General features: G+C 41.0%; 2 protein-coding genes and 1 long non-coding RNA gene across 4 annotated transcripts in view; 2 read left to right on the forward strand and 1 right to left on the reverse strand.

Moving 5' to 3' along the window:
- The window catches only part of pde11a (phosphodiesterase 11a), a 100,065-nt gene extending 93,484 nt beyond the window's left edge, over positions 1–6,581 (forward strand). For both annotated transcript variants that reach the window (XM_082176089.1, XM_082176088.1), the window contains exon 20: positions 2,523–6,581. In XM_082176089.1, the coding sequence (XP_082032215.1) occupies positions 2,523–2,717 (195 nt within the window). In that variant the 3' untranslated portion in view covers positions 2,718–6,581. The remainder of the gene's footprint in view (positions 1–2,522) is intronic.
- A 16,365-nt stretch (positions 6,582–22,946) lies between these two features.
- On the reverse strand, positions 22,947–54,324 carry LOC309502552 (uncharacterized protein). Its single transcript, XM_082174956.1, has 13 exons — positions 53,675–54,324; positions 53,341–53,436; positions 53,020–53,253; positions 47,196–47,355; positions 46,998–47,045; positions 46,162–46,758; positions 32,755–32,995; positions 28,380–28,665; positions 28,033–28,128; positions 27,712–27,945; positions 24,156–24,315; positions 23,966–24,013; positions 22,947–23,726 (listed from the first exon to the last, which is right to left on the reverse strand). Exons 1-13 carry the CDS (start codon positions 54,245–54,247, stop codon positions 23,176–23,178), a joined length of 3,324 nt encoding a protein of 1,107 aa, XP_082031082.1. The 5' UTR covers positions 54,248–54,324; the 3' UTR covers positions 22,947–23,175.
- On the forward strand, positions 29,902–31,857 carry LOC309503558. Its single transcript, XR_014207727.1, has 3 exons — positions 29,902–30,103; positions 30,807–30,841; positions 31,143–31,857. It is a non-coding gene; the product is annotated as an uncharacterized lncRNA (long non-coding RNA).
- Positions 54,325–72,089: the final 17,765 nt, after the last annotated feature.

Consider the following 72,089-nt stretch of genomic DNA (forward strand, 5'->3'; position numbering starts at 1 on the left):
CGTAAAAGTAACGAGTAACGTAAAAAGTTACTTTCCAAACGGGGTAACTAAGTAAAGTAACGGATTACTTTTTTAAAAAGTAACGAGTAACGAGCAAACACTACTTTTTAAAAGTAACTTCCCCAACACTGCTTGTGACTCTCCTCTCAAAGTTTGATGTCAGCAAAGAACAGTAGGCTAAAGTTAAGTTGATGTGAGTTGATTTATTATGTTTAATAAACGACAAAGGAAAACGGTGTTTGTTTATAAACTGTAGCTCGGAAAAGATAACCGCGTCGCGCGTTAACATGCGATCATATCATATGAACGTGCATGAAATGAAACGCGCACTTTCCAGCAGAAACATCTGTTGTGAGTCAGGACCAGTACAATACGGGCGTGATGGCACTCCTCATTATAGTTTTAAAACAAGACGATGATTATCTAGTCGCTCAGTCAAGGTTTAGTTACAACTCTGCCCAAATGCAATATGGAAAGCAATGTATTGACATTGACTATTGATAGGCTCCATTGAATTTAAAATGTTGATTGGCTGGAGATTCTGGTCAATATGGATGCACATCCCTCAGTAAATAATAACCATCAAGAATCAAGAGTATCAAGAATTACTTTTATCATTTAAAACACAGTGACATGCTATGGCGCCATTTTAGCTTTTATTCATTCACAGGATAATTATGCATTTTTGATATCAATAATTCAATTTGTACTATTTAAAATGTGAATTCTTGATATTAAGAATGAACTTTTTACTAGTAACAATGTCTTCTGATATCAGGAATTACATTTTCGCTACAACTAGTTAAAGGAGGGATTGTAGTGGGAACACTGGGGTGTCAGGTGTGACTGTGTGGCAATGGCAAATGGTTCATGGCTCACGGGTCAGGTATAAGGGCCCCTAAACAGAATTTTGCTTAGGGCCCCAGGGAGGTCAGGATCGGCTCTGGAACTATCAGTCAGAGACAGAAGGACTGGAGGAGATTTAGTGTCGATCATTTAGACGCCTTAGAAATTGATACAAATATAATAGAGAAGGCTTTATATTGTTATATCAGCTTGATAACGAAGTGAAGTACAACATCAAAACTAATTTCTATTGAGAATTAGCCTGTGAATAAACTCTCTTCCACGATGCCATGGTGTTGCTAAATGTGGTTGTTAAGGTGTTCTCATATGCAGTTGCTAGGGTTTTCCGGCTGGTTGCTATGGCATTACTTTGCTAAGTGGTTGCTAGGGTGTTTTAGAGGGCTACTTACTTGCTCAAGTCAAAAGAGTCCAGACCAATGTCTCTGATATTCTGGTCTACAGATGTGAATCTAAAAGGGTGTGTATTTGGATCGAATCACTATAACACTACAAACCGATCTTGCCACTAATTAAATCTCTGAATTGAATCTCCTGCCTTTTTCAACCTTTAAGCCTGGCCAATAATTCCACATGTATAAATGATATTAACCAACCAGTCAAACTATTACAAATCAACTTATATGAATTATAAAGATGCATTAAATGAGAAGCTGGGCAGATTTCTAAATTGTGTGTGTGTGTGTGTGTGTGTGTGTGTGTGTGTGTGTGTGTGTGTGTGTGTGTGTGTGTGTGTGTGTGTGTGTGTGTGTGTGTGTGTGTGTGTGTGTGTGTGTGTGTGTGTGTAAAGAATACTGTCAGCCACACACTCTGCGGGAGAGCAGGAAATGTGTGGGAGTATTTTTGCCTTGACCCTCCATACTATCTCACTCCTGTTCCTCTCGTTTTACACTGATCCTTTACTATTCCTCACTGTTATAAGAGAGGGGGCGCTATTACACATCTTCTGACAGAGTACAGAATCTCGGGATCAAAATACAGGTGAAGAAGCAGAAACAATACAAAAATAAAGGGTTAGTTCACCCAAAATCTTTAATTCTGTCATCCTTTACTCACCTTCATGTCGTTCCAAACCCGTAAGACTTTCATTCATCTTCAGAACATATTTAATGAAATCTGAGAGAGTTCTGTCCCTCCATTTACAGCTACACAACTACCAATTTGACGCTTCAAGACGTTCATAAAGAGATCTTAAAAACTATTCCATGTGAATTGAGCGGTTTAGTCCAAATTTTCTAAAGAGACATGATCGCTTTATATGATGAACAGATTGAAATTAAAGCTTTTATTCACATATAAACATTCATCAACTCACACATCAGAAACAGAAGCTCAAGCATGTTCTGTTCATCATATAAAGCAATCGAATCTCTTCAGAAAATGTGGACTAAACCGCTTTATTCAAATGAATTTGTTGTAGCGTCAAAGTGTCACTTGCAGATCTGTCAATGGAGGGACAGAAATCTCTCAGATTTCATAAAAAATATCTTCAGTCTTGTTCTGAAGAAAGTCTCTGACATGAGGGTGAGTAAATGATGACAGAATTTTCACTTTTGGAAGTAACCGTTTAACTTCACTTGTGAAAGTAGGAGAGTAACACCTACTATTTTCAATTCTAAACACTAACTAATCAACTCTTTCTCTCTCTCTTTCTCCAGACTTTTGCCAAACTAAACCCCAAACTACAGCCGATGGTTGATTTGATCAAGGCCAATCGTGCCAAATGGGAAGAGCTCCACCACAGACACCAGCGCAGCCAGGAAACCCCCCGCCCTGGAAGCCCACGTAACGCTGAGGTCCCAGCAAACAGCTGCAGCTGCGTGGACACTAGCGACGGCGGCCCCGTGAGCTAACCTGGGGAAACTCCACACGCTTCTCTCTGACCCGCAGCAATGCAGACGGAGGGAGTTTTGACCTCTGCTGCACGCTTCAAACCAGCAGCCATTACCTCACTAGCGCCCGCCATCGGGCATTTGCTCTGTCTGTGAGCACTTCAGGCAACTGCGACTGAGTTTGCGTTTGCATTCGTCTCCATAGTGCAAAGACTGCACATTTAGCTAGCAATGACTCGTTAATGTGGAGAATCTTACGGATGTGTTTACGCCCTGGAAGCTACTTTAGGGCTAGCATGCTAACTTAGAGACTCTATCGTGTGTGTAAGTTACTTTCAGCAGGGACTGTTTGAGGAGGATTGCCACCGTTTAAAAGGTATAATAGTGTATTTTTCCCTTTGTAGCTTTGATGATGTTGAATGAGCACATATACTGAGCACTGGAGCTTGGTTCTGTACTGCACATGTCATGTGAAGGAATGACTAATGCAGGATTTGACTGTATTTTTTGCCTTTCTTGTTATAGCTGATGTATTTATTCCAGGATCAGGGGTTTGTGCTCTTGGCGATGCTTGCGATGCAAATCCGCTCCAGCGCTGTACTCTGTGCCTTGGTAAAACCCCCATGATAATGCATGCATCGCATACATCACAGTTCTCTCTAGGTCATACTTTATCATCATGTTTTTTTCCTCAAGTCTTGGGCCTGTTTCACTTCACGCAGCAAATCAACGGCAGCCGCCATGAAAAGTGAAAGTTCTGTCATTTACTCACACTTGTGTTGTTCCAAGTATGACTTTCTTTCTTCTGTGGAACACAAAATATATTTTGAAGAATTGATCGCTCTTGTCCATGGCGTCAGAAGAACACAAAAGCACGCTTAAGGCCCATTCACTCCAAGAACGATAACTATAATGATAGCTATATTAGCGTCCACACCAGCCGACAGTAATGTTCTGTTCATTATAAGCACGTGCTGCAGTTTTGTCGTCTGCCGCTGTAAATGCTCATGCTCTTTAAAGCAGGATGGATTCTGATTGTCAATGTTTTTATTGTTCATCAGCTGAAAAAATATATATAATTCTGAAAGTGATTCAAACAATCTCGTTCCTCTGTGCTTTTATCGTTTTAAGTTTTGGTGTGGACTTTTTTTTTTTTGCACAAAAATTGTTGTGGACAATTTTTACAACTATATCTTTATCGTTATAGTTATCCTCATTGGAATAAACAGGCCTTAAAAGTCATTTATATAACTTGTGTGCTACATTCCTGAAGCCATACGACAGCTTTGTTTGACTGAATGACCATATACAACTGATTTAAGCCGTTTATTGCAATAGTTTAACTTTAGCTCATGGGAACTTTAGCTTCCTTTAGCTAATTTAGAATTGGCTACATGCTTGACAGTGCAAGTTGCCTCGGGTTTCCATGAAGTTTTAATTACTTTTTACTTATTAATTACTTTTTGGATGTAAATGTGATGCCTCTCCTCATGTAAATTATATTTCATGACGATAAAGTTTGTAATAATTCTGACTGCCTGCCGATAACCATTTCATAAATGATGGCAGTTATTAAAGGAAACACTTAACATAGTAACCCTGAAACTCAGAGCCACAGTTCTGTGACGTAGACGAACGCTGTTGGACTAATGCTGGAGTGAAACAGGCCTTCAATTCCCTGGTTGTTTAAACCTCATGAAGCAGTTCAGACTAGGGCTGCATCTGAAATCACACACTTCCCAACTATTGTGCGAAAAACAGTATGTGACAAGAGTAGTATGTCCAAATTCATAATATTCGAAAAACAGCAAGCGAGAAGTCCCCGGATGAGCTTCTACTTCCAGTGAGATTCTTAAAGGTGCAGTGTGTATATTTTAGCGCCATCTAGTGGTTTGGTTGCGAATTGCAACTAACGGCTCAGTCCACCGCTCAGCCCTCCCTTTCGAAGAAGATACGGTGGCCAAAACAGGACAAACATGTCGTCTGAGACAGCAGACAGTAGCCAGTCAAGCAACGAGGTTTCTTCACAAATATAGAATAAGAAATTATAATTAATTATTCAGTAAAACGATGTTATTGCGAATATTATTACTTGTTCATCATTGTGTCAGTGTTTTATACGCTGACTTTAGCTAGTTTTTTTGCATACAACAGTTTTCACTTAACGTTACATTGCTAAAGTTGGACTAAAAATTGTCCAGCAGAAAACAGGCAACTTAACCATCCTTTTTAAAAAAAATTTCCTGCATCAGCATCTTCCATCTGGAAAAAGCCACACCGATGTTAATCCGGAATTTCTGGCATCGTCTGTCACGACTTTGTTTGGCTGCATCATGTTTTCTTTTCTTCGCCGACGAAGATTGACGCTCTGCCGGCTCTTGTGCAAAATAATACGTGTGGTCATCCATTTGTTCAAATTTCACTACTAACGTTACTACTTCTACTTCTAGTTGCATATTCAACATAGTGACGGTGCAAGTTGCCTCTAAAAACACCAACGAAGAAGAAGAAAAGCAACAGAGTGACGAAACGCGCTCTGTAGAGAAGTTTGTCCGTTTAGGGCCACTGTAGAAACATGGCGGCGCAAAATGGCGACTTAACGTGTAAGGGGACGCGCGGTGTGTGTAGAAATGGCTCATTCTCATTCAAGGTAATAAAAACATAACGGTTCATTAAGTAAGGTCTTTATACACCACTCAAAACATAGTTATGTATATTATAATGCATTTTAGACAATAGATCCTCATAAATTATACACACTGCACCTTTAAGTGTGCATTCAGTGGACACTTTACTATCCCATGAGGCCACGGGAGAGGAGTTATGAATGGCAGGGAAGCGTTGGTCACGTGACAGTGACAACATGGTGGACAAAGTCTGTCTGGATTTTATACTACACACATTCATACCATATTTAACCTATTTTTTAACGGTCACAAGGTAATTACTTGTTCAAAAGAAGTACCTACTCAGAGAGTGTGTGATTTCAGACGCAGCCGATGCCTCGTGTTTCGTTCTTCATCTTCATCCTCTCATCTCTGTGTACTGGATTACCTCAAACCCAACTGTACTCATCACAGGCCCACACACAACCTGCAGATTCACACAGGACTCCTACACATCTTCCACCCCCTTGCATGTTTTCTTATTAAATATTTTGTCAAATTTTCAGCTACTATAGAAGTGCATTACTCTCTTCCACAGAATTCCACTGCTTTTCCCATAAAATGTGTGGGAAATGTCTGCAGATCTGGACCTACTACTAACTTCAGACTGCTTTTGTCAGTCACCTTTTTTCATTAGTGATCTTGTGAAATTGTCAGTCTAATCTGAGACATGTATGTGCCTTTACTAAGTGAGAAAATCTTCTTCGATACACACACGCATTCACTTCATCCTGTTCTCATCCTCTCTTCCAGCTGGATGAGTCGAGAACATCTCCAGTCATATATTTCACCCCAAAAGGGAAGAAATAAGAAAGCCTAGATTTGCATAAAGGACAGAAAGATGTTTTGCATTACATTTTCCCGACAAGCAGTGTGTCCAGATGTTGTACGTTTGCTTTTGTTTGTAATTCTCATTATTTTTGATGATTCTATTTAGATTCTCATTATAATACATTTATAAGAATCATCCTGTCTGGTCACAATTATTATTAGTATTTATATTTTTAATCTGAATGCTTAATAATAACACACAATAGAAATAATATAGTAATTACAGTAAAAAAAAATTCATTTTATTTCATCATAAAAGTGATTGATTCACTTTTTCATTTCTTTGTGAGATTCATCAACATACAAAAGCACAGTACCATGGAAATTTACCAGCATTACATCCAACTGGCTCCCATCCAGCTGGTTTATGGATATTTCATATTCAATACCACTGTACAACTGTTAAATTCATGTTCAGAATGCTTTTTCCTTAAGGGTTTCACTGGTCATCACAACTCGGGATGTCTAACACCACATTTGAGGTTTATGTATTACATACTAAAGTTCACAGTTGGAGAAAAACGTCCAAATATCTTTAAATCTAAATGCAGATTCTCTACACAACTGGACGCTTATTATCCAATCTTTTTATTTTCTGTTTTCCCGAGTGAAGGGACGAATTCTATAACTATACCGTAGTATTTTGGGAAACCCCAAATACTTATTATTTTGAAACCCTTATTTGGGTTGTCATGGATGGACCGGCTGTAGGGAGAAACTTGAGAGACGGCTTTCTAAGCTAAATTTATATACTGTAAGACGTAATTATACAAGTTTTTAAGTTGCTGTTCATTCATTTACTGTGATCAAACATGTACTAAGATAAATCTGCACTTCCAACACTCTTAGAAGAAAAGGTTCTAAATGGAATCTTTAGGGTTCCGTCAGGCACTTCATATAGAACCTTTTAGGAGAATTATTTTATGGATTTACTTTTGATTCATTCATTTGGTTTTAACTGATCTTTTTTTATTATTTTTTTTTTTATTAAAGGGGTCATGAAACGGATTTTTATTTTATTTTATATTCCTTTATAATTTTCATTCTTTATAATAGGTTAATTTATAAAGTTAATAAAGTTTTTTTGCACAAACAAAATGCAGAAAAACTATTATTTTCAACCCTCATTCTGCCCCTCTGTCTGAAATGATCAGTTTTAAAGCGCGGCTCCTTTAAGACTTGTCAGTAAACGGCCACTGTTATGATTGGCTAACGTCATTGCATTGGGAACGGTATCAACGGCGCCTTGCTATTGCGCGCGAGTAAGTGTTTTGAAAACATTATCCATTTAAAGCCGTCATTTACAGACAAAACATTATGAAATCCTTTAACTACAGTTTGTGATGCAGCTGCTGTCAGATCCAGTACAGTTGCTGCTTCATCTGTCAATCAAAGTTTCTTTGAACTATTCATTTCTCTGCCTCGTTCACAAAACAAAACGCTTCGAACAAACATATAATCCTATAAATAACATTAAAAAAACAGAGACGGAAACGAGATGTTTAAACTGGACGAAAGCAAAAGTTCCTTCACTCTTCCGTTTATCCTGTTGTCTGCAGACTCAAGCACGTATACGTCAGAAACTGAACACACATCTCTATACTGTCTCAGTGTAGACAGCGTCAGTGATTATAATGGCTTCTGTTTGCTTTTGACGTGACACTCACATCCACTGTAGGCAAACGCCAGCCGTTAAGTGGGCGGAGCCTATGATGCGATGATATAAAACTATTCGTCGATGTCTTGCTCAGAAGGCGGGCATATGCAAATGTTTTTGCTCATTGCTCATCACAGCTTGATTAAATAAATGCTTTGATTATAATGAGGCGGATGTTTTAAGCTATGAAACTTGCAGGATGTTTTAATGACACAGTGTCAAAATGTCAAGGCAAATTTGATTTCTCATGTCATGACCCCTTTAAATTGAACGGATTAAACAGCTTGCAGACATACTTTATACACTAGAAAAAATTGCAATAACCTGTTAAACGAAAGTATTATGCAATCATTTAAGACATTTCCTCTAATATAGAACCTTTCTGGCATAAAATTGAGTCAGGAACCCTAGAGTTCTGAACAGAACCTCTTTTCCTAAGAGTGAAGTCTCCCTCCACCACAGAAGGGCAGCTATAGTCCACATATAACCACACATATTTACCTGGATCAGAATCTTGTTTTCTTCCATGTCTCATGCTCCTTCATGTCCTGATTTGTGTCATATGTGACTGCACTTTGATAATGTGTTGTGGTTTTGAAAGCCTTCTTGTGCTGCTAAAAGTCCACATGCTCTCGGGAAACTGAAGATAAAATGCCAATTGATGGAGACAGTTGCATGAAGAAGTGTCTGAACAGTCAAGCTGTAATAAGATCCACCCGTACTTCATTATTCAGTACTTGATTTACTGTACCTGCATGAAAGCAGCTGTTGCATCAGTGGGGAGGAATACTTTCATATTGTGTAACTGCATTATTCCGAATGTTTTACATTATTCCGAATGATTTCTTGGAGAATTGGCTATTGCTGTTACCACTGTTGGACTCTTCTCTGAGGCGTTATGTAAGTGATGAGGCTGTCTTGAATTGTCTTGTTCTCTTGGTCCAACTCTCCTTTTTCTGGAGAATCCTGAAGCATGATTTCTGGAAGTGTAAACTGTCCGATTCAAATAAACGTGCTGCTAGAAATAATGAGTTGGAGATTTCTGCGAGTAGTCTGGAAAATTCAGATGTAAACTCCACGCAGTTGGTCTGACACTTGTAAAATCACATTTACTTTGCCATATGTAGCTCCGCCCCTTTTCAGCGCTTCCGGTTTGTGTTTCCACAGCATGAAGGTAAGATCTTACAGATTTATGAATGAACCGCTCGTTTTAAAATCTTCCTGGTTTACTGACATTTGTTATGACATCCGCTTCAAACATTACAATGATCATGATAACTTTCATTAACTCTACAGTAAGTAAATCCAATTCACCAGCTAATTACTCTTCAACAGCGATGCCATAGAAATATACAGAGCTACCGCAAAAATGGAAAATTGTAAAGATCCATTCTAAAGAACTTTTTCCAAAGATTCTGTGTGCTTGTTTCTCTGGCATATAAGGTCTATAAAGATTTCTAATTTTTAAAGTCCCCCTGTGGTGAAAATCAAGCTTGTGGTGTTTTTAATATGCTTTAAGACAAACCATGTGTAAATTCATAAGTCGACACCATTGCTGAGTATTTTCTCCTTAAAACTGCAGTGAACCAAAGACAGTCTCAAAAACACGCTTTGAAATCGCTGGTGTTTCTGACGTCACAAACTACCTTGTAACCAATCAGATCAACGTGTGATCGTCAACCAGTGGATCTCTGAGCTGAGTGAGTGGAGGCGGGGCTCATTTGCATATTTATAGAAGCGCGTATACTAAATGAGGCAAGTCTCGAGTTACATTCAAGATATTTTAAGCCATGAAGAAATTCATGAAAAAAGAAAAAAAGGGGGGAAAAAATGCTTAAATATGTAATTTTGGTGATCAAATATGTGTCTTAAGGGATAAAATTATTGACTACAGGGGGACTTTAACACTCTGGGGTCTGAGGTGTTTTCGGGCCCTGGAGGTGGTCTGACATGCTCTGACATTTGTGCTTATTTCTGTTACTTGTGACATTTTCATGGCTAAAGTCTGATTACACTGTATTCAGCACAAACTCTGCTACAATAATATGTCAGCAGCATGTACAGTATGTAAACGTTTGTAGTTTTGAGATAATGATGTTTATGCGTGGTTTGTGAAAAAAACTAAACAAAAAATTGTCACTGAAATAAGGCCATGAAACTAGGGGTTTCATCAACTAGTCGACTAGCCGACTAGTCGACTGTCACAACCACTAGTCGGCGCTGTCGGCCCTAATCGACTAGTCGGAAAACAAAATGCCGTCAGGCGCTGAGGTACCTATGCGTCCAAAACGGTCAAGGTCATGGAGTGCAGTGTCGCATTTGGTGCAATATAGATGGATTGGACACGCAAAACGGGACACATTCAGAATTAATAAACATTTAGTAAACTACAGAACAGCGCGAGTGGGAAATGGCGCACCTCACACAGGCAGGGCTACGAGAACGGACACTGCACTGGTGATATAAAACACACACAGGTCTGTTAACTTAAGCGATACTTTTAAGGTTGTCTAATATTTTTCTGACTAACAAATTACTGACACAGTAGGCTAAAGGGTAGATTTAAAAAAAGAAAAACGAAATTTAAATAAAGAAAAAACTAAATTTAAATAAAGAAAAAACTAAATTTAGGCTAAATAAAACAAATGAAATTTAAATTAAGAAAAAACGAAATTTAAATAAAGAAAAAACGAAATTTAAAAAAGAAAAACGAAATTTAAATAAAGAAAAAACGAAATTTAAATAAAGAAAAAACGAAATTTAAATAAAGAAAAACGAAATTAAGTTAAATTAAAAACGAGATTAATTTAAATTAAAAACGAGATTAATTTAGATTGATAATAACGGGTAAAAAGACTAATACATTTTGTTTCTATTATTCTATTTTCCACAATGTCAAAGCAACGCAGCTTAACCGAAAACACAAGCTCAGGCACTTCTGTCCACACAAACTCCGCTGTTCTGCACTCTAGCGGTTCGAGCCGTGCCTGAATCGCGTGTCTCACGCAGGCAGTGTGCAAACTCCAACCTGTTAAACTGAGACGCTCACGCCACGCAGCCAGTGTGTCGCAGGTGATACAAAAATATAGTGGTTCAGTATAACCTACATCAAACTTGTCTCGGCCTATATGCTTAAATGATATTTGCTTAAAGATGCAATGAAAAATGCACAGTTAAAACTATATGCAAAAAATATGTTGTGATGTTGACAATGTTATTGTCTGAGGCTATAGCCATGTGGCAATGTTTATCTGCAACGTTCGCTGATGCGCGTGGTGTGGCAGTTCATAACAAGAATGTTTTAATTACAAGAATGTTTTAAATGAATGCTGCTGTTTTTGTATTAACACAAGAATAACTGATGAATTTATTTATTATGTTATTTCTGAATTTCAAACATACATTTCCAATAATTCACCAGAACTCCTTCCTCTGTCTTCCTTAACAATGCTCAATGCGTTAATGCGTCAATTTAATGAATAAATAATTTAACGACTAGTCGACTAGTCGTCGACTGTTATGCAAAACTAGTCGACTAGCAAAAATCAGTAGTTGTGAAACCCCTACATGAAACCCATACTGACTATTTCTTCACAAGACTTTTGAAAATTGTATCACATAGCCTAGAATATTTGCTCCAAAACTATGTGAAAATCATCCTGACAACTCATTCAGATAAAACAATATATCACTCGTGTAAGACGTGTTTTGTGTAAGAAAGCTTTATGCGAGGAGGCGTGAACACATAATGAATATTAATTCTTTCACACCTGAGAAAGACAAAGACCCTCCCCTAATGTCCCTATCAGGTGCTATCAGGCCCTATCGTTCTGAGCAACCTTGCACAAAGAATGAGGAGATTTAAAAAAGATTGATTGATTGTTTGGATTTATTTACAACACAACATAATCCAAAGATACGCAACAAAGGACAAAAAAGCACATAATTTAACACACTGATCTAAAGACAGAGACTTGAACAGTCACACACCTTTGTGCCATTCCTGAAACATAGTACATACCTGTAATTTCCAAGGTGTTTGATTTTTCATTTACCATGTTCTTGTACTCATGTGAATGTTGAAGTCAGCAGGACTCCTCAGTGGGGCATCTGGTCCCTGTATAAAAAATAAAAATAAACACCTGTGAACATGCTGATATCAAGAAAAACGCCTCAGTTACGACTGTAACCTCGGTTCCCTGAAGAGGGAACGAGCGTTGCGTCGAAATGACGCTATGGGGAACGCTTTGCGTGATGACGTCTTGAAGCACATGTCAAATCAGTCCAATGGTGTGGCGGAACGTCAGAGGCGGGTGACGTCACGTACCAGGAAGCTATAAAAGCCGGCCCGAAACAGAAAACGAAAGCTTCGTAAAGTCTGAAGTCGCGCTGACAGGCATGAAGGAGATATGGCAAGGCGACGCAACGCTCGTTCCCTCTTCAGGGAACCGAGGTTACAGTCGTAACCGAGGCGTTCCCTTTCAAGGGAACTCGCGTTGCGTCGAAATGACGCTATGGGGAACGTCTATACCAACGCCTCCATAGCTACAAATGTCTGTCCTGTGTGTATCAAGTGAGCAGCACTAAGAAGACAAAACATGAGACCCTGGAGCAGAGTCTAAATCCAGAGAGTAGAACCTGACGAAGGTGTGCGGTGAGGACCAGCCTGCCGCATCACAGACGTCCTGTAACGAAACTCCTGATATAAGGGCCTTAGAGGCCGCCATACTCCTAGTAGAGTGCGACCGGACAGCCAAAGGAGAAGGCTGTCCAGCCGCCTCATAAGCAAGTGAGATAGCCTCAACCACCCACTTGCTCATCCTTTGCTTAGACACCGGACCTCCCTTGTTAGGAGACCCAAAGCACACAAATAATTGATCACTTTTACGCCACAGGGCAGCTCTGTGGACATAAGCGTCTAACGCCCGAACTGGGCAAAGCAAATTATTAGCCTCCTGGTCCGCATTCTGAAAGGGAGGAGGACAGAAGGCCTGCAGAACAATAGGTCTAGCCACATTAGTGGGGACCTTGGGGATATAGCCCGGTCTAGGGTGAAGAAAAGCTTTGACCATGCCCGGAGCAAACTCCAAGCATGACGGAGCAACCGACAATGCCTGGAGATCCCCTATTCTTTTAAGAGAAGAGATGGCGAGAAGAAACAGAGCTTTCAGAGTTAGAAACTTCTCAGGAACCTCCTCAATGGGCTCAAAGGGGGCCAGGGAAAGGCCTTGCAGCGCAACGGACAAATCCCAAGGTGGCACCCTAGAGCGAACTGCAGGCCTCAGCCTCCAAGTGCCACGAAGGAAACGAGATACCAGAGGGTCTTTCCCCACAGACATTCCACCCAAAGGAATGTGGTAAGCACCTATGGCCGCCACATAAACCTTTAAAGTGGACGGGGTCAGACCTGCAGTGAACCGGTCCTGCAGGAACTCCAGAACTGTACCAATTGGGCAGTTGACTGGATCCAACCGACGGTCACTACACCACGAAGTGAATACTCTCCACTTCAGGGCATAAAGTTTCCTCGTGGAGGGAGCTCTGGATTGTAGAATGGTCTCAACAACCTCAGTTGAGAGACCTGACTCTATGAGCTGGGCCCCCTCAGAGGCCAAGCCCACAGGTTCCACAGTTCTGGGCGGGGGTGAAATATTGAGCCCCCTGCCTGGGACAAAAGGTCCCTCCTGACGGGAAGCTCCAGAGGATGCCCGTCGAGGAGGGACACAAGATCGGGAAACCATACTCTGCCCGGCCAGCGCGGGGCTATAAGAAGTAGATGGACCCGGTCCCTGCGAACTCTTTCCAGAACTCCTGGGAGCAGAGCCACTGGGGGAAAGGCGTACAGACGTAGCCTCGGCCACGTCTGTACCATAGCATCCAGTCCCAGAGGAGCTGGATGCGTGAGGGAGAACCAAAGTGGACAGTGAGACGTCTCTCGAGACGCAAACAGATCCACTTGTGCTTGGCCAAACTCCCTCCATATCAGCTCCACCACCTCGGGGTGGAGCCTCCATTCCCCGGGCCTCGGCCCCTGTCTCGACAGAGTGTCTGCTCCTATATTCTGTACCCCGGGGATGTAGGCTGCCCTGAGAGACAGCAACTTCCCCTGGGACCACAAGAGGATATGGCGTGCCAAATTGGACAATGGGCGCGAGCGCAAACCCCCTTGGTGGTTGATATAGGCGACTACCGACGTGTTGTCCGTATGTACTAACACATGGTGTCCCCTGAGATCTGTGATAAAGCTCCTCAGAGCCCGGAAGACAGCTAACATCTCTAGGCGATTGATATGCCAGGAACGATGATGGTCTTCCCACAGACCTTGAGATGAGCGACCCTCTAGGATCGCTCCCCAGCCCGTGAGGGAAACATCCGTCGTTAGCAGTTTGCGACGACAAGGAGCTCCCAGCACTGGGCCCTGGGACAGGAACCAGGGTTTCTTCCACATAACCAAGGCACGTAGGCATCGCCGCGTGACCTTGATTGTGCGAAATGGGTTGCCCCTCGGGGAAAACCCTCTGGTCCTGAGCCACCACTGCAGGGGCCTCATGTGCAGCAGTCCAAAAGGTATCACGTTGGAAGCTGCTGCCATGAGACCCAACAGTCTCTGGAACTGTTTGACAGTGAGTAGCTGGCCTAGCTTTACACTTTTCACAGCTGCAAGGATGGAATCTATCCGTGGCGGTGACAGGCGCGCCTGCATCGACACAGAATCCCAAACCACGCCTAAAAAAGTGGTCCTCTGAAGTGGAGAAAGCACACTCTTCTTGGTGTTCAGCCGTAACCCCAGCTCTTTCATGTGGGCGAGAACAACATCTCGATGTTGAACCGCCAACTGATGCGACTGAGCTAAAATCAACCAATCGTCGATGTAGTTCATGATGCGAATACCCTGGAGGCGCAGAGGCACCAGAGCTGCATCCACGCATTTGGTGAAAGTGCGGGGTGATAAAGCCAGGCCGAATGGAAGAACTCGATATTGGTATGCTTTGCCCCCGAAAGCAAACCTCAGGAACTTCCAATGACACGGACGGATGGAAATATGGAAATATGCGTCCTTGAGATCTATCGTGACAAACCAGTCCTCGGACCTGATCTGTGGCACGATTTGTCTCAAAGTTAACATTTTGAACTTGAGTTGCATGACTGACTCGTTCAGAACTCGAAGATCTAAAATGGGACGCAATCCCCCGTCCTTTTTTGGAACTATGAAGTACCGGCTGTAAAACCCGGTTTCCCTGTTGGAGGGAGGTACATATTCTATGGCCCCTTTCTCTAAACAGAGTGTTTACTTCCTGTTCCATGACCAGAACCTGCTCGGGGCCCACCACTGTGGGCAGGACCCCCATAAACCGAGGTGGGCGTTTCTTGAATTGTATCTGATACCCTTTTCCACGGTCTGCAGGACCCAACGAGAAACATTTGACAGTAGCTTCCACGCTGTCAAAGATTCTACTAGAGGTACCAGCCTCTCGAGACTGGTTTCTGGATTTTGTTGCTGTTGAGTAGTCGGTTCGACGCCCTGTAACGGCGCACCGGCAGGGAACGACCGAACAGACTGCTCTAGCACCCTCCTCGGAGGGGGCGGGCATCCCGAGGCCACTACGTTTCCGGGTGGACCTTGAGATATGTGCTCGCCAGAGACCGCTGCGCCCTGTAACACCAGAGGTGGCAGGGTTGGCAGAACGGTATCCTGAGGGCACCGAAGAGAGACGGGCACCGTAAAAAGAGGTGTTAACCGCTCTGCTTCGGGGGGAACTACCCTCATTTGTCCTGAGCCCTCGGACGTCAGGACCTTTTCCCAGCAGCCTTCTTGGCGGTAATAACGGTCCGCAGATCCGTTTTACCCCTCGAGGACTGCTGGGTTTGAGAGCGCCCTCCGTGTCCCCGAGATTTTTGTGGGGGAGCACAAGAGGACACACTCTGTTTTTGAGTGGCACGATGTTCAGCGCTCTTTTTAGAGGAGTGAGGCTGCTCCCGCTCAGCAGCCTCAATGAAAGAACGGCGGGGGAGAAGTTTTTGCAATGCAGCTGCCTGTTTAGCAGTTTCCTGAGATTTAGCTACCGCACTGTTTACTGCATCACCAAATAAACCAACAGTGGAAACCGGAGCATCTAAGAGAACGTGCTTTTCTTTCTCTTTTATATCGCTCAAATTGAGCCACAGATGCCTCTCAGTGGCCACCAGGGCTGCCATAGACCGCCCGATTGATTTAGCGGTCTCCTTGGTGGCCCTGAGAGACAGATCTGTGGCTCTGCGTAATTCGGCCACTGTGTCAGGACCAATTCCCCCGCCCTCCTCTAAATCCCCCAATAATTCTGCCTGATAGGCTTGCATAATAGACATCGTATGCAGACACGCTGCAGCTTGACCAGCGGCTGCATACGATTTATGAACCAGAGAAGATGTGAATTTTACTGGCTTAGAGGGAAGTGAAGGAGCCTTCAGGGAAGATGCCGTTGCTGGAGAGAGATAGCTCGCAAGCGTCTCCTCCACCTTCGGCATCTCCCCATAACCATATTCTTTATATTTGTGAATGGAAGAATAGTGGGATGTTTGTGGTGTATACACTCTGTATGAAACCGGTTTTCCCCACGATCTCGACACCTCGGTGTGGAGATCGGGGAAAAACGGAAGGCTTCTTCGCTGAGGCTGTGTACGAGATGGCAGGAAACGTTCGTCGAGCTTACTTTTCGAACGAACGTCCTGCCTATCCTCTGGCCACTCAATAGATAATCTGTGAACTGCTCTCGTGACAACATCGAGCAATTCCTCAAAAGCGTGAGACTGAGGTGGCGAATCCTCAGACTCAGCTTCAATACTAACAACGTCCAACTCCTCAGAGCTGGACAATTGCAGTATTGGTGCCTCCATCGGGGGGGAAGAAACCGCAGCGCGTGCTTCCACACCCTGATGAGAGGCACTGGATCTATCAGAAGGATGTTGAGATAAGGCAGAGCCCGTCTCAACATCCACTGATAAATCCATTTGTGAACCCCAGGTCTGAGATCGACGCCGTGCCTCGGCAGCGGCGGGACCCAAGCCCTGGGGAACGTGGTCGGGATTGAACCGAGCCAAGCGGGATCGGAGCGTACGCAATGGAAGCGCCTCGCAATGCACACAGTCACCACCCTCGAGTGCTGACTGGGCATGCTCCTCACCCAAACAAACAACACAAAGAGTGTGAGTATCACCTCCCGTTAAATAACGCGGGCAGGGATGGACACACACTCTAAACTGCTGCTTGCTCGCCATACTGAATATATATATATGATATAGACAGACAACACCAAATAACAAGGACAGATTCAACACAGAGCGCAACTGAAGACTCAGAAAGCTTTCGTTTTCTGTTTCGGGCCGGCTTTTATAGCTTCCTGCCTGGTACGTGACGTCACCCGCCTCTGACGTTCCGCCACACCATTGGACTGATTTGACATGTGCTTCAAGACGTCATCACGCAAAGCGTTCCCCATAGCGTCATTTCGACGCAACGCGAGTTCCCTTGAAAGGGAACTATAGGGCTGCACGATTTTGTGAATACATTTTAGATTTTTCTGGTTAAAATACACAAAATACACACACACACACACACATATATATATATATATAAATAATGAACACCAGGTTTGTTGTGCCTTTTAGGCATATACGTGCAGTGCTGCATAAAATAATATTAACAATAGCCTATAGCAGGCGGCCTATACATTGTTAAAAAGGAACATATCAGTAACACTACACTAGAGACAAATATATTGATTATCATATGTTACTTCAAATGTTTCCATTCGTTATGACGTTATGAAATGAGATTGGAGTAAAAACATGAAGCCTAATGCAAAGCGCGACTGACTCAAACTCAGCTCGTGCGGAGAACATTTACTGAAGTGATCGAGCCGCTCCAAACTGAAACATTATTGTTACCATCTACATTTGAGCAGATATCCACAAACAAAGTATTTAACAGTAAACACAGGTCTAAACATTATAATAATCACCATATTAGAGTAAACTCTCCTACTAGACTACTTTTATCATGCTGTGTTTTATTATCGAAAAAACATCTTTGTGTCGTACATGTATATCATTTATAATTAGCATTGAAAGGTTGCCTCTAGTTCACATTTAAACATGTTTCTGTCTATATATAGATAGCCTACATATACATGTACGACATAGGCTTCATGTTTTTACTCCAATCTCATTTCATAACTTACATTTTAGTCTGGCACCAGTTAAACTAGTATGTTAAGTTTATACAACAATAACATGGTTACTATAAGGAGTGGAAATGTCTTACAAAACATCTTTTCAGGGACATTGCGAGTTACAGGCTAATGTTTTTTCTTCTTCTTTCTGCATTATAATGAAGGCTTTGTGAAACTGCACAGCTTTTCCAGTTTTTTAAATAATATACTCCCTAGACCAACTATGAACACATTTTCTATCATGTATGTCTATGAAAGAGGATGGAGCCAATCAAAGTAGGTATGGGACGGGGTGACACGCGCAGCCCTGCCCCGATCTGCAGCCAGGTCCTTCTCCATCTTAGTCTTTCATATGGATCATTTTGCATGTTAAATTTGTTGATAGTCTTTAGAGAGCAGAGTTTCAGAGAGAGGGTGTGTGGTTGAATGTATGTGGATTGTCAACCACTCAATGTCAGTTCTGATGTTGAATTTCAAAATAAAAGCCTTTTAAAATGTCATATACAAACTGTTTTTAATCATTTCAGATTGACTTTAGAAATATATGCAATTGTCCTGTTACAAGTATGCCTTTTGTATGTAGAACACTTCTGTATTGCAATCAGCCACACTTGTAACTGATTTGTTAAGAAAAATGGTTTATAAGAAAAACACCACAATTGCTATTGTAACTAATTAATTAAGAAAGTGGTTTATACAGAAAACGTACCACATTTAATGTTTTAAGTGAAGTTCCCAACGTAATTTTGGGAGGAGTGAACCCATCTAATCTTTCAATTAACTGTCGGAGCGTATAAGCAGCCGCTCACCTTGCTCTGGCATCAGCTGTTCTGGCATCCCTCCACCTCCCCCACTCCACCAACATAATTTAGGCATCTTGCTACCATGCTCCTCATGCAAGCATTAGTAGTCCCACTGGGGGGTATATAAGCTCGAGTTGAAGCATCTGCAACAACATCTGCAAAGTTACAATGCTCAAAGTTCAAAGCAAACAGAGATATTTTATTTTACAGATATCGCTTTTTAAGGACTACAACAAACGACTTATAGGGACTACACAAGCTTCCTCCCATGTTAGTGGCATCACTAACCCTAAAATTTACATAAACCCTGGGAATACGAAACAAAGGGGGTCAGTCCATGTTCAGAAGAGGAAGTGTTGTTATAGTAGAGCACATTACTTTTCACATTCGTTGCAATACAATATGTAATACAAATGTAATAGCATGTCACTGATTCCAACACGAGCGATTTATAGATTATCATGACAAAATATGCTAATCAATGACTTGAAGATAGTTAACTCCACATCAGCAACATAAAGGCATCAACAAACCATTCAGAAACGTCCTTTTGCATTCTACATGTTGCCACTTCTTCTTGAGTCTCTCCATCTTTGTCTGACTCCAGTATGAACATAAAAGGATAAAACAGTTTCTGACATTTTCAGTGTGTGTCTGCGTGAGGTAATCAGAGCTGCTAACACACACACACACACAAGCTCTTGAAGCTCCGCCCTCTTCTTGGAAGGGGGCTGGTAGCAGCAGCTCACTTGCATTTAAAGGGACACACACAAAACAACAAGTTTTTGCTCATCCTCAAAAAGGGACATTTTTAACATGCTATAAAAAATGATCTGTGGGGTATTTTGAGCCAAAACTTCACATACACACTCTGGGGACATCAGAGACTTATTTTACATCTTGTAAAAAGGGCCATTATACCACCCATTTAAGCATTTATTAAAAAAGCATTAAGGTAGAATAGAAAGGAAGAAAAATGTATTAGAAAGAGCTTTGCTGGAGAAAGAAGAAAAATGCAAGTATTACCGTCCGATGTGTTGCAGACGAGGCACAGGAGAAAACAAAGAAGAAGAGTATGAAGAGGCGAAGAGTACGAAGAGACGAAAGGCTTTATATGTCAGGGGATCTGAACAGAGGACTCAAACGCAGAGGTTTATTAGAACCTAACAACCTCCAATGTTAGTGACAGAAGTGCTCAAATGGTAATGTTGTCAATATAACACCATAAGTGTTATATCAATCTGAATATGTAAAGTATAGGGCTAGGTTCGACTCTTTGGAGGATAAAAATAAACTTTGGGCCAAATAGTGTGAATCTATGGTGACACATTGCTGCCATATACATATTATTTTTCCACTCAATTATGTCGTAATAACGAGATTTTATGTTGTTAAAACAACATTTTCCTCCCATAGAAAACCCTTATTATAAAGAAAAAGCTTAATGTGGCTTAATAGGCTACTAAGACAGTGATAAAGATCAAATGCTTTACACACCTTATTATTAAACCATACTATGCTACAGAAAAGCAGATGGGCCCAGAATTGAACGCAACACATTTAATTCCACGTTAAGCGTTTTCCTACCATAGAAACCCTTTATTATAAAGAAAACTCTTAACGTGGCTTTCTATGGGAGGATGGCATTGCGGTGCACAACAAATCCTTTAAATGGTAGTCAATGCAAAACAAAAATACAAAATATAAGTAGCCTATTGCCACAGTCACCAGCTAGTCACCACCTCCTCACTACATTTCCCATCATCCTCCCTGGCCCTCACCTGCATGCACTTCCCAATCACAGAGAATACTAATCGCCCGCACCAGTTGTTAAACAACCATGGACTATTTAAGCACACACATTGTCTGTTCTCCCAAGTGGATACTAGACTGACACTCTAAATGCTACTTACCTGTTGACAATGTCTCTACAAAATATTCCTCCTTCTCCAGCTTTCCACGATCTCCACTCTGTCACCATCTCCATAGTCGTTCTCCTTCGTCACCGTGCATTTCCCTGTCACTGTGGTTTCCTTCTGGTAATCGACAACTGAGCTGACATCTCCTCATCACGCTGTTTCCTCCTGCTATCCACGTATGGTCATTCTTTTGCAATTTCAATAAACTGATGTTTACTGTTCTCCCGGTCTGCTCTGAGTCTATATCGTTACACCTATAAAATAGACAAATTATTGTGGCATTAATTAGCCCACAAACAATATTTATTTTAAAGCCTGAACAAATTTATTTAAAGCAAAACATGTTGAGCATTTATCTGTATAGGCTAAGTGTTGTGTTTCAACCGCCCTTTTCAAACTGGCGCAGCGCTTATTCGCTATAGAAAATGAATGATTTGATTAGTTAAACATGAAGAGGACTCATCCATCTGGCATGGCCGCTCGCTCTAACGTTAACCTAGATAAATGTTCGCTATTATTTGGCACATATCCAAGTGTTTGTGCGGAGTGTGGACCGAGCACTGCCTGACATGGAGGTGCCGACGCGGTCACTTGCATTTTCCTATCAACAGTGGAAAAACTTAAAATACTCCATTTCTGGTCATACAGAAAAGAATACATTATTTGACTACTTTTATTTGTGTAAACTCACCATAAAAAGAAAACATTGTGCTTTTTTAAAAGAAAAGAAAACGAACAGGACGCAGTTTCATGGTCTCCGTGAATTGGAGAGCATCTCAAAAATGAACTGAAAAACAGTGTACTGTATAGACTAGCCTCCAGTGTTGCCACAATTACTTTGAAAAAGTATTCTGATTACTGATTACTCCTTTAATAAGTAACTTAGTCACGCCAGCAGCCATATCACCCTGTAGCCCAAGACTGGTTGCCCACTGAAGCTAAGCAGGGCTGAGCCTGGTTAGTACCTGGATGGGAGACTCCTGAGAAAACCAGGTATCTGCTGGAAGAGGTGTTAGAGAGGCCAGCAGGGGGTGCTCACCCTGTGGTCTGTGTGGGTCCTAATGCCCCAGTATAGTGATCGGGGCGCTATACTGTCAAAGAGCACCGTCCTTCAGATGAGACGTTAAACCGAGATCCTGACTCTCTGTGGTCATTAAAAATCCCAGGATGTCCTTCGAAAAAGAGTAGGGGTGTAACCCCGGCATCCTGGCCAAATTTGCCCCTTAGCCCCTGTTCATCATGGCCTCCTAATCATCCCCATATACTGATTGGCTTCATCACTGTCTCCTCTCCACCAGTAAGCTGGTGTGTGGTGGGCGTTCTGGCGCAATATGGCTGCCGTCGCATCATTCATGTGGATGCTGCACATTGGTGGCGGTTGAGGAAACCCCCCTTCCATGTAAAGCGCTATATAAATGTAACGAATTATTATAAATTAATAGTTACTTTATAGATTACTTTATTTTAAAAGTAACTTAGTTCGATTATAAGTTACTTTATTAGTTGCATTCAGCAGCTGCCGACAACACCCCCGCCTCCTCAACATAAAAATGACAACCGGTTTTGCCAACACTCACTTTATTGGAAGTGCATTTTTAACAGTAATGTCAACAATGTATCTTATAATGGTTCTTATAGGGGATTATATAAACAGGTTTTAAGGGGATTTCCAGAACTTATGATTGTTCAAGACTTCAGATTTGTCCATAAAAAGATTAATGAATTATGAGGGGATTTACAAAGACCTCAAGAACTCAGATTGTGAACACAAGGCTGACATGAGGAGATCAAGGCAGACGCTGGTTCTCCGGTGTTAGATGCTCTTGCTATTAGCATTTCCTGCAGACAAAGCTTGTAAACGATTTGTCTTTGACTTTGTTTTGTTTTCTTTTTATATATTAGTCATTTGTATGTAAACTATTTAACCTGTAGTTAATAAAAATATATTTAATTGAAACTAAAAAGTTCACCTGCCAAAAGTCTCAGAGATTGAGCTGAACTGAACACAGAGAAGTCTTCTGTGACCTATTTACTGTAAGTGTGAAAATTCAAATGCTTATGATTTAGGACAGATTTGACTTTAACCTTATTAACCTGATAATAATCAAAATGAGGTAAAAGGTGTTTAAAAATTGTGCACCATATATACACAAGGCACACATAAGAAATAATGAGAATTTTTTTTTATTGAGTTTAGCAGGGAATATTATATCATCTTCAAGCTCAGCACTTACTCAACCATAATCTGAACATGTTATTTCACTGACAGAAGCTCAGCTGTAGTATTAATGTAATAAAGAGAAAGTAAAAGACTCTATAACATCTCAGTGTTTATGATTTATCATCCAGCTCAAAGCATTATGGGTAGAATCTCTCTACAGTCTATCCTGATTCATCAACACAGTTTCACTGATGATTGTTTACCAACCAAAAACCCAGGATAGAGCGGTTGAGTGAATGTGGTCTGGACTGTGTGTATGAGGCTCATTGTGTCAGAGACGCTGTAGAAGGACAGAGTTCCTGCACTGTGATCCACACACACTCCTGTTCTCCTGTGATCCACACACACTCCTGTTCTACGGCTGATGGGCTTTACAGGGAGTTCAGTCTCTATGTTATTGTGCCAGAATGAGTAACTGGAGGAAGAGCAGCTCAAACTCCAGGACTGATCATTACGTCCAAACACACACTCTTTACCCGATCCCTTCCTGCTGATGCTCTTATATGACACTGATATACACACACTAACACCACTCCACTCAATCTCCCAGTAACAGCGTCCACACACACTCTCTCTACACAACACCTGCTGATACACATCAAATCTGTCTGGATGATCAGGATACGACTGAGGCCGAAAAAAAGTGTAAGTAATCTCTCTGTTCCTCTCAGACAGACTGAGTTGTTTATTCACTGTGTTCAGATCCAGATTGAGCTGATGGGAATCTGATGGAGATAAAACACATCAGAATCAGGAATTATGAATCTGTCTGATCTTTTAATGTATCTGACCTCTTCATGTTCAATATATCATCAGTGTCTCAGTGCATTTTACCAGATATCCTGAGCAAATCATCATTTACATGATCAACTCTAAAACTCTTCTGTCATGTTTTCTTTCACTTCTCCAGGAAGAACATGAACACACTCAGTGAGTTTTTCTGCTTGTTTTCTCAGTGACTTACATTGTAGGAAGACGTTCCTGGTCCTGGGAACAATGTTGGAGAAAGTGACTGTGGAAATCAACAGACATGAAGAGTGTGATTATCATGTCAAGAGAAAATGATCCCTGCATCCGTTCCTAAGACATTTCTAATATGATCTTCTACATGATCTGGAGGATCATTTCTGAGAGCAGAATCTCCAGGACTTTACCTCTGTCAGAGATCTTCTTCAGCTCCTCTTTGCACAAATCCTCCAGTTTGTCTCTCAGCTGACGGACAGATTCTCTCACGCCATCAAAAGAGGAGAGAGAACTGAAGAGATCGTCATTTACGTCTGTAGATTCAGGAGGAGCTGAGAGAGACTGGAAACTCTAGAGAAAACAGAAATCAAAGCTCATCACCTCCACACTTCATCAATAACCTGCTCTACTGTCAGATTTGTGTGGCTCTTGTTGATCTTTAGTAACTCTCCTCAATCCAGCACTTTCACAGCATCAGCTTCATTCTTCTCATATTCATTATGTGACATTAGAGACACAAGTTCTAGCGTTTGCCATTTACACTATATAGCGAATTTATGCTCAATATTAGCTTGAGAAATACATGATTTAATTAGAAATACTGCGATCATAAATCCAAATTTAGTGTGTTATGAAATTATATATTAAAAAAATTAATTGGCAGAATAAACCAAATAATAATAAAAAAAAATCCAGAAAACACGAAAGTGATTCATTTAGATGTGGAAATAAAATCGAGAGAAAATATCTATAGAAAATATCTATCTCATATTAAATATTTTAAATAATCATATTATTATCCTGATCAAATGCATCCATCTCTATCTAAGCTGTATAATATCATGTAAATTGGACTCTAAAAAAAAAAATTACATTCTTTAATGGGAATGTCATTAAAGCCTTTGTTTTATTCACAGAATTAAAGGGCAAACTTTGCTAAATTTATATTTGTGTGATGAAAAGGCATTCATTTGTGATATTTTTGTCTTTGTTAATTTAATTTACTATGAAACGTGAAGTACTAAACAATACTTAATACTTAATAAATGCATGGATTTAGGGTAATATAACTTTTAATAAAGCACTTTAAGTTTTATTGAAAAACATTTTTAGGCTACAGTTGCATTATTGAAAGTGAATAAACAATACTGTTGTATTATTAAATGCAATAATATAACATTTCTCATTTTATTCTGAACATTGTCCAATTCTTTTTCGTTGAATACATTGTGTGTCTAGAGATTGGCTTTATTTAAAAGCACACTGAATTAATTTTGACATGGAGTGAATCGGGCAGCGAGTGATGAGGAGAGAGAAATGATCAACTAGAAATCTCTATAGAAGTAAACTGGACAATCAATTTACTATAAATGAGTGTAGATTTGGAAACTGTGCACTGGAACCTGTCAAACTTTCATTGCTAACAAACTACGCTGAACCACCGAACGCTAATGTTGTTCCTACAACCAATATGAGAGCAGAAAAAAAGAATGAATGTACATCAGTTGGGAATCATTTCATTGTTAAGAAACAACTTATTTATATAAAGCCACGTTTCCACCGAAATTACCCGGAACAATTTTTCCCAGGAACTTTTTCCCCCAGACCTGTTGCTGTCTGTGTTTCCACCGAGGTCTAAAGTACCCTGAAGATTACATAGACAGTATATAAACGGAAGATTAGGCAAATAGTACGGTGTCGGTCACATTTTAAGTGACGTAGGGAAAGTTCCTGCGGTGGAAACGCGGCTTAATTTGTAAAAATAAATACCATATCAATGCTTAGAAACGTTGCTATTTAGGTTTTGAGTGTGTACGTTTTGGGAAGGGGCAAAATGTTCAGAAACGGCCCTGGTCTCATTGTAGACTTGAGTAGATTCGCTCAGGAAAAGCAGATCAGAATCTACGAGCAGATTGAACATTATTTATAACTTTTGAGCAGTTAATGACACTGAAATCCACAAGGACTCGTAGGACACGATCCCAAGGTCAGTTTTGTGTGGTTTCAGTATGTTGAAGCATTGCTACTATACAGACTTCATGTTTAGGGTCTTCATGGTCAAATTCATCAACATGTTAAAGGTAAACAATTATGAAAATACTGTCAATTCTGTCAAGTTTTAAAATCATCTGATGCAACTTTGATGAATATTACTCAAATTGCTCCCATCAAGTTCACGGATTTCAGCATTATATGAGAAATCAGAAGGAAAAATGAGGTAAAAAAAGTTCAAATGTGAGTGAGGATGATCAGATGAGAGTCTGACTGATGATTATATAATAACCGAACACACAGATCAACACTTCAGTCAGCGGCTGATTCTGCCCTCATAAAATGTTTCTCTGTGAGTCTCTTGCTCTTGTCCACTATGATCCTGGGAAATGCTCTTAAGAATAGTCTTAAGCTTTGACTTAAGTGTCACAAAATTCTTAGTAAAAAGTAGGACTTCTCTAAGAGTTGGAGACTTTTATAATGAAGCTAAAAGCAACTTTCAGCAAAGTCTAAAGGTCGTTGCCACACTGAGTCCGAAAATTTCGTATGCGTTTTTTCGTATTCGTGATTCGGTGGCTCTGAATTGTCAAAACGCCATTCAAAATGCTTGCTACGGATGCGAAAAACACATAAAATCGAAACCGATACGAATTTTTTTATGACGGACGAAAGTTTCGGAGGCAGTGTGTGAGGCCGAAATTATACACACTGAAAGCACTTAAGAATCAGTCTTAAGGTCCATGCACACTGAGTCACAATCACGCGATTGACCAAACATGAGGTCGTTTTTTTTTTTTACGTGCAAAAATTTCGGACATGAATTTCAGACTCAATGTGCAAGGACCTTAAAGGGGTCATATAATGGTACATGCACTTTTACAAGTTGATTGTACTGACGTGTGTTGGCAGTGCCTGTACACAACCATCATAAAATGATAAAAATCCATCCAGTGTTTTTTTTTTTTATCTCCTTTTCCCTTGTCTCAAATCAAGCCGTTCGACCGTACGCCCCTCCCACGACTGTTGATTGACAGCAGCGTTTCAACACAGACCCGCCCTCGCTCGTGAGCGAGCTGTCATCATAGTCCACGCGGACATTGTTGGTACGCTGGAGCAGAATGGTGTCTAAGTGATTGTGGTGTTCTGTTCTTCGGTGTAATAACGAACACAACAGTCATTTTGATGCTCCTAAATCCGAACCGCTGAAGACGCAGTGGCTGAGTTTTGTTTTCGAAGGGAATATTCCCCACGATCAACGTCAATGCTTTCATGTTTGCGTGAATCATTTCTCACACCAGACTGCTTTACAAACGAGGGTCAGTATAAAGCTGGTTTTGCTAAGAAGCTGCTTCAGAAAAAAGGATCAATACCAACTATTCGTGTTCCTGCTGCACCTCCAGAAGAACTGAAGTGAGTGTAACGTTTTATTAACCTTTATATTAATCTTTATATTAATCTTTGCAAAATGCTTGCACGCTTCACGATGAATGCGGCTAAGGTTTACACTCAGGGTACATTACGGCATGTTTTCTATGTACGACGTTCTCAATATAATTCATAATCCCACGTTTATAATGAACAACGCGTTATGGTTATTGTGTTATTACAAACTGTGTACGCAGGTGTTAAAGTTAACGTTAAACATCTACGGGACAAAGTGTTTGCGCGTTGTGGACCCGCCTATAGGCGCATATTAGTAACGTGCTCTTTAAATAACAAAAATTATATGGTCCTGTTCTTCTCGATCTCTGTTACCTGCAGGAAATGTATGTGATCCTGTGTGTGTGAAAGCTGCTCCAGCTCAGCATCTCTCCTCCTCAGATCATTGATCTCCTGCTCCAGTCGCTCCAGTCGTTCTTCAGCTCGACTCACTGCAGTCTTTTCCTGATCTCTGATCCGCTGTGTCGCCTCAGAGCGGCTTCTCTCAATGGAGCGGATGAGCTCAGTGAAGATCCTCTCACTGTCCTTCACTGCTGTGTGTGCAGAGCGCTGTTAGGACACACATCACAATCACACAGTGAGCTTCAGTGAGTCCTGACTGAGACTTCTCAAACTTCTCTTCTTCTCCAGACTCACCTTATGAGCCTCTACAGCCTCTCTCAGCTGCTGAAGATCTTTCTCTCTCTGCTGGATCCTCTGCTGGAACGACCTCTGCGTCTCCTTCAGCTGCTTCTGCAGCACAAACCAATAACACAGATGGCACTTTATACTGGCACTACTGTATATCATCATGTGAAGAGTTTAAAAAAAGTTTGTGTTTACGATTTTCACCATATTTTCTGTTAAGATAATATGAAAATATGAAAGTCCACATGCAGCTTCTGTTCACTTCTGTGACGTCTGCAGTGTGAATGACGTCTTCTGATCATATGGTGCCAATATAAATAGTGTCAACATTATTTCATCAGTGTGTAGTTTCATACCTGTTTCTCTGTCCTCTGAGCTGCAGCTGATACAGTGTCGTGGTTTTTATGATCGTCCATCGAACACAGCACACATATAAACTTCTGGTCAGTGCGACAGAAAACCTCAAGGAGTTTATCATGTGTTTGGCAGATCATCTCCTGCAGTCGTCCAGTGACATCAGACAAATTGTGTTTCTTTCCTTTAAACAAACTCTCATGTTGTTCAAGGTGACTTTGACAGTAAGAGATCAGACACACCAGACAGGACTTGACAGCTTTGTGTTTTCTCCCACATGGAAAGAATCTATATGAGGATATATGCGCATATATGAAACCTATATGCAGTTTATATGCACATATATGCTGCATATATACAGCATATATGCACATATATGATAATATATATGCTGCATATATGCGTATATATGCCACATATAGGCATAATTGAGGTGCATATATGTGCATATACAGGCCATATAGGTCTCCTGTATTGCTTCTTTATATATACATATAAGCCCTATATGTAGCCTACATACAAGATATGTCTCCTATAGCTCATGGCAGGATGGTCATTTTGTAGCTCATATCTCACTTTGGAAACTGTCATACATGATGCCTAGCTCAGATAGGCACATCTATCAATTCGAAGCTCACGGAGCTGAGATCAAAAAGATAAAAATAATTTTTTTTTTTTTTTTATTCTGTTCAGTTTTTTGTCTTATTTTTGTTCTTGTACTATTTGATTGTTCTTAAGTAAATAAATAATGTAAATTTCTACATTTTGGGGTTTTATTTATGTTGCCTACACTGTAAAAAAAAGTGTACTTTTACAGGTAATGGTCTGTATTTTTTTAACAGAATTTTACCGTTTTGTCATTATAGTGAATGCCTGTTATTTTACAGATATTTGCTGTAATTTAAAGGTCCACTATTAAATTTACAGGTAATTGCTTGTATTTTGGTTTTACATCAATTTACGTTTTTTAAGGAACTTGTCTGTATTTTTACAAAGTAATATTTTACAGATTTTTTTCTGTGAAATTAGAAAACAAAGAAAAGAAGGTATAACTGCAGAAATCTGCATCTATTCAATATGTTGTCCTTACAGATTATTAAGCATGTGGGGGTTAAAGTGAGTTTTTTTTTAAGGTTAAATAATAGTATTTGTACATACAGCCTACCCTACATAGGCTACAGTAGACCTGTATTGAATTGTTTTTAGGCTATAGTCTTTTAATCTTGTCTTGCAAATAGATGCTCATTTTGATCATTATTTCATTGTCTTATTCTCCCATAATTTCATGTATATTTTATTAATATTTTTCTAAATCTCCGTTGCTGCACATTCAGGGCTTTGTGTGTGTGTGTGTGTGTGTGTGTGTGTGTGTGTGTGTGTGTGTGTGCGCGCGCGCGCGCGCGCGCACGCGATGACGCAGATTCAAATTCGCCGCCATTACGTTTCCGCTGTTTAGTCCCGCCCACAACGGTCAGCTGATCAGTCGACTTTGGATCTTAATCAAGTGCAAGTGGCAGATTTGAATTCAGTCTACTCTCCTGAAGTGGATTGTGAGATTAACAGGGGTTCAATATGACACCTCATAATTCAAAGCAATCGTGTTCGTCGAGAGCAGCCGTGAGCAGGAGCCCTAGCTGTTGTCAGTTTGGATTCTTCGGAAATAGCACCCTTTTCAGTGAGCCTGGTTCGTCACAGCGGACATCATGCCAACCGATCACCGGCTGAGGTAAGAGTCTGCATGTGAACGATATTTTATATTACATTTGTGTTAAGTTTACGTTACAGTTTTCAAGCTAACATTAGCATTTTAAATGATGAGCTGGAGGCAAAACACTGAAAATGTAGCATGCATCTTTACATTTTCCATCTGTTTTAAGAAAGATCAGTTGAACCCACACCTCAAAAAATACCTAAAACAAGCTTTCGTAGACTTGTTATACATAAAGTCCGTTTAATTGTGTATAAAATCTTTGTTAATACGCGATAGTATCTGTCAGTAAATCAATCTCTTAAATGGCGGGACATTTTTAAACACTGTCTGGAAGCTGAAAACTCTTCTCTTAAAAAATAGTAACCACGTTTTTGGCGGATTTTTATTACCATTTTTAATAACCACAGTTATACTACAAATAGGCCTAACGTTACCAAGGTTTTTTTTTTTTTTTGGTTAAACCATAGTTAATTTTCATAAGGGTTAATGTGGTTATCAAGACCGTTAAGAAAACGAATTCAGCAAATACTTGTTGTTGATACAGGAAAACACATGACTAGAATATGAACACCACATGATAAATTCCATATTCTGGCTGCATGCTTGCCAACACGTCAGTTGAGGTTTTGCATTGTCCCAGTGGAACATATTCTGACATATGCAAATGTAATACTGAGTTGTAAAAAAAAAAAATATATATATATATTTGTGATTTCAGGTCAAGTGGAAAGCAGAATGATCATGGCAAACAAGGTATGGGAAGAAGTAATTTAAAATATTGTAATGGCCGAGTCTTCTGATTCCATATGATTGCACTAAAAGTGGCAGAAAATTTAATTTGTTTTATACTATATTTTCCCATGTGAATATTCATTTGATCCTTGTGAGGCCACTGGAGCTGCACAAGGTTTGGTTTTGCTTCAGTAAGACCACGATTGTGTTAGATTCCACCCATCTATTATTATTATTTTTTTGTATTGTAACTAGGCTCTGTCATTTAGAAACATGACTTTTCCTATCACTTAATGACACATATCTCTACCTTTCATTCCAGCCAGAGGATCTGACGGTTGCTGCTCGCATCTCAGCCTACCTGATGGAAAATTCTTGCTGGATGAATGACCTTCACCTTCAATTCAACCTTGCCAAGACAGAACTGCTTATGGTTTCACTTTCAGCCAAACCATGCGATCCTGCTGATTTGCCTTATACAACACCAGAAAGATCCGGCCCTTCCTGTCGGAGTCACACAACTCCTTGTCTAAGCTCTTGTTCTATCCAGACTGGACTATTGTAATGCTCTCCTGGCAGCTCTTCCAGCATCAGTCAAACCTCTGCAACTGATCCAGATGCTGCAGCAAGACCTAAACTCACTGCTTCAGATCTGTGTGTCTCCAGAAGCTTGTGTTCTGCAAGTGAACGTCGCCTTGTGGTGCCATCATCCCAAAGAGACACAAAACCACTTTCACTGACCTTTCCCTGGACTGTTCCCTGCTGGTGGGATGACCTGCCCAACTCAACACATTTTCAAGAAACTGCTAAAGATCCATCTTTTCATAAACACTTGACCCAATAATACTAAATCTTTGTTTTAATAATAAATAAATAAACTTGTGTACTGTGCTACACTAACTGGGATTTGTCACTGCACTTGTTGCTTCTATTGTTCTCTTAATTTTTAAGTCACTTTGGATAAAATGTAATTGTAAATGTGTAAAATAAGTTATATTAGAGTATAAAGGTATACAGTAATTGCCTTTTAATGTAGATATTTTTACATGTTCTAAATTATATACTAAGATTGTATTTCCTATCATTCACATATCTTGATGTTCAGTGTTTGTTTAATGAGTAATATTGTCAATGTGCAGGTATTTTGTACTTATACGTTTAATTAATTTAACAGAAATTGACTGTACATTTGCTATTATTAAGTACTTAATTAGAGATTGGTCAAAGTTGTGAAATTGGAAATGCCTTAACTGTAAATATACAAACTTTGAATTTGAATTTATGTATTTAATGCATTTTTATACATAACTTCATAGTTATTATACACAGGAAAAACTATATATTAAAAGATAATTACTGTAGATAGACAGCATTATTATAAAATAACTTTATAAAACCCTAAATTTACAGTTTAACTTGAAAGTTAAATGTTTTTTTTTAAATGTAATTTGACATCATTTATCCGTTTTTCCACGGTTTAATAAGCCATTATCAACAGTAATGTACTGTAATTTAATAAATTTTGACTGTAAAGTCAATTCTGTATTTTCACTGTTTTTGCCTGTAATTTTGTGAAATGGTTATTTGCTGTAATGTAACGGAATCCGTCTGGAAACTTTGCTGCCAGAGATTTACCGTTTGTATACGGGATTTTTTTTTTTTTACAGTGTAGGCCTAGTAGCTATGGATTTTAATAATTTTACTAATATATAGTAGGTAAACATATAGGTGCATATATAGGTGAACATATAGGTGCATATATGTGAACATATAGGTGAGCATATATAGGTGAACATGTAGGTGCATATATGTGCATATATGTACATATAATATAGGAAAACGGCCAATTTTATATATGTCACATATATTAAAAACATATATTAAAACATATATGTTTATATAGGTTCTTTCCATGTCCAGTACAGACGTCACACTGCACATCTCCAGCTCCAGCGTAACAGTCAGCAGGAAGTTTAGTCTTCTTCAGTTTCTCCACCAGTTCAGCCAGCATGGTGTTTTTAGCTAAAGCAGGTCTTGGACTGAAGGTCTGTCTGCACTGAGGGCAGCTGTAGACTCTCATCTGATCCTCCTGATCCCAGCAGCCTGTAATACAGATCTTACAGTAACTGTGTCCACAGGAAGTGGTCACTGGATCCTTCAGGAGATCCAGACACACTGGACACATTAACTCATCCTGAGAAAATCTGGCTTCTGCCATTTTACTGCACGAATACTGAGACACACATCAGCTCAACTGCACTTTAGTCTCTTTCCCGAACTCTTCCTGCTTCCTGGTTCTGTGTTTGAGTGATGTGTGCAAAACAGATTTATCAAGTCTATAAACCCTCACACAGCCTCATTCCTGCTGAGTTCAGATTCTACTACAGTAAAAGCAAAAACATTCACTGCAGACCCTAATGCTCAAAATAATTAATTGGTTTGAGAAGGGTAAATTTAAATTAAACAAATTAGTTATCTTTTATGATTATTTAGAAAAGAAAGCTAGCGTAAGTTCTGCTGGGAAGACTCAATTGTTACGTCACTTATTACCTTCTCATCTAACCAATCATGTTCTTATACTTGTAGTATAAAAGATCAGTACTTACACATGTCTGAGTTCACAGATGCTGATGCTTTCATTCCCCTCCATCCTCCCCACCACCACCAGGATGGTCCCTTCCCATACCTCCAGAGGGTCGGCTGCGCTCCGCCTTCGTCTTCAGGCAGGAAATGCAGAGTCCGTACCCTCGGGTTGCAAGCCACGGACGGGGCCTACGCCAAAGAACTTTATAGCATATATTGCTTGCTGGGCTGGTAATAAATTTATAAGTGTTACAGTATTTATTCTCCAGAGTCTTTCTGGTATAACTTTTTCTTCTGAAGTTCACAAAACTGACACATTGTAAGTAATCTGAATTGTTTAATTGTTTTCAGTTTTATGAATTTGTTTCTTGAAATTTAGACAAACTTATATTTAACTGAAACTGGGCTGGGATTTCTATTTCTCAGCATGCTTTGTAAATGCTAAAATTAAGTGTTATATAATATTGTTTGTACAAGATTAATGTTAAGTGGGAGATATAGCTATGTTTTTAGGGGGTTTCCATCATGGTGATGAGTAGAGCAGGAGTTTGGTTTGAGAACAGATATATGTTTTATGTTCAATATTGTCATAGTCATTCAGCAATTGTTATGCTATGCTAATGCTATCAACGCATTGTGTTACCAATTAGCATTTACTGATTTAGCTAGTTAAAGCTAGCCAAGTTGAACAATAAGACTAAAACCTCTTGATTGTTTCAAGTCCCAATATTTTGCTGAAAAGACACTCGACAACTGGAGACAGTAGCGTTGTTAACCACCACGCACCCCATGCTTGTGTCGGGCCGCAGGCTTGAGGGACCCCCTGCTGACCAAGTAAATAAATCAGTTGATGAGTTGACCTTATTTATTACATTTAAACATTGCTTATGTGACCAAATTTAGAATTCTGCAAACATTGTTCGGTGATCAATGTTTATATGTGAAAAAGTCTAAATTAAATCTGCTCATCATTTAAAGCAATCGTGTCTGTTCTTGGATTAAACTGCTCGATTCATGATACTTAATGAACGTTTGAAAGCGTCAGAGTTTCAATGGAGGGACAGAAATCCCCCAGATTTAATTAAAATAGGCTATCTTCACATGTGTCCCGAGGATGCACGAAAGTCATATGGGTTTGGAACGACATGAGGTCGAGTAGGGAGACCGGGGACAGTTGCAACATGGGGATGGTTGCAACATGTCATTTTTCTCCAATCAGAAACAAGCTAGAGTGATGACACTCATACTGCACATGCACAGTTAGACCCTCCACCCACCAAGAAACAGTTTTTCATGAGATATATTTTTGTCATACTGTCCTGAAATTTTGTATGAATTAATCAAAACTTACTTAGTTTGAATTATTGTTTTGTTGGCTTCTAAGTGACATGGTTAGCATGTGTCAACGTCAGTGTGTCTAGCAGACACATTATGTTCTGTCATGGCTGATAGGGTTGGGGACGGTTGCAACATGTTATAAATTGCATGTTTAATAAAAGTTTGTTGCATTGCAAATTGTTCAATTCTTCCTGTCTGACACTGAAATATGGAGAGATTGAATAGCATCTGTAACTCCTGCACACTGAATCTATGTAGGCCTATGTTCTACACATGAACAAACATATGACTAAATAAATAAATAATAGGCTACAATAATATTATTGAAATAAATAATACTATAATATTATAGTAGGCCTAAAACAGTTAATATTTTCAGAATTCTTTGCTCATTGAGACAAAATGCTTAAGTTAATTAATGAAATTTAAGGTATTTTTAACATGTTGCAACCGTCCCTGGGTCGGGGTCAGTTGCAACATCTGACTTCTTCCATTCAAATAAATACTGTGAACGATATGTCTTATATAATCGTCTTTAAATGGTATGGGTAATTAGCAGACAGATGCAAGTTTAATATATACAAATTTGGTTGGTCTAGTCCAAATAGTCTCTGAGTAATTGAGAGAAATGCAAAAAGTGTTGCAACTGTCCCCGGTCTCCCCTAAATGATGGCATTTTCAACTTTGGGTGAACTAACACTAACAAATCGGCGAGCGCGCTTTGGCGTTGAGTCAGAGACGGACGCTCCCAGTGATTGTCATATATCATATATAACTGGGCAGTTTTATTTTTCCAACAACGTTTAATTTAGGTTTCATTTAAATACACATAATAGTAGGGAAAAAAAAAATCATATTTAGTTTGTAAAATACACACTGATGTCAATGGAAGCGGCATTTAAAACTTCTAATTTGACACAGTGTTTTATTCACGTCAGAAATACATTGTGTAGGTACCTAAATAGTTTATTTTTATTCTTCTCCCAGTTTACCCGCCATTTACTTTCATGTCTTTCGGGAGAAGAATTTGCACGTTGTAAATCCGACAATTCTGATTCCCTGTGCTGAAGAGCAAACGTCTCAGGTTACGTATGTAACCCTGGTTCCCTGAGAGGGAACGAGACGCTGCGTCGAGACGCGGTGGGAACGCTCTGCGTGATTGCGTCATGAAGCACGTGTATAATCAGTCCAATGGAAAGACGAGACGTCATAGGCGGGTGACGTCATCGACCAGGAAGCTATAAAGCACCCCTGCGACAGACCGCGGCAGCTTCTGAAAGCCGAAGCAAGTCGATCACAGGCATGCAGGGAGTATGGCAAGGCGACGCAGCGTCTCGTTCCCTCTCAGGGAACCAGGGTTACATACGTAACCTGAGACGTTCCCTTTCAAGGGAACTTCGAGCTGCGTCGAGACGCGGTGGGAACCCTATACCCACGACGCCATATGACAAATGCCTGTTCTGTATGAAGACCATGCGCATACTAGGAAACAAGCACCCTAGACCCTGGAGTGGAGCCTAGGTCTAAGTCATAAAATCTAACAAATGTATGCGGCGAGGACCTGCCTGCCGCATTACAGATGTCAGAGTGAAACTCCTGATAATAAAGCCTTAGAGGCAGCCATACTCCTGGTAGAATGGGCCGGGACAGCCAAAGGTGAAGGCTGTCCGGCCGCTTCATAAGCAAGTGAGATAGCCTCAACTACTCACTTGCTCATTATCTGTTTAGATGCAGGGCAACCTATCTTAGGTAACTTGAAGCAGACAAATAACTGCTCTTATATATATATATGCCACAGGTTGCAGCTCTGTGGACATAAGCATCCAAGAGCCCGGACAGGGCAAAACAGATTAAGTTCTTCCTGATCTGGCTTGTATTAAGGTGGAGGACAGAAGGCCTGCAGCACAAATGACCCACAAATTTAGTAGGAATACAACCCGGCAAGGGGTGAGGAAAGACTATCACCATACCAGGTGCAAATCCAAGTACGTGCAGGCCTCAGCCTCAAGTACCACGGAGAAGATGAAATAAGGATCTCTCCTCAGAGATAACCCAGCAAAGAAACATTCATTGCAGAAATCAAGTACTGTACCATAGGGCAGATAGCAAGATTCAGAAGGCATTCTCCGCACCAGGCAGAGAATAGTTTCCATTTCAATGCATATTCAGTCTTCTCGTGGAGGGAGCTCTAGACTGGAGTATGGTCTCCACGACCTCAGTCGAGAGACCTGAATCTATGAACTGAGCCCCCTCAGAGGCCGAGCCCATAGTATCCATAACTCCGGAAGAGAGTAACTCCCGGGAGCAAAGATATCGGGAAATGCGTACAGGTGTAGCCTCAACCACACCTAATACGTTGCATCCAGTTCAAGCAGAGCTGGATGCATCAGGGAGAACCAAATGGGCAATGCGTTGTATAAACGATGCGAAAGGTAGACTTGAGTTTTGACCGAAGTTCTCCTAAAGGAGCTCCACCACCTTGGGGTGAAGTCCCCATTCCCCGGGCCTCAGCCCCTGCCTCAACAGGATATCTGCTCTGATATACGAGACCATCAGTGTGTTGTCCGGAAGGACAAGCACATGGTGACCTCTCAGGTCTGGCAGGAAGTATTTGAGAGCTCGAAATACCGCCATCATTTCTAGCCGATTTATGTGGCAAGAACGTTGATGGTCCTGCAAAAGACCTTTCGCCGAGCGGCCACTCATGACCGCCCCCCATCCCGTGAGGGAAGCATCCGTCGAAAGCGTTATGCGTCGACAAGAAGCCCCCAGCACTGGGCCCTGGGCGAGGAACCAAGGTTTCTTCCACATGACCAAGGCACGAAGGCATCGCCGCGTGACCTTGATCGTGCGAAATGGATTTCCCCTCGGAGAAAACCCCTTGATCCTGAGCCACTGCAAAGGTCTCATGTACAAAAGGCCAAAAGTGATTACGTTGGACGCAGCTGCCATGAGCCCCAACAGTCTCTGAAACTGTTTCACAGTGAGTGACTGGCCTAGTTTTATCCCCTTTACGGCTGTGAGAATCGCAGAAATACGTGCAGGAGACAGACGTGCTTGCATTATTGTCGAATCCCATAAAACACCCAGAAAAGTGGTCCTCTGAGCTGGGAGGAGCACACTCTTCTTGGCGTTGAGCCACAACCCCAACCTCTTTATGTGAGACAGAACGACATCTCGATGCCGAACCGCCAACTGCTCGGACTGAGCTAAAATCAACCAATCGTCGATAAAGTATAATACGCGAATGCCCTGGAGTCTCAGAGGAGCCAGAGCTGCATCCACGCATTTTGTAAAGATGCGGGGTGATAAACCTAGGCCGAAGGGAAGAACCCAATACTGGTATGCTTCGCCCCCGAAAGCAAACCTCAGGAACCTCCTGTGATGAGGATGGATAGATAAGTAAGCGTCCTTCAAGTCTATTGTGACAAACCAGTCCTCAGACTGAATCTGTGACAATCATTTTAGCGTATAGCATACTTTGAACTTGAGATTCTGAAACCTGCTGTTTAATTGACGCAGGTCTAGAATAGGACGCAACCCCTCATCCTCTTTCGGAACAATGAAGTAACGGCTGTAAAACCCTGACTGTCTGCTGGGAGGAGAAACCCCTTCTATAGCTCCTTTTGCAGAAGTGTCAGTACTTCCTGCTCCATAACCAGAGCCTGCTCGGGGTCCACCACTGTGGGGAGGACCTCTAGAAATCTGTGTGGACGAGAACCGAACTGAATTCTGAAACCCTTTTCTAAAGTGTGCAGGACCCACTGAGAAATATATGGCAGTAGTTTCCACGCTGCCAGAAATTCTACTAGGAGAACCAGTCTCTCGAGACTGGCCTCTGGATTTGGTTGAACAGTCACTTTGGTGCCCTGAAGTGGCGAACCGGCAGGGAACAACCAAACTGACCGTTCTACGCCCCTCCTCGGAGGATCGTATGGGGACGCTGACACCTCGGTGCCCTGAACGGAGAACCGGCAGGGAACAACCGAACTGGCAGCGCTAAGACCCTCCTCAGAGAGTTGCACCCCAGAGGGTGCCGAGGAGAAACGATTTCTCAAAACCGTCCCTGCCCCGGGGAAACCTTCAGAAGCCTGACAGCCTCAGCGTCAGGACTTCTTGTCTAAGTTTTAATAGAGATAACAACAGTCCTCAGATCTTGCCTACCTCTAACTAGCTTTGTTCCGACGACCCTCCTCGGAGGATCGCTGGAAAAAAGCAGGCACCTCGGCGCCCTGAAACGGCGAACCGGCAGGGAAACCGAAATGACTGCTCTACGACCCTCCTCGGAGGATCGTTTGGGGACGCTGACACCTTGGTGTCCTGAAACGGCGAACCCAATTTTTTTGAAGACAATTTTTGTTATGCAGTTTAAAGTCAAATTAATATATTTTTTAAATGTCTCACTTAATTCTATTCAATATTACTGTTGTGTAATTCAGAGTAAAATGTTACGCGATGTTGGGGTGTGGGGGGCCTGAGATCCTGACTTTGCTTGAGGCCCACAAAATGGTAAACCCAACCCTGACTGGAGATCACGTGAGAAATACATGATTTTATTAGAAATACTATGATCATAAATCCAAATTTTGTGTGTTTTGAAATTATATATTTTAAAAAAAAATTGGCAGAATAAACCAAATAATTGAAAAAAAAATTCCAGAAAACACGAAAGTGATTCATTTAGATGTGGAAATAAAATCGAGAGATCAGTAATATACCAACATCTATCTCATATTAAATATTTTAATCAATCTCCATATTAACTGTATTATATTGTGTAAATTGGACTCTAAAATATTAAATTACATTCTTTAAGATTTTAAATGTTTAAATGTATAAACCTGTAAAAACAGAACTAACCTGAGTTCCCTTTCGTTGTCACTCCGAGTTACGTCGGATGACGACGAATGGGGTTTCGCTTAGAAAGCCTGTCATCTTCGAGTATATAAAACGAGCCAATGGCAATGAAATGCCATGGGTCTGCGGAATTTGCATAGCGTAAGTCCGCCCCACCCTGGGGGTATATAAGGAAGTACGCTGGCAACATGCAGATATGTTTTCGCTTCGGAGCCAAGAGTTTTCTTCACTCCTACAAGCTATTCTGTATCATCTTCACTCTACGAGACGAGCGGCTCTTCAGTGTGTTGGTGTGACGGCGTGTTCCAGCGAGATCGCATTGCCTGCTGCTGATCTGTGCAGTGATCTGCCGACAGTGTGTGTGTTTCTCCCTGGGCGCTTCAGCACTCTGCTGAGCTTTTCCTCTCTCTAAAAGAGCTGCACGCGGCACGTCTTTTTCAAGACGGCTCGCCCGTGTATTTACTGGATGTGGGCGCGTGATTCATCTGCCTAACGGTCACGAGCGCTGTTTCGCGTGTTGGGCTGATTCACGCTCGGCAGCGCTCGTGGGTGAGTCACGTTTTCTCTGCGGGAACGTGACCATCGCGATGTTTATAGATCGAGACTCAATGATCCCCGTGTGGGTAGAGTCCCCTCTGCCACACCCCAATCTATCTCTTCCTCGAGAGGGGATACTTTGGCTGGTGGCCAGGGTGATCTGAGGGTTACAGTGTGGCATAATACCGACGAGCATTCCTCGGGCCACGCCCCCCTCCACATCGCAAACCGTGGGGCTTCCGTGTGTACCTGGTTCTTCTTAGGGACCCAGTGTTTTCATTCGGGGCTCCAGCAGGTGGTGTCATGTCACTCACAGCATCACAAGGCGGGCTTGATTCCTCTGGAAATGAGGATTCGACTGCGTTGCCTCCCTCTGGAGTGTCAGCGTTAGTCGAGTCAGATCCAGAGCTGATGGCCATGCTTTCCCGGGCAGCTGAAAGCATCGGCTGGAGTGGCCCGCCCTCCCCCTGAGCGCTGTAGGCTTCCCGGATGTGCATCAGGACGCTTCCGGCCTGCGGGAGTCCACGTGACTTTTCGCGGCCCGCGGGCGTCCTCCGCCTTCGCTGCACTCGATCGCGTGGCGATCATGGGCTGTATGTTCTCTGTCACTATCGTGGCACAGGCATGCAGTGCTGTGTGTCGCCTTCGCCTTCGAGGCAGTGCTGACTCGGGAGTTCTGTCGGAACCGGCCGCAGTGGAACGCTAGTCCTTCCCTGGCCAACACTGACAGAACGCGGAAACTCGACCACGCCCCCTTGCTGGGACGCTATGCCTCCCATGCCCGGCTTGGTCGTTCCGCCGCGCACACTACTGACCTCGCTCTCGGGCGACATCGGTACCTGCGTGATCCTGGGTCAGGTGGTGTCCACTAGAGTGGTCCAGACATGGGCTCAGCCAGGTTGATGTGAGGGGGTCTGAGAATTCATTTTCTCAGCTCCCTCATGTCCCAGGCTGGGCTCCTCGGCGGTGTGGTTGAGGACTGTACCCTACAGTTTTTGACCCCCCCCAGAAGCAGACTGAGGCCTTCTGCACCGACGGTCATCCGTCCGTGCGGTCTCCTTAGTCTGCTTCCCGCCGAGGCCACCTCCATGCGGCTCCTCCCCTCGGGCCTTCACTGGCCCTGAGCAGGAGGAGGTCGCAGGAGGGCGGCGCTGCCCGTCTCCGCCCCTTAGACTGCCACGCCAGCCTAAGCAGCACTCTTGAGACGGGCAGCTTAGTCGGCGGTGTGGTTGAGGACTGCGCCCAACAGTCTTCGATTACTCCAGAAGCGGACGCAGGCTTCTGCACTGACGGTCATCCGTCCGTGTGGTCTCCTTAGTCTGCTTCCCGCCGACGCCGCTTCCATGCGGCTCCTCCCCTCGACCCTTCCCGGCCCGAGCACGAGGAGGTCGCTGGAGGCTGGCACCGCCTGTCCTTGCCCTTAGCCGGCTAACACCTGGCTAAGCAGCACTCCTGAGACAGGTAGCCTGGAGTTAGGGCTCAGTTCTTTCAGGAGCTGGTAGCAGGACCACTCCTTCCCCCGGTGAGGGCTGGGTGAGAATCTCATTCAAAAGAACTGATGCTCTTTCTCTGAGCCCCAAGAGGCTATGGATGACAGCACGCGCCGCCCACGGGCCACGCTCCTCTCATCCCCCTCTGTCGCCAGACCCCTGCCAGAGCACGCCCCCGTGGGACGCTGGTCCTCCCCTGGCCTCCTCTGGCAGGACGCGGCTAATGACCGTGCCCCCGCACAGGGCCGCTATGCCACCCTTGCCTGGGCCGGTCATTCCGCCTTGCTGCACCTCCGACGGTATGTCTGTGGTTCCCTGGCGCAGTTTCTGGAGGCCTGGCTAGAGCCTCCCAGACTGTTCCGCCGGGTCGCTAGAACCATCAGGCTCGGCTACGCGATTCAGTTCGCGCGGTCTCCTCCCTGCTTCAGGGGAGTCCGCTTCACTATGGTCGGTGGCAATGCCCCTGTCATGAGAGCGGAGGTCGCCACCCTACTGGCGAAGGGTGCGATCGAGATTGTCCCTCCAGCCTAAATGAGGTCCGGCTTCTACAGCCCTTACTTCATTGTACCGAAGAAAACCGGTGGGTTACGACCAATCCTGGACCTGCGCGTCTTGAACCGAGGATGCCGTTCAAGATGCTCACGGCCAAACGCATTTTCGAATGCGTGCGGCCGCAGGGTTGGTTTGCAGCGATCGACCTGAAGGACGCCTACTTCCATGTCTCCATTCTTCCTCGACACAGACCGTTCTTTCGGTTTGCTTTCGAGGGGCAGGCATACCAGTACGCGGTTCTCCCTTTCGGGCTAGCCCTGTCTCCTCGCGTCTTTACGAAGGTCGTCGAGGCAGCCCTTGTTCCCTTTCGGGAACACGGGGTTCGCATCCTGAACTATCTCGACGACTGGCTGATCTAGCTCACTCTCGAGACCAGGTTTGCGAACACAGGGACCTAGTGCTCCGGCACCTAGCTCGTCTGGGCCTTCGGGTCAACTGGGAGAAGAGCAAACTCTGCCCCGTGCAGAGGATCTCTTTTCTCGGTATGGATATCGACTCGGTCGCCATGTGCGCGCAGCTTACGAGCGAGCGCGCGCAGTCACTGCTGACTTGCCTTCGTCAATTCGAGGGCAAGAGTGCGGTCCCACTGAAACTCTTTCAGAGGCTCCTGGGGCATATGGCATCCGCAGCCGCAGTAACGCCGCTCGGATTGCTTCATATGAGACCGCTTCAGCTTTGGCTTCGCGATCGAGTCCCGAGGTGGGCATGGCAACACGGCACGCTCCGAGTCCCAGTGACTCCGGCCTGCCGTCAGACCTTCACCCCGTGGTCGAACCTCAGTTTTCTACGGGCCGGAGTGCCCTTAGAACGAGCTTCCAGGCATGTTGTTGTATCAACGGATGCCTCCACCACGGGCTGGGGCGCCATGTGCAATGGACATGCTGCCGCGGGCTCCTGGACAGGTCCCCAACGCCTTTGGCATGTCAATTGCCTCGAGTTGCTGGCTGTACGCCTTGCCCTGCACCGCTTCCGGGCGTTGCTCAGGGGTCAACACGTAATAGTCCGATCAGACAATACTGCCACAGTAGCGTACATCAACCGTCAAGGTGGTCTACGCTCCCGCCGTATGTCGCAACTCGCCCGCCACCTCCTCATATGGAGTCAGAAGCATCTGAGGTCGCTTCGAGCCATTTATATCCCGGGAGAGCTGAACCGTGCTCCCCACGAGCTTCTCGGCTTCGGCCTCTCGCTGGAGAATGGAGACTCCATCCCCAGTCGGTCCAGTTGATTTGGGATCAGTTCGGGGACGCTCAGATAGATCTGTTTGCCTCCCACGACTCGTCCCATTGCGACCTGTTTTATTCCCTGACCGAGGGCACGCTCGGCACGGATGCACTGGCGCACAGCTGGCCGCGGGGCCTACGCAAGTATGCGTTTTCCCCAGTGAGCCTTCTTGCGCAGACTTTGCGCAAGATCAGGGAGGACGAGGAGCAGGTGATCTTGGTTGCCCCGTATTGGCCCAACCGCACCTGGTTCCCAGAACTAGTACTCCTCGCGACAGCACCTCCCTGGCCTATTCCTCTGAGGAAGGACCTGCTTTCTCAGGGACGGGGCACCCTGTGGCACCCTCATCCCGATCTTTGGAACCTCCACGTGTGGCTCCTGGACGGGACGAGGTAGGTTTGAGTACCCTACCACCAGCGGTGGTGGCTACCATCACTTCCGCTAGAGCATCGTCCACGAGACATGTCTATGCGTTGAAGTGGAACCTCTTCGTCAACTGGTGTTCTTCTAAACATCAAGAACCCACGAAATGCTCGATCAGTGTCGTGCTTTCCTTCCTGCAAGAAGGGTTGGAGCGTAGGCTGTCTCCTTCCACCCTGAAAGTGTATGTTGCCGCCATTGCCGCACATCACGACGCAGTTGAAGGTAAGTCTCTAGGAAAGCACGACCTGATCATCAGGTTCCTGAGAGGAGCAAGGAGACTGAATCCTCCTCGCCCTCCTCTCGTTCCCTCTTGGGACCTCTCAGTGGTTTAACTTGCCTGCAGAGTGCTCCCTTTGAGCCTCTGCAATCAGTGGAGCTTAAGTTCCTGTCTATGAAGACAGCGCTCCTGGTTGCATTGGCCTCCATCAAGAGGGTAGGGGACCTGCACGCATTTTCGGTTGACGAAGCGTGCCTGGAGCTCGGGCCGGCTAATTCTCACGTGATCCTGAGACCCCGGCCTGGATATGTGCCCAAGGTTCCTACCACACCCTTTCGAGACCAGGTAGTGAACCTGCAAGCGCTGCCCTTGGAGGAGGCAGACCCAGCCTTGGCACTGCTCTGTCCAGTACGCGCCCTCCGTGCTTACGTAGACAGAACGCAGTGTTTCAGGACCTCTGACCAGCTCTTTGTCTGTCATGGTGGGAAGCTGAAGGGAAAGGCTCTCTCCAAGCAAAGGTTGTCTCACTGGATAGTGGACGCCATTGCTTTGGCTTACCAGCAGCAAGGTCGACCGTGCCCCCTTGGTGTGACGGCCCACTCCACTCGGAGTGTGGCATCCTCTTGGGCTCTAGCGCATGGCGCCTCGCTAACAGACATCTGCAGGGCTGCAGGCTGGGCGACACCTAACACATTTGCGAGATTTTACAATCTCCGAGTAGAGCCAGTTTCTTCTCATGTACTCGCTTCAACTAGCCGGTACTAGATTCTGCTCAGGTGTCTTCGCTTGCGCGCCATTCCTCTCCACGGACGGGATACGTGCGATATTCCTCAGGTGAGCCTCATAAGCCCTGAGTCTCCTCCAGCACTGATGACGTCAACGCCAGAGTTATGCCACGGGCAGCTTTCGCGCTTGGCTAGGTGCCACCATGTGCATGGTTCCCTTCGGGCGACCCCCACATGTGTATTCCACTGTAAGCCTCTTTGAGCATGTGTCTTTCCCTTGGCAAGCCACCTTGCCACCCCTGGGGTTGAAATATTCCACCTGCGGCTGGACACCCCAGTGTTCTCCATATGCAGCCCTCCTGGGTCATATGTGTATTCCAAGTCCCCCCCCTTCGGGTTGGGCATGATTGCATATTTCCACTGAGATATGCTTCCCAGTGTACCTTGGTTTAATCCTGTGTTAAGTAGGGAGTCCTTCGTCCGTGCCAGTCTCACGACAGGGAGCTCACACTTACGCAGGGCACTGGAAGACAGTCGGGAGGTGGCGTGATTACACTGGGAACCCCATTCGTCGTCATCCGACGTAACTCGGAGTGACAACGAAAGGGAACGTCTCGGTTACGTATGTAACCCTCGTTCCCTGAGTAGGGAACGGAGACGTTACGTCTCCCTGCCACTTCCGCTGTACCGCTGGGAAACGCCTGAGTTCAGTCTCGGCTCCTCAGCGAAGACATATCTGCATGTTGCCAGCGTACTTCCTTATATACCCCCAGGGTGGGGCGGACTTACGCTATGCAAATTCCGCAGACCCATGGCATTTCATTGCCATTGGCTCGTTTTATATACTCGAAGATGACAGGCTTTCTAAGCGAAACCCCATTCGTCGTCATCCGACGTAACGTCTCCGTTCCCTACTCAGGGAACGAGGGTTACATACGTAACCGAGACGTTCTGATGTCACTGATAAGATAATCTGTTAATGATAACTTCATTTAAAAAAAAATTCAAATTCAAATTCAAATGCTTATGATTTAGGACAGATTTGACTTTAACCTTACTAACCTGATAATAATCAAAATTAGGTAAAAGGTGTTTAAAACAATAAAACAATACATATGCGCATATACATACACACATATACACAAGGCACACATAAGAAATAATGAGAAAATATTTTTTTTATTGAGTTTAGCAGGGAATATTATATCATCTTCAAGCTCAGCACTTACTCAACCATAATCTGAACATGTTATTTCACTGACAGAAGCTCAGCTGTAGTATTAATGTAATAAAGAGAAAGTAAAAGACTCTATAACATCTCAGTGTTTATGATTTATCATGCAGCTCAAAGCATTATGGGTAGAATCTCTCTACAGTCTATCCTGATTCATCAACACAGTTTCACTGATGATCCATAATTAACCCTAAACCCAGGATAGAGCGGTTGAGTGAATGTGGTCTGGACTGTGTGGATGAGGCTCATCGTGTCAGAGACGCTGTAGAAGGACAGAGTTCCTGAACTGTGATCCACACACACTCCTATTCTACTGTGATCCACACACACTCCTATTCTACTGGGATCCACACACACTCCTATTCTACTGGGATCCACACACACTCCTGTTCTACGGCTGATGGGCTTTACAGGGAGTTTAGTCTCTATGTTATTGTGCATGAATGAGTAACTGGAGGAAGAGCAGATCAAACTCCAGGACTGATCATTAGATCCAAACACACACTCATTACCCTCTCCCTTCCTGCTGATGCTCTTATATGACACTGATATATCCACACGTTTACTCCACTCAATCTCCCAGTAACAGCGTCCACACACACTCTCTCTACACAACACCTGCTGATACACATCAAATCTGTCTGGATGATCAGGATACGACTGAGGCCGAAAAAAAGTGTTAGTAATCACTCTGTTCCTCTCAGACAGAATGAGGTATTCATTCACTGTGTTAAGATCCAGATTGAGCTGATGGGAATCTGATGGATATAAAACACATCAGAATCAGGAATTATGAATCTGTCTGATCTTTTAATGAATCTGAACTCTTCATGTTCAATATATCATCAGTGTCTCAGTGCAGTTTACCAGATATCCTGAGCAAATCATCATTTACATGATCAACTCTAAAACTCTTCTGTCATGTTTTCTTTCACTTCTCCAGGAAGAACATGAACACACTCAGTGAGTTTTTCTGCTTGTTTTCTCAGTGACTTACATTGTAGGAAGTCGTTCCTGGTCCTGGGAACAATGTTGGAGAAAGTGACTGTGGAAATCAACAGACATGAAGAGTGTGATTATCATGTCAAGAGAAAATGATCCCTGCATCCGTTCCTAAGACATTTCTAATATGATCTTCTACATGATCTGAGATGATGGAGGATCATTTCTGAGAGCAGAATCTCCAGGACTTTACCTCTGTCAGAGATCTTCTTCAGCTCCTCTTTGCAGAAATCCTCCAGTTTGTCTCTCAGCTGAAGGACAGATTCTCTCACGCCATCAAAAGAGGAGAGAGAACTGAAGAGATTGTCATTTACGTCTGTAGATTCAGGAGGAGCTGAGAGAGACTGGAAACTCTAGAGAAAACAGAAATCAAAGCTCATCACCTCCACACTTCATCAATAACCTGCTCTACTGTCAGATTTGTGTGGCTCTTGTTGATCTTTAGTAACTCTCCTCAATCCAACACTTTCACAGCATCAGCTTCATTCTTCTCATATTCATTATGTGACATTAGAGGCACAAGTTCTAGCATTTGCCATTTACAATAGCGAATTTATGCTCAATATTAGCTTGAGAAATACATGATTTAATTAGAAATACTGCGATCATAAATCCAAATTTAGTGTGTTATGAAATTATATACAAAAAAAATGTATTGGCAGAATAAACCAAATAATAATAAAAAAATTCCAGAAAACACGAAAGTGATTCATTTAGATGTGGAAATAAAATCAAGAGAAAATATCTATAGAAAATATCTATCTCATATTAAATATTTTAAATAATCATATTATTATCCTGATCAAATGCATCAATCTCTATCTAAGCTGTATAATATCATGTAAACTGGACTCTAAAAAGTTAAATTACATTCTTTAATGGGAATGTCATTAAAGCCTTTGTTTTATTCACAGAATTAAAGGGCAAACTTTGCTAAATTTATATTTGTGTGATGAAAAGGCATTAATTTGTGATATTTTTGTCTTTGTTAATTTAATTTACTATGAAACGTGAAGTACTAAACAATACTTAATACTTAATAAATGCATGGATTTAGGGTAATGTAACTTTTAATAAAGCACTTTAAGTTTTATTGAAAAAAATAATAGGCTACTGTTACATTATTGAAAGTGAATAAACAATACTTTTGTATTATTAAATGCAATAATATAACATTTCTCATTTTATTCTGAACATTGTCCAATTATTTTTCGTTGAATACATCGTGTGTCTAGAGATTGGCTTTATTTAAAAGCACACTGAATTAATTTTGATATGGAGTGAATCGGGCAGCGAGTGATGAGGAGAGAGAAATGATCAACTAGAAATCTCTATAGAAGTAAACTGGACAATCAATTTACTATAAATGAGTGTAGATTTGGAAACTGTGCACTGGAACCTGTCAAACTTTCATTGCTAACAAACTACGCTGAACCACCGAAAGCTAAAGTTGTTCCTACAACCAATATGAGAGCAGAAAAAAAGAATGAATGTACATCAGTTGGGAATCATTTCAATGTTAAGAAACAACTTATTTATATAAAGCCGCGTTTCCACTGAAATTACCCGAAACAATTTTTCCCAGGAACTTTTTCCCCCAGACCTGTTGCTGTCTGTGTTTCCACCGCGGTCTAAAGTACCCTGAAGATTACATAGACAGTATATAAACGGAAGATTAGGCAAATAGTACGGTGTCGGTCACATTTTAAGTGACGTAGGGAAAGTACCATATCAATGCTTAGAAACGTTGCTATTTAGGTTTTGAGTGTGTACGTTTTGGGAAGGGGCAAAATGTTCAGAAACGGCCCTGGTCTCATTGTAGACTTGAGTAGATTCGCTCAGGAAAAGCAGTTCAAAATCTACGAGCAGATTGAACATTATTTATAACTTTTGAGCAGTTAATGATCCTGGGAAATGCTCTTAAGAATAGTCTTAAGCTTTGACTTAAGTGTCACAAAATTCTTAGTAAAAAGTAGGACTTCTCTAAGAGTTGGAGACTTTTATAATGAAGCTAAAAGCAACTTTCAGCAAAGTCTAAAGGTCGTTGCCACACTGAGTCCGAAAATTTCATATGCGTTTTTTCGTATTCGTGATTCGGTGGCTCTGATTTGTCAAAACGCCATTCAAAATGCTTGCTACGGATGCGAAAAACGCATAAAATCGAACCCGATACGAATTTTTTTATGACGGACGAAAGTTTCGGAGGCCGAAATTATACACACTGAAAGCACTTAAGAATCAGTCTTAAGGTCCATGCACACTGAGTCACAATCACGCGATTGACCAAACATGAGGTCGTTTTTTTTTTTTACGTGCAAAAATTTCGGACATGAATTTCAGACTCAGTGTGCAAGGACCTTAAAGGGGTCATATAATCGTACATGCACTTTTACAAGTTGATTGTACTGACGTGTGTTGGCAGTGCCTGTACACAACCATCATAAAATGATAAAAATCTCCTTTTCCCTTGTCTCAAATCAAGCCGTTCGACCGTACGCCCCTCCCACAATTGTTGATTGACAGCAGCGTTTCAACACAGACCCGCCCTCGCTCGTGAGCGAGCTGTCATCATAGTCCACGAGGACATTGTTGGTACGCTGGAGCAGAATGGTGTCTAAGTGATTGTGGTGTTCTGTTCTTGGGTGTAATAACGAACACAGCATCATTTTGATGTTCCTAAATCCGAACCGCTGAAGACGCAGTGGCTGAGTTTTGTTTTCGAAGGGAATATTCCCCACGATCAACGTCAATGCTTTCATGTTTGCGTGAATCATTTCACACACCAGACTGCTTTACAAACCAGGGTCAGTATAAAGCTGGTTTTGCTAAGAAGCTGCTCCTGAAAAAAAGGATCAGTACCAACTATTCGTGTTCCTGCTGCACCTCCAGAAGAACTAAAGTGAGTGTAACGTTTTATTGACCTTTATATTAATCTTTATATTAATCTTTGCAAATCGCTAGCACGCTTCATGATGAATGCGGCTAAGGTTTACACTCAGGGTACATTACGGCATGTTTTCTATGTACGACGTTCTCAATATAATTCATAATTCCACGTTTATAATGAACAAGGCGTTATGGTTATTGTGTTATTATAAACTGTGTACGCAGGTGTTAAAGTTAACGTGGTAATACTACACTTAATACTAAGCTTACGTTTGTAGATGGTTTATAACGGTGTCTGTTACTGATTAAGAAGAAATGTCAACAAAAAAAAAAGTTATAACTGCATGAAGATGAATGGTAACACAAAAATCTTAGGTGTCCTTCAACTACTGTTAGAAACATTCCTGCCGTGACCTCATGTGAGTGCTTCAGCCCTGACAGTTGTACCTAACACTGCATAGATAACGTTACGCATCACTGACAAGCCTACATTTACCGGAAACATTTTTTTCATGACCATTAGCTGTAACATCAATCTGTCAGTGAACTAACATATACATCAGTAAACACATAGCGTTTGTATCTCACTACTCTACCCTGCCAGTACACACAAAGATAGATCAAAGTGACATTACGTTAACCAACCATTCAGAAACGTCCTGTTCGAGCCTTAATTATCGAACTTCTTCGGGGCCGTCATCTTGTTCCGGGTCCGATACGGTTGCACAGTGTCCTCAGAGACTCCCGCTGCCATTCTTCAAAATATACCCTCAACTGCTGTCAAGGCAACACTCCACATGTGTTGTCAAAACGCCCACAGAACAGAGGGGCGGGGTGAGCAAAGCTCATTATCATTTAAAGACACATGCACTTAAACGGCGAGCTGAAAACAGAGCTGTTTTTGACCAGGTAAATTTAGCATTTTCTTACAATACTAATGAGAAGTATATTACAAACTTTTAATTTAGACCCTAAAGAATCATATTAGCTTGTACAAAAATGGAATTATATGACCCCTTTAAGATTCTTAAGTGCTTTCTGAAGTGGCACTTAAGCGCTGCAAACTAAGGACTACAATGATGTCAACCCAAAATGGCCTCCCTCAACTCCTGAATCAGCCAATAGTGAGCCTGCAAGGGTGAGGTCACTGCAGCATGACACCAATCATTTAATGTAATTATAATAAAATCAGTTAATTTAGACTTTTTTAAGCATATTGTGTTTGAAGTCAACTTACTGTTTATTTCTGACAACACAATGAAACATGCCAAATTGTACAGACGTAATTTTTAGCCAGGCTCTCATACAAAGAAATTATGAACACATGAAAAAACAAGAGAGGACGATGAAATATTAACAACTGACTATGTTGAAGTCAATGTATGATTTTTTTCTCCTGTAAGCTTTTTAGTTTTTCTAAAGCTTATAGCTGTAGTTTGCCTTTTTTGTCACTTAATATTCATCAATATTATAGATCTGCCTGCACTGACACCGTTGTCTGAGAACTGAACTGAGCTGGACGATGACATCACTGTTTTCTCCAGAGCGGCTGTATAGATAAATGAACTAAATAGATAACTAATGATTTTTACAATGGAAATGAATCAACACTGAACTCACTTCAGCTGGACAATGACACTATTTTCTTCTAGATCTGCTGTACAGCCATTACTTGAAATAATTTTGTCAGATAAATACCTTCACTAAGTTTAGTGTTTTGATCTTCCCTCATATTTTAAAATATTTTAAAACTATAAAAAAACTCCTCATAATTTGATGGTTTAAGCAAGCTTGTAGGGTCTTAAAAAAATAACAAATAAAAAACCTACACAACTGTATGTTTTGTGTGGTCAGTGCCACAATAGTGCTATTTCAGACCCTTGTTACTGTGGACTGATGAGCTCAAGTCATCACCGGTGCACTGCTACCTTTTACTGTCGTCAAAAAATAATTATCACTTTCATTTCTGCAGTTAGAGCATTGATTTGTAGAGTGGGAGAAGCTCTACATTTCTTAAAGGTCTGATACAAAAAGAATACCTTGATGATCAAGCTTTTATCGTTTGATCAACTCTGTCATCATTTACCTCCAGTACATTATGGGCCCTATTTAACGATCTAAGCTCATGGTCTAAAGCACACGGCGCAGGTGCACTTAGAGCGTGTCTGAATCCACTTTTGCTAGTTTAAAGGGATAGTTCACTTTGAAATTAAATTTTGGTATGTTTTAGCTTACCTCAAGGGCATCCAAGATGTAGGTGTCTTTTTTTCCGCAGTAGTTTCAATTTTGATATTTTTAGGTCAAACCGTTCTTGTCTGTCAGTCAAATAATGCAGGTCTATGGTCACTGTCTCAAAGAGCATGCACAGAGTCCAAATTAAAACAATTACCCATCGTCCAAATTAAACAATTCCCCATCGTAAGTACACATTGATGGCCTAAGACATGAAACGAGCGGTTTGTGTGAGAAAACGAACAGTATTTATATCGTTTTTAGCTCTTATACACAGCCACGTCAAAGTGATCTGACCTGACGTGTACGCAGACTGGTGCATAGATGTCGCCTTAAAGACATTCGTTCCAATGAACTGCCGTATACAAGGCGAAATCTAGTGTATATATATCTATGCACCAGTCTGCGTACACGTCACACACCAGGATGCGCGAGCGCCCTCAGATCACTTGGACAGATCACTTTTTTACTGCGGAAAAAAAAGACACCTACATCTTGGATGCCCTTGAGATAAGCTAAAACATACCAAAATTTAATTTCAAAGTGAACTATCCCTTTAAGGACGGGAAAAATGGTCGGCACTCCCGGCGCATGGTCTAAAAGGGTTGACTCTATTCTCTTAATGAGTAATGGGTGTGTTTTGGGTGTAACGTGCAATAAACCAATCAGAGTCTCATCTCTCATTCCCTTTAAAAGCCAGTTGCTATTTGCAAGCGGAAAAACTGAACGCTTCTCTAGCAAGGAAACGGATCTGCTCGTGCACGAGGTTAAAGCGCACAAGCAAACCATCTACAGGACAAAGTGTTTGCGCGTTGTGGACCCGCCTATAGGCACATATTAGTAATGCGCTCTTTAAATAACAAAACATATATTGTCCTGTTCTTCTCGATCTCTGTTACCTGCAGGAAATGTATGTGATCCTGTGTGTGTGAAAGCTTCTCCAGCTCAGCATCTCTCCTCCTCAGATCATTGATCTCCTGCTTCAGTCGCTCCAGTCGTTCTTCAGCTCGACTCACTGCAGTCTTTTCCTGATCTCTGATCCACTGTGTCGCCTCAGAGCGGCTTCTCTCAATGGAGCGGATGAGCTCAGTGAAGATCCTCTCACTGTCCTTCACTGCTGTGTGTGCAGAGCGCTGTTAGGACACACGTCACAATCACACAGTGAGCTTCAGTGAGTCCTGACTGAGACTTCTCAAACTTCTCTTCTTCTCCAGACTCACCTTATGAGACTCTACAGCCTCTTTCAGCTGCTGAAGATCTTTCTCTCTCTGCTGGATCCTCTGCTGGAACGACCTCTGCGTCTCCTTCAGCTGCTTCTGCAGCACAAACCAATAACACAGATGGCACTTTATACTGGCACTATATCATCATGTGAAGAGTTTAAAAAAAGTTTGTGTTTACGATTTTCACCATATTTTCTGTTAAGATAATATGAAAGTCCACTTGCAGCTGCTGTTCACTTCTGTGACGTCTACAGTGTGAATGATGTTTCCTGATCATATGGTGCCAATATAAATAGTGTCAACATTATTTCATCAGTGTGTAGTTTCATACCTGTTTCTCTGTCCTCTGAGCTGCAGCTGATACAGTGTCGTGGTTTTTATGATCGTCCATCGTACACAGCACACATATAAACTTCTGGTCAGTGCGGCAGAAAACCTCAAGGAGTTTATCATGTGTTTGGCAGATCATCTCCTGCAGTCGTCCAGTGGCATCAGACAAATTGTGTTTCTTTCCTTTAAACAAACTCTCATGTTGTTCAAGGTGACTTTGACAGTAAGAGTTCAGACACACCAGACAGGACTTGACGGCTTTGTGTTTTCTTCCAGTACAGACGTCACACTGCACATCTCCAGCTCCAGCGTAACAGTCAGCAGGAAGTTTAGTCTTCTTCAGTTTCTCCACCAGTTCAGCCAGCATGGTGTTTTTAGCTAAAGCAGGTCTTGGACTGAAGGTCTGTCTGCACTGAGGGCAGCTGTAGACTCTCATCTGATCCTCCTGATCCCAGCAGCCTGTAATACAGATCTTACAGTAACTGTGTCCACAGGGAGTGGTCACTGGATCCTTCAGGAGATCCAGACACACTGGACACATTAACTCATCCTGAGAAAATCTGGCTTCTGCCATTTTACTGCACGAATACTGAGACACAAACACACAACAGCTCAACTGCACTTTAGTTTCTTTCTCGAACTCTTCCTGCTTCCTGGTTCTGTGTTTGAGTGACGTGTGCAAAACAGATTTATCAAGTCTATAAACCCTCACACAGCCTCATTCCTGCTGAGTTCAGATTCTACTACAGTAAAAGCAAAAACATTCACTGTAAACCCTAATGCTCAAAATAATTAATTGGTTTGAGAAGGGTAAATTTTAATTAAACAAATTAGTTATCTTTTATGATTATTTAGAAAAGAAAGCTTTAGCGTAAGTTCTGCTGGGAAGACTCAATTGTTACGTCACTTATTACCTTCTCATCTAACCAATCATGTTCTTATACTTGTATAGTATAAAAGATCGGTACTTACACATGTCTGAGTTCGCAGATGCTGATGCTTTCATTCCCCTCCATCCTCCCCACCACCACCAGGATGGTCCCTTCCCATACCTCCAGGGGGTCGGCTGCGCTCCGCCTTCGTCTTCGAGTCCGTACCCTCGGGTTGCGAGCTACGGACGGGGCCTACGCCAAAGAACTTTATAGCATATATTGCTTGCTGGGCTGGTAATAAATGTATAAGTGTTACAGTATTTATTCTCCAGAGTCTTTCTGGTAGAACTTTTTCTTCTAAAGTTCACAAAACTGACACGTTGTAAGTAATCGGAATTGTTTAATTGTTTTCAGTTTTATGAATTTGTTTCTTGAAATTTAGACAAACTTATATTTAACTGAAACTGGGCTGGGATTTCTATTTCTCAGCATGCTTTGTAAATGCTAAAATTAAGTGTTATATAATATTGTTTGTACAAGATTAATGTTAAGTGGGAGATATAGCTATGTTCTTAGGGGGTTTCCATCATGGTGATGAGTAGAGCATGAGTTTGGTTTGAGAACAGATATATGTTTTATGTTCAATATTGTCATAGTCATTCAGCAATTGTTATGCTATGCTAATGCTATCAAAGCATTGTGTTACCAATTAGCATTTACTGATTTAGCTAGTTAAAGCTAGCCAAGTTGAACAATAAGACTAAAACCTCTTGATTGTTTCAAGTCCCAATATTTTGCTGAAAAGACACTCGACAACTGGAGACAGTAGCGTTGTTAACCACCACGCAACCCATGCTTGTGTCGGGCCGCAGGCTTGAGGGACCCCCTGCTGACCAAGTTAATACATCAGTTGATGAGTTGACCTTATTTATTACATTTAAACATTGCTTATGTGACCAAATTTAGAATTCTGCAAACATTGTTCGGTGATCAATGTTTATATGTGAAAAAGTCTAAATTAAATCTGCTCATCATTTAAAGCAATCGTGTCTGTTCTTGGATTAAACTGCTCGATTCATGATACTTAATGAACGTTTGAAAGCGTCAGAGTTTCAATGGAGGGACAGAAATCCCCCAGATTTAATTAAAATAGGCTATCTTCACATGTGTCCCGACTCGGATGCTCGAAAGTCATATGGGTTTGGAACGACATGAGGTCGAGTAGGGAGACCGGGGACAGTTGCAACATGGGGATGGTTGCAACATGTCATTTTTCTCCAATCAGAAACAAGCTAGAGTGATGACACTCATACTGCACATGCACAGTTAGACCCTCCCCCCACTAAGAAGACAGTAGACATATTCAACATCTGCTGCTGCATTTATTGAACAAAACTTCTTTTGGAGGTATGAAAGTAAATTTTTTCATGAGAAATATTTTTGTCATACTGTCCTGAAATTTTGTATGAATTAATCAAAACTTACTTAGTTTGAATTATTGTTTTGTTGACTTCTAAGTGACATGGTAAGCAATTGTCAAAGTCAGTGTGTCTAGCAGGCGTATAATGTTCTGTCATGGCTGATAGGGTCGGGGACGGTTGCAACATGTTATAAATTGCATGTTTAATAAAAGTTTGTTACATTGCAAATTGTTCAATTCTTCCTGTCTGACACTGAAATATGGAGAGATTGAATAGCATCTGTAACTCCTGCACACTGAATCTATGTAGGCCTATGTTCTACACATGAACAAACATATGACTAAATAAATAAATAATAGGCTACAATAATATTATTGAAATAAATAATACTATAATATTATAGTAGGCCTAAAACAGTTAATATTTTCAGAATTCTTTGCTCATTGAGACAAAAAGCTTAAGTTAATTAATGAAATTTAAGGTATTTTTAACATGTTGCAACCGTCCCTGGGTCGGGGTCAGTTGCAACATCTGACTTCTTCCATTCAAATAAATACTGTGAACGATATGTCATATATAATCATCTTTAAATGGTATGGGTAATTAGCAGACAGATGCAAGTTTAATATATACAAATTTGGTTGGTCTAGTCCAAATAGTCTCTGAGTAATTGAGAGAAATGCAAAAAGTGTTGCAACTGTCCCCGGTCTCAAATGATGGCATTTTCAACTTTGGGTGAACTAACACTAACACACTAACACATCGGCGAGCGCGCTTTGGCGTTGAGTCAGAGACGGACGCTCCCAGTGATTGTCATATATCATAACTGGGCAGTTTTATTTTTCCAACAACGTTTCATTTAGGTTTCATTTAAATACACATAATAGTAGAAAAAAAAATTCATATTTAGTTTGTAAAATACACACTGATGTCAATGGAAGCGAGTAGTTGATACCCTGGACCTCCTGTCAAAAAATGATTGATTGACAGGTGCCCCGCCCCTTCCGGTGACAGGTCCCGCCCCTTCCGGTGACATGTCCCGCCCCTTCCGGTGTCCCGCCCCTTCCGGTGTCCCGCCCCTTCCGGTGACAGGTGTCCCGCCCCTTTTGACTTTTGATTGACAGTTTGACAGCTAGTTTTGACTTTTGATTGACAGGTTGACAGTTAGTATGACTTTTGATCATGTTTTGACAGCTAGTTTTGACTTTTGATTGACAGTTTGACAGCTTTTGATCATGTTTTGACAGCTAGTTTTGACTTTTGAAGTCTTTTGAAGTCTTTTGAACCCTTTTGATATTGACAGAAAGTGTTATAACAATACGTGATGGTATCTGACAGCTAGTTTGATGCCTTTTGAACATGACAGTTAGTGTTTTTGAAGCCTTTTGATCGTTTGAAGACACTGTGATTAAATAATACGTCATGGCTATATGACAGCTAGTTTTAATTGTTTGAAGCCTATTGAAGCCTTTTGAACATGACAGTTAGTGTCTGTGAGTGTGTGTGTGTTTTTGAAGTTGGTATCACACACACGATCCTCCCTACATATTCCTGAGCGTATCCGGGCTGTACTGTGAAACTGATAAGGGGAAAACTGGAAGTTTATCTCACACACAAATGTTGAAAAACCATTCAGTTCTTTTAAAAGAATATAAATGAAATGTTTATAAAGATCTTACTAAAATCTCACTCCAAAAGTTTAAATAAAATGGAGTCATAAAAACAATTGCAATAAGTCTCTCAAAGCATCGTCTGTGTGGGCCGCGCGCGCGTCTCTCTCTCTCTCTCTCTCTGTGTGTGTGTGTGTGTGTGTGTGTGTCACGGGATTCCCCCTGCCTCCCTTTTGAGCTCTGACATCTGAAACGTGCTGTTCAGACACAGTGATTAAACAATGTCGTACAAAAACATTCTATCCTTTAAAATAATGATCGTGTCAATTAAACTAAAGTTGAAAAAACATACTGTTCTAATGATCATTTAACTAAGGTTGAAAAACTGTGGAAGTTTATCTCACACAAACGTTGAAAAACCATTTGGTTCTTTAAAAGAATATAAATGAAATGCTTATAAAATATATCTTACTAAAACCTCACACCAAAAGTTTGAATAAAATGAGAGTCACAAAAATTGCAATCAGTTAAATGTTTATATAGTTAAACAAGTATATGAATGGGTTCAAAATTGTTTTACACAACTTGTTTACTGAATTCATATAGTCATTCCTGAATGACCTCACACTGTCTCAAAACATAGGGAGTCATAGCGTCTCTCTCTCTCTCTGTGTGTGTGTGTGTGTGTGTGTGTGTGTGTGTGTGTGTGTGTGTGTGTGTGTGTGTGTGTGTGTGTGTGTGTGTGTGTGTGTCAGAGAGTCACACAAATTCAGTGATCAGGATATCAGGTGCTGAGTTTATTTATAAGAAGTATAATAAAGTTTAAATGATATATTTTAAAAACAAAAGACTGTTTAAATAAAATCTTTAAAGTTTGAATACATACACATCTTCTATTTATCTTTTAGAAGATTACTGTAATGATTTTGTGTAACGGTTATTAAACAATGTCTGTTCAAAAACTGTACTTAGTCGTCTTAAATCTCATTTCAATTCAATCATTCAATGAATCATTTCAAGATTCAATCAGCATTTTTTTGTCCAAGCGGAGTCTCAATTTTTGTGGCTTTCCACAGCCATAATGATTTTTGTACCGTAACTGCATATTCTATCCCTTACACCTAAACACGCTGATCTTTCTGAATTTATTTCAAAGCATAATCGTAAAAGTTTAAATATGATCTTTTAAAAATGAAAGATTGTTTTAGTTTGAAGTTTAAAGTTCTTAACTTTCTTGCTTGAAAAAATCTTTAAAGTTTGAATACATTGATATCTTCTATTTATCTTTTAGAAGATTACTGTAATGATTTTGTTTAAATTGAACCTAAGGTATAATTGTTATTAAACAATGTTTGTTCAAAAACTTTAGACGGTTGAAAAACTGTACTTAGTCGTCTTAAATCTCATTTATATGAAAAGATTCAATCATAATTTTTGTCCATGCGGGGTTTCAATTTTTATGGCTTTCCATAGCCATTATGATTTTTGTACCGTAACTGCAAATTCAGCAATCAGGATATCAGGTGCTTAATTTATTTCAAAGTATAATCTTACAAGTTTAAAATGATATCTTTTAAAAATGAAAGATTGTTTAAATAAAATCTTTAAAGTTTGAATACATACACATCTTCTATTTATCTTTTAGAAGATTACTGTGACCTAAAGTATTATTGTTATTAATTAAACAATGTCTGTTCAAAAACTTTAGATGGTTGAAAAACTGTACTTAGTCGTCTTAAATCTCATTTCAATTCAATCATTCAATGAATCATTTCAAGATTCAATCAGCATTTTTTGTCCATGCGGAGTTTCAATTTTTGTGGCTTTCCACAGCCATAATTGATTTTTGTACCTTAACTGCATATTCTATCATCCCTTACACCTAAACACGCTGATCTTTCTGAATTTATTTCTAAGCATAATCGTAAAAGTTTAAATATGATCTTTTAAAAATGAAAGATTGTTTTAGTTTGAAGTTTAAATTTCTTAACTTTCTTGCTTGAAAAAATCTTTAAAGTTTGAATACATTCATATCTTCTATTTATCTTTTAGAAGATTACTGTAATGATTTTGTTTAAATTGAACCTAAGGTATAATTGTTATTAAACAATGTCTGTTCAAAAACTTTAGATGGTTGAAAAACTGTACTTAGTCGTCTTAAATCTCATTTATATGTAAAGATTCAATCATAATTTTTTTGTCCATGCGGGGTTTCAATTTTTATGGCTTTCCATAGCCATAATGATTTTTGTACCGTAACTGCATATTCTATCCCTTACACCTAAACACGACCATCACAGAAAACTACATTTTCAAAAATGTAAAAAAAAGTTTTAGCTAAATAAATATATAAATAAAAACACCTTACATTTCCAGAGAGGTGAAGTAGTTCTTTATGCAACGATAAAAAACAATCCAAAAAGCAAATAGTTTAAGTTGTCAAACAAAACACCCCCAGATCCTTCAGAGATAAACTACAGTGTGAACTGAAGCTTCAGGATATAGGGTAACAGACCAGATGAGTCTCGGGGGACAATGTCACAGTAAATCTAGTCCGCGTTCCAGAGTACATCCAGAGTTTTATACTAAATTCATTTAAAAGCATAACCTTAAAAGTTTAAATTAGATATTTATATATGTCAATAAAAGTTTTATTAAAATCATATCTTCTATTTATCTTCTTAGAAGACTTATGTATTATTTTTACTAAACAGCGTCTGTTCAAAAACTTTAGATGGTTGAAAAACTGTACTTAGGCTTCTTAGATCTTATTTATACAAAAATATTTCAAACAGTATTTTGTCCATACAACATGTTGTCAAAGTTTGTCACAATGTTTTGTTGTTGCGTTATTTTGAAGAAATCCGAGGACTCTACGTTGCTCTTATTTAGACTAAGTTGTATCATCAAGTTAAATGTAAATTTGCAAATCCAAATGATAGGAAAACTTTATGATAGGAAAGTACGGACTGCGCCTTTGACCAAGCCTCTACATATGGGGCACTTGCGTAGAGAAGGCGCACATTCTTTGCACACAACTAGGTGACCACAGGGGATGAAGACACTGTTCACTTCCTTATCCATGCAAACTTTGCATGTGCGCTCCTCTTGAAGTCTTCTTAACTGTTCCTCCATAGGCAAGTCTGAAAGATCTTGACTCGGTGATGCAGCTTCATTTGTCTGGGCCATCAGTTCTCTCAGCAGGCAGACATCATTCTTCTTGATCCAGTTGCGGAAGACCTCTGCTGCTGCATTTCCTTTCGACAGGACTAACTCAATGAGCTGCCCTGTCTGCTGCTTGACTGTAGTGTAGTTACGAATAATGTCATACTCTTTCTGTGAGATGACGTTCTCCTCTAGAAGATGGTCCATTAAGCACTGCACACTTTTTAGCCGCTGTGACACGGCAAGATGATGTTTCTTAAGAAAAGTAAGAAACTTACTTTCTCGCTCCTCCTCTCTCTTCTCATCTTCCGCACGAAGTAAATCAGACACCAATTCTTGAACGGTTTTGTAATTTTCTCCACTTGCGAGAATTTTGCTTTGAACGGTTTGCTTCACCACAGGATTGTTCATCATCACTGCATCTTCTCCAGGACCCAGGTGTACAACAGCTGGATCAACAAATTCTCTTGAGTTGCTGTCTCCATTAGTCAATAGCTGTTCAAATAGTCTTGGAAATCTTGCTTGAATCTGATGAACAAACTCTTGGCCCTTTTCTTGCAACAGGTATTCACATCTTGGAAACCACTTAGCATGTTCTCTCCATGGATCATCACCAGACTCCCAACATCTGAGTCCACCATCACAACAAAAGCACTTCACGTCATCATTACGACCAACATAGTAAAAACCAGCCTTAGCCAATTGGTCTGGTCGAACAGTTATTCTTGAGGGCCAGTTGACAAATGTGAGCAACCTTTCTTCACACTGTTGCATTGCCGATCCATTGGAAAGGCCGCCACCAGATAAAGGTACATTATCTGCACGGTCACCTTGAACAAAGCGGCAGTTGGGGTAATGCCTCTGGTGCTCTGATGCTGCCCGATCTCCCGGTTCCCAGTTGCTAAGCTGGCCTCCACAACTGAAGCAAGCCACTCTGTCGCCCTGGCCAACGTAGTAGAAACCACTTTTGGCAAGCTCAGCTGGAGCTAATGTAGCAAGAGTCCAATTCTGAAAGGTGTCAAGGCGTTCCAGTTCCCGACGCATGCCAGGATTGTGACAAGTCGGAGGTCGCTGGTGAGACATATCCTCAACTCCACGGGAGGAAATGGGGCTGGAGAGGGCCAGGTTGCTGAATGCCGTGTTTAAGTAACCCACCTGCTCCTCCATTTGGCTTGAAAAAGATGCTGTGGCGGTTGATGTTACGGCTGTCGCAGGGTTGGAAAGCTGTAAGATGGCTACGTTGCGAAGCGGGGGGAAAAGGCAGAGTGAGAGGACGACAGGAGGTTTGCGGTGGCGGGTAAAAATGTGACCACAGGGTGTGTCTACTCAAGCCCTTCTCTCTGCTGGACATCCCATGACTAGTGTCTAGTCGTCCATGACAGAACACATAATCTTATTCAACTTATTAAATACCCTCTATGATGCAGGAACCGATGCTAAAAACAAAATCAAACACACCACAATTTCAAAAATTGAAAAATCACCACACAATTTCAGGTATTCACATCTTGGAAATGGTTGCCACCTCGGGAATACAGTCATTTAAATGCAGAAATCAAATATTTAAATATTTAATCTTTTAAATCATGTAGTATTTTTAATTATTCTAAATATTATTATTCTAAATATTATCATGTATACTATTATAATACTATTATTATGAGGTCAGACATTTTTTAACCAGATTTTTTTTTATTTCAACATTATACTTTCGAGTATACATTGAAGTGGTGAAGAAAATGATAGATCGGCAGTACATAAAGTAAAACGACGTTTACAGATGGTCTAACCAGAATAGAAAATCTCTGCAGGCTATCATGTTTTGCTCTAGGGTATAGTTGACCAGACTTTCAACTATTTCACCAACGTCAGTTTTTGCATTTTTTGACACCAGTGACATGCAGAGATCTGTTACAAAAGTCCATATAGCGAGTATCTCTGTGATTTCGAATTCGTCACAACATTCACGCAGCACATCCAGAACTTGTTTGAGGATTACGCCGTTCGGCTCTTTGCCGTTAAAAAACATGGGTGTTACATCAGGCCATGGCTTTGTCAAGCCTCTTACGACATCCATTTCATTTTTGAGATGTGTCACACGTTTGGTATCCTGCGCACAATCGTTTTTCATACCACACGCAGCATCGATGATCCTGTGCATCAAGCCAACCATCTGACCTCTAAAATGATCTTTAAACATAGAGTCTAGCGTAGCTCTTAAAGGACACTCTTTGCCCGTGGCGCACTCACACGCCGGATGATACTTGTTCTCCATCCGTTTTTGCGTCGCCATTTTTTCAACTTTTCGAATAGTCCACTATTCGATGATGAAAGATGCTCTTCGTTCCTGGAATGTTCCCGGAATCTCCTGAGCGAGTCCTTGCGGCACAGTCGTCCAGGGTTTGTGCGTTAATGCTCGGAAGTTTGTGTTTTTGGGTCAGAAGCGTAGTTTGCGTCAGGTTCAGGCAAACAGGACTTTCAACTTTTTCCTTCAACCTTTGATCAATGAGATGATGTAGTAGCACAGCAGTCCGAGGCTAGTAGAGCTAGAAGTAGAGCTAGAGTGTGCAATGTCCTGAAATATTTATCAGGACAACGATTGGGGTCCGCCCCCTCGCCCCACTGGAGGGGTTGAATAGGGTGTCGTCATCAGGAAAGCCATAAATAACTATGTAAATTATAGTCACGATGCAACAGAAGTAGCGTCATGGAGAAGTTATGCATATGCCACCAGAGAGAAGTTTATTATCTTCACTCATTCCAGTTACAAAATCTGATTAAACACTGTATTCAGTTGGCTTTAAGTTAATTTTACCGACTATGAAGATATTAAAGTTCATAGACCTTTAGCGCATTCAAATGTATTGAGTTAAAATCAATATCGCATTAAACACATCATTACTGTGTTTAATAACTTCAATAGTTATCAAGCACCAGCTGATTTAAGTTTTTCTTCAAACAAAAGTAATTTTCTGATAAATCATCGTACACCTACATGTGTGTTTTGTTGAATGCACAGATTTTGAGGGTCGCTTATAGAAAGATGCGTCCTTGTCTTTGTTTCGCGGTATTTTTAAAAACATAGAACCAGAGAACAGAGAACCTTGTGCGGAATTCTATATCCGCATAAAGGGTTAAAATATAAAATATACATTTTAGCGCTATTTAAAAACTAGGACGGTATAATAATAATATAATGTAAATGTCTCACGTGAAGATGATGGTTTAAACCATCATTTTATCAAATCAAGCCAATTCATGTGAATACTGTCGTATATGAACAAAGAGAAGACCTAGAGTTCACTAACACTACAGCTACAGTAACAGTAGGAAACCGATATCCGGGGGAAGGTGTAAAGAAAACGCCATACAAAACATTACAATCACACCCGGCAATACGATAAGTGTTACGCTAGTGATGTTAAAATTTTTTAAACAATTTCAAAACAGGGTGTTTCAGAAGAAATGCAAATAAATGTTACGCGTTAATATTTGGTCTTGTTTCAGAGTCGGTATGGTCCGGTGAAACTTTGATGAGGCCGAGAATAATAACTAGCGACAGTTAAGCTAATGAATCACAGTTGATACATGGTATTTTTATGTGAAAGGAGGGTTGATTCATTTTTTTATTCTGTACCCACCAATACTTTGAGTTTTAGGCATCTGTCTTTTAGGCCCGATCCAGAAAACAGCCGTTGTGTTTTATGTCTTAATAATTGTTCTGTTTTTTATGATCTTCTTTTTATTCGGCATAATTCCGAATGTTTTAATATATCGTAAATTTCAATGGTTAGATAAATCATCTAACTATTATTATATGTATATAATGCGCTGTGCAGTTTCCTACTGTTACTGTAGCTGTAGTGTTAGTGAACTCTAGGTCTTCTCTTTGTTCATATACGACAGTATTCACATGAATTGGCTTGATTTGATAAAATGATGGTTTAAACCATCATCTTCACGTGAGACATTTACATTATATTATTATTATACCGTCCTAGTTTTTAAATAGCGCTAAAATGTATATTTTATATTTTAACCCTTTATGCGGATATAGAATTCCGCACAAGGTTCTCTGTTCTCTGGTTCTATGTTTTTAAAAATACCGCGAAACAAAGACAAGGACGCATCTTTCTATAAGCGACCCTCAAAATCTGTGCATTCAACAAAACACACATGTAGGTGTACGATGATTTATCAGAAAATTACTTTTGTTTGAAGAAAAACTTAAATCAGCTGGTGCTTGATAACTATTGAAGTTATTAAACACAGTAATGATGTGTTTAATGCGATATTGATTTTAACTCAATACATTTGAATGCGCTAAAGGTCTATGAACTTTAATATCTTCATAGTCGGTAAAATTAACTTAAAGCCAACTGAATACAGTGTTTAATCAGATTTTGTAACTGGAATGAGTGAAGATAATAAACTTCTCTCTGGTGGCATATGCATAACTTCTCCATGACGCTACTTCTGTTGCATCGTGACTATAATTTACATAGTTATTTATGGCTTTCCTGATGACGACACCCTATTCAACCCCTCCAGTGGGGCGAGGGGGCGGACCCCAATCGTTGTCCTGATAAATATTTCAGGACATTGCACACTCTAGCTCTACTTCTAGCTCTACTAGCCTCGGACTGCTGTGCTACTACATCATCTCATTGATCAAAGGTTGAAGGAAAAAGTTGAAAGTCCTGTTTGCCTGAACCTGACGCAAACTACGCTTCTGACCCAAAAACACAAACTTCCGAGCATTAACGCACAAACCCTGGACGACTGTGCCGCAAGGACTCGCTCAGGAGATTCCGGGAACATTCCAGGAACGAAGAGCATCTTTCATCATCGAATAGTGGACTATTCGAAAAGTTGAAAAAATGGCGACGCAAAAACGGATGGAGAACAAGTATCATCCGGCGTGTGAGTGCACCACGGGCAAAGAGTGTCCTTTAAGAGCTACGCTAGACTCTATGTTTAAAGATCATTTTAGAGGTCAGATGGTTGGCTTGATGCACAGGATCATCGATGCTGCGTGTGGTATGAAAAACGATTGTGCGCAGGATACCAAACGTGTGACACATCTCAAAAATGAAATGGATGTCGTAAGAGGCTTGACAAAGCCATGGCCTGATGTAACACCCATGTTTTTTAACGGCAAAGAGCCGAACGGCGTAATCCTCAAACAAGTTCTGGATGTGCTGCGTGAATGTTGTGACGAATTCGAAATCACAGAGATACTCGCTATATGGACTTTTGTAACAGATCTCTGCATGTCACTGGTGTCAAAAAATGCAAAAACTGACGTTGGTGAAATAGTTGAAAGTCTGGTCAACTATACCCTAGAGCAAAACATGATAGCCTGCAGAGATTTTCTATTCTGGTTAGACCATCTGTAAACGTCGTTTTACTTTATGTACTGCCGATCTATCATTTTCTTCACCACTTCAATGTATACTCGAAAGTATAATGTTGAAATAAAAAAAAATCTGGTTAAAAAATGTCTGAGCTCATAATAATAGTATTATAATAGTATACATGATAATATTTAGAATAATAATATTTAGAATAATTAAAAATACTACATGATTTAAAAGATTAAATATTTAAATATTTGATTTCTGCATTTAAATGACTGTATTCCCGAGGTGGCAACCATTTCCAAGATGTGAATACCTGAAATTGTGTGGTGATTTTTCAATTTTTGAAATTGTGGTGTGTTTGATTTTGTTTTTAGCATCGGTTCCTGCATCATAGAGGGTATTTAATAAGTTGAATAAGATTATGTGTTCTGTCATGGACGACTAGACACTAGTCATGGGATGTCCAGCAGAGAGAAGGGCTTGAGTAGACACACCCTGTGGTCACATTTTTACCCGCCACCGCAAACCTCCTGTCGTCCTCTCACTCTGCCTTTTCCCCCCGCTTCGCAACGTAGCCATCTTACAGCTTTCCAACCCTGCGACAGCCGTAACATCAACCGCCACAGCATCTTTTTCAAGCCAAATGGAGGAGCAGGTGGGTTACTTAAACACGGCATTCAGCAACCTGGCCCTCTCCAGCCCCATTTCCTCCCGTGGAGTTGAGGATATGTCTCACCAGCGACCTCCGACTTGTCACAATCCTGGCATGCGTCGGGAACTGGAACGCCTTGACACCTTTCAGAATTGGACTCTTGCTACATTAGCTCCAGCTGAGCTTGCCAAAAGTGGTTTCTACTACGTTGGCCAGGGCGACAGAGTGGCTTGCTTCAGTTGTGGAGGCCAGCTTAGCAACTGGGAACCGGGAGATCGGGCAGCATCAGAGCACCAGAGGCATTACCCCAACTGCCGCTTTGTTCAAGGTGACCGTGCAGATAATGTACCTTTATCTGGTGGCGGCCTTTCCAATGGATCGGCAATGCAACAGTGTGAAGAAAGGTTGCTCACATTTGTCAACTGGCCCTCAAGAATAACTGTTCGACCAGACCAATTGGCTAAGGCTGGTTTTTACTATGTTGGTCGTAATGATGACGTGAAGTGCTTTTGTTGTGATGGTGGACTCAGATGTTGGGAGTCTGGTGATGATCCATGGAGAGAACATGCTAAGTGGTTTCCAAGATGTGAATACCTGTTGCAAGAAAAGGGCCAAGAGTTTGTTCATCAGATTCAAGCAAGATTTCCAAGACTATTTGAACAGCTATTGACTAATGGAGACAGCAACTCAAGAGAATTTGTTGATCCAGCTGTTGTACACCTGGGTCCTGGAGAAGATGCAGTGATGATGAACAATCCTGTGGTGAAGCAAACCGTTCAAAGCAAAATTCTCGCAAGTGGAGAAAATTACAAAACCGTTCAAGAATTGGTGTCTGATTTACTTCGTGCGGAAGATGAGAAGAGAGAGGAGGAGCGAGAAAGTAAGTTTCTTACTTTTCTTAAGAAACATCATCTTGCCGTGTCACAGCGGCTAAAAAGTGTGCAGTGCTTAATGGACCATCTTCTAGAGGAGAACGTCATCTCACAGAAAGAGTATGACATTATTCGTAACTACACTACAGTCAAGCAGCAGACAGGGCAGCTCATTGAGTTAGTCCTGTCGAAAGGAAATGCAGCAGCAGAGGTCTTCCGCAACTGGATCAAGAAGAATGATGTCTGCCTGCTGAGAGAACTGATGGCCCAGACAAATGAAGCTGCATCACCGAGTCAAGATCTTTCAGACTTGCCTATGGAGGAACAGTTAAGAAGACTTCAAGAGGAGCGCACATGCAAAGTTTGCATGGATAAGGAAGTGAACAGTGTCTTCATCCCCTGTGGTCACCTAGTTGTGTGCAAAGAATGTGCGCCTTCTCTACGCAAGTGCCCCATATGTAGAGGCTTGGTCAAAGGCGCAGTCCGTACTTTCCTATCATAAAGTTTTCCTATCATTTGGATTTGCAAATTTACATTTAACTTGATGATACAACTTAGTCTAAATAAGAGCAACGTAGAGTCCTCGGATTTCTTCAAAATAACGCAACAACAAAACATTGTGACAAACTTTGACAACATGTTGTATGGACAAAATACTGTTTGAAATATTTTTGTATAAATAAGATCTAAGAAGCCTAAGTACAGTTTTTCAACCATCTAAAGTTTTTGAACAGACGCTGTTTAGTAAAAATAATACATAAGTCTTCTAAGAAGATAAATAGAAGATATGATTTTAATAAAACTTTTATTGACATATATAAATATCTAATTTAAACTTTTAAGGTTATGCTTTTAAATGAATTTAGTATAAAACTCTGGATGTACTCTGGAACGCGGACTAGATTTACTGTGACATTGTCCCCCGAGACTCATCTGGTCTGTTACCCTATATCCTGAAGCTTCAGTTCACACTGTAGTTTATCTCTGAAGGATCTGGGGGTGTTTTGTTTGACAACTTAAACTATTTGCTTTTTGGATTGTTTTTTATCGTTGCATAAAGAACTACTTCACCTCTCTGGAAATGTAAGGTGTTTTTATTTATATATTTATTTAGCTAAAACTTTTTTTTACATTTTTGAAAATGTAGTTTTCTGTGATGGTCGTGTTTAGGTGTAAGGGATAGAATATGCAGTTACGGTACAAAAATCATTATGGCTATGGAAAGCCATAAAAATTGAAACCCCGCATGGACAAAAAAATTATGATTGAATCTTTACATATAAATGAGATTTAAGACGACTAAGTACAGTTTTTCAACCATCTAAAGTTTTTGAACAGACATTGTTTAATAACAATTATACCTTAGGTTCAATTTAAACAAAATCATTACAGTAATCTTCTAAAAGATAAATAGAAGATATGAATGTATTCAAACTTTAAAGATTTTTTCAAGCAAGAAAGTTAAGAAATTTAAACTTCAAACTAAAACAATCTTTCATTTTTAAAAGATCATATTTAAACTTTTACGATTATGCTTAGAAATAAATTCAGAAAGATCAGCGTGTTTAGGTGTAAGGGATGATAGAATATGCAGTTAAGGTACAAAAATCAATTATGGCTGTGGAAAGCCACAAAAATTGAAACTCCGCATGGACAAAAAATGCTGATTGAATCTTGAAATGATTCATTGAATGATTGAATTGAAATGAGATTTAAGACGACTAAGTACAGTTTTTCAACCATCTAAAGTTTTTGAACAGACATTGTTTAATTAATAACAATAATACTTTAGGTCACAGTAATCTTCTAAAAGATAAATAGAAGATGTGTATGTATTCAAACTTTAAAGATTTTATTTAAACAATCTTTCATTTTTAAAAGATATCATTTTAAACTTGTAAGATTATACTTTGAAATAAATTAAGCACCTGATATCCTGATTGCTGAATTTGCAGTTACGGTACAAAAATCATAATGGCTATGGAAAGCCATAAAAATTGAAACCCCGCATGGACAAAAATTATGATTGAATCTTTTCATATAAATGAGATTTAAGACGACTAAGTACAGTTTTTCAACCATCTAAAGTTTTTGAACAGACATTGTTTAATTAATAACAATAATACTTTAGGTCACAGTAATCTTCTAAAAGATAAATAGAAGATGTGTATGTATTCAAACTTTAAAGATTTTATTTAAACAATCTTTAAAAGATATCATTTAAACTTGTAAGATTATACTTTGAAATAAATTAAGCACCTGATATCCTGATTGCTGAATTTGCAGTTACGGTACAAAAATCATTATGGCTATGGAAAGCCATAAAAATTGAAACCCCGCATGGACAAAAATTATGATTGAATCTTTTCATATAAATGAGATTTAAGACGACTAAGTACAGTTTTTCAACCGTCTAAAGTTTTTGAACAAACATTGTTTAATAACAATTATACCCTAGGTTCAATTTAAACAAAATCATTACAGTAATCTTCTAAAAGATAAATAGAAGATATCAATGTATTCAAACTTTAAAGATTTTTTCAAGCAAGAAAGTTAAGAACTTTAAACTTCAAACTAAAACAATCTTTCATTTTTAAAAGATCATATTTAAACTTTTACGATTATGCTTTGAAATAAATTCAGAAAGATCAGCGTGTTTAGGTGTAAGGGATAGAATATGCAGTTACGGTACAAAAATCATTATGGCTGTGGAAAGCCACAAAAATTGAGACTCCGCTTGGACAAAAAAATGCTGATTGAATCTTGAAATGATTCATTGAATGATTGAATTGAAATGAGATTTAAGACGACTAAGTACAGTTTTTGAACAGACATTGTTTAATAACCGTTACACAAAATCATTACAGTAATCTTCTAAAAGATAAATAGAAGATGTGTATGTATTCAAACTTTAAAGATTTTATTTAAACAGTCTTTTGTTTTTAAAATATATCATTTAAACTTTATTATACTTCTTATAAATAAACTCAGCACCTGATATCCTGATCACTGAATTTGTGTGACTCTCTGACACACACACACACACACACACACACACACACACACACACACACACACACACACACACACACACACACACACACACACACACACACAGAGAGAGAGAGAGACGCTATGACTCCCTATGTTTTGAGACAGTGTGAGGTCATTCAGGAATGACTATATGAATTCAGTAAACAAGTTGTGTAAAACAATTTTGAACCCATTCATATACTTGTTTAACTATATAAACATTTAACTGATTGCAATTTTTGTGACTCTCATTTTATTCAAACTTTTGGTGTGAGGTTTTGGTAAGATATATTTTATAAGCATTTCATTTATATTCTTTTAAAGAACCAAATGGTTTTTCAACGTTTGTGTGAGATAAACTTCCACAGTTTTTCAACCTTAGTTAAATGATCATTAGAACAGTATGTTTTTTCAACTTTAGTTTAATTGACACGATCATTATTTTAAAGGATAGAATGTTTTTGTACGACATTGTTTAATCACTGTGTCTGAACAGCACGTTTCAGATGTCAGAGCTCAAAAGGGAGGCAGGGGGAATCCCGTGACACACACACACACACACACACACACACAGAGAGAGAGAGAGAGAGACGCGCGCGCGGCCCACACAGACGATGCTTTGAGAGACTTATTGCAATTGTTTTTATGACTCCATTTTATTTAAACTTTTGGAGTGAGATTTTAGTAAGATCTTTATAAACATTTCATTTATATTCTTTTAAAAGAACTGAATGGTTTTTCAACATTTGTGTGTGAGATAAACTTCCAGTTTTCCCCTTATCAGTTTCACAGTACAGCCCGGATACGCTCAGGAATATGTAGGGAGGATCGTGTGTGTGATACCAACTTCAAAAACACACACACACTCACAGACACTAACTGTCATGTTCAAAAGGCTTCAATAGGCTTCAAACAATTAAAACTAGCTGTCATATAGCCATGACGTATTATTTAATCACAGTGTCTTCAAACGATCAAAAGGCTTCAAAAACACTAACTGTCATGTTCAAAAGGCATCAAACTAGCTGTCAGATACCATCACGTATTGTTATAACACTTTCTGTCAATATCAAAAGGCTTCAAAAGACTTCAAAAGACTTCAAAAGTCAAAACTAGCTGTCAAAACATGATCAAAAGCTGTCAAACTGTCAATCAAAAGTCAAAACTAGCTGTCAAAACATGATCAAAAGTCATACTAACTGTCAACCTGTCAATCAAAAGTCAAAACTAGCTGTCAAACTGTCAATCAAAAGTCAAAAGGGGCGGGACACCTGTCACCGGAAGGGGCGGGACACCGGAAGGGGCGGGACATGTCACCGGAAGGGGCGGGACCTGTCACCGGAAGGGGCGGGGCACCTGTCAATCAATCATTTTTTGACAGGAGGTCCAGGGTATCAACTACTGAAGCGGGATTTAAAACTTCTAATT

Source organism: Leuciscus leuciscus, assembly GCF_965113295.1.
Source record: "Leuciscus leuciscus genome assembly, chromosome: 7".
Taxonomy (NCBI): Eukaryota; Metazoa; Chordata; class Actinopteri; order Cypriniformes; family Leuciscidae; genus Leuciscus; species Leuciscus leuciscus.

Bases quoted from the DNA above. Each gene is read 5' to 3' on its own strand.
- LOC309502552 (XM_082174956.1), bottom strand. From the start codon at position 54,247: ATGGCAGAAGCCAGATTTTCTCAGGATGAGTTAATGTGTCCAGTGTGT. The intron at 53,254-53,340 runs GTGAGTCTGGAG...GTGTCCTAACAG, and splicing joins AGGCTGTAGAGTCTCATAAG to CGCTCTGCACACACAGCAGT. The intron at 27,946-28,032 runs GTGAGTCTGGAG...GTGTCCTAACAG, and splicing joins AGGCTGTAGAGGCTCATAAG to CGCTCTGCACACACAGCAGT.